Raw genomic sequence first — 72089 nt, 5'->3', positions numbered from 1 at the left:
GTTTTAGTAGTAATTTAGAAGTTTTAGGTAATGACAGAAGCTCGAGTAAAAGGAGTCAGAGAGTTCACTGCAGATTGCTTTTCATTTAAAAATTTTATTTATTGATTTTAGTGAAAGAATAAGGGAGAAAGAAAAAGAGAGAGAGAGAGAGAGAGAGAGAGAGAGAGAGAGAAAGAGAGGAACATTAATATTTTCCTGTATGTGCCCTGACCTGGGATCAAACTGGCAACCTCTACACTTCGGAACGATGCTCTAAGTAATGCAGCTAACCAACCAGGGCTGAGTGCTTTTTAATTTAAAAAATTCATTGAAGTATAATTCATATACAATTAATGCATGCATTTTAAGCATACAATCTGGCGAGTTTTGGCAGATGTTTATACACTGCTGATACAGAATATTTTGATCACCTCCCAAAGTTTTTTTGTGCCATTTTGTGGTGCATACTTTCCTTCACCTCATTCCCAGGCAATTGTTGGCATTCTTTTGGTCACAATGTCTCAGTATGAATTTTCTAGTATATTAGAAAAACATAACCATACAATATATACTCTTTTATGTATGGCTTTATTTACTCTCCAACTTGATTTTAAAATTCAAGTTGTTTTGGATAGTGGTAGTTTATGACTTCTCATCGCTGAGAAATATAATGTTGTATCACTAAAACATTCTTGTTTATGCATTCACCTACTGATGGGCATTTTAGATGGTTCTAGATTTTTGAGGGTTTTTTTTTTCCTTCTTGCTATTTTAAATGAAACTACCATGGAACACTTATGTAAAACTCTTTGTGAGGCCATACATGTTCATTTCTATTGGGTAAATGCCTTTGAGTGGAATTGTTATATTGCAAGATAGAATTGTGTATAATTTTTAAAGAAACGGATAGCTTTTCGGTGGTTGCCGCATTTTATAATTTTACCAGCAATGTATGACAGTTGCAACTGCTGTTCAATTAGTATTTTAATTTTTTTTTTTTTAGGCATTTTAACAACTGTGTTGTGATAGCTTAATGTGGTTTTTATGTGCATTTCTCTAATGACTGATGATTTTGGTCATTTTTCATCTTCTTATTAACCATTTATAACAATTTATTTCTAAAGTATCTGTACAAGTAGCATGAGCTGAATTTTTGCACCACCCCAAAAATTCATCTGTTAAAATCCTAACTTCTAGGGCCTCAGAATGTAACTGTATTTGTAAAGAAGATCTTTAAAATGGTAATTAAGTTAAAAATAAGTTCTTTAGGGTGGTCCATATCCAATGGGTCATGTCCTTATAAGAAGAGGAACTTGGGGCACACTTTGAGACATTAGACACATGCACAGGGAGGTGACCATATGAAGACACAGCAAGAAGGTTGCCATCTGCAAGCCAGGAAGACAGACCTCAAAAGAAAGCTAACCTGCCCACATTTTTATTTCTTTTTCTAATTGTGTGTTCCTAGTAAATAAAAATATCATTTTTGTTATTAATCTTATTGATCTAGTTAAATTTACTTTCTAATTCTAATTTCTTACTAATATTATTTCTTTTAAAGCTGGTTTGTAATTGGTTTTCTTTCTTTAGTAAAATAATTTATTACAGCTGGCTTGTCACCCAAGCTAGAATCTAATCACCCTTAATTCCTTTCTTTTTCATACCTCAGCTATCAATTTGATTTTTTAAATAAATATTTCTTCAATTTATCCTCTTCCTTCTAATCCTATTATTACCATTCTATTTGAGGCCTTTGTTATCTTTGCCTGAGCTATTATTTTAGCTGTCTCTTAATTGGTCTTTCTGTTTCTGGTCTTATCTTGCTCAAATTCACACTTCTCCTTTCCAAATTTGACCATGTTATTCCTTCTTAAAATGTTCCACCTGTCCCCCATCACTACAAAATACTGTGGCATCACCTTCATAAGCAAATTGTCTACCTCTTTTTCCTTCACTTCTCAACACTGCTGCTTTGGCATTAGGTCCCAGCAATATCAATCTGCAGTATTTTCTCCCACGCATCAGGTTATTTTTTGCCTTCATTCTTGAACTTATTATTTTCTCCTCCTTGTTTCTCTACCCTGACTCAGGTCTATAAACCCTCATGCTGAATTAAATGATTTTCCTTTGTGATCCCATAGTTTGCGAACATCTCCAGCCCTTCAATTACCACATCATGTTATAAATACCTACCTATATGTCTTTCCACCCACTCTAATTCCCAGATTCTTGAGACAAAAGTTGTCTTGCAAAGTCAGTAACATTGCAAATGTTCATTAACTTTTTAAAATAAATAAGTGCTTATACATGTGAGCTAACATCCATATATGATATGTTTTAATACAAATATAATACACTTTCAAAAGTTTGATTTCAATATACAGAAGTCTATTGCCTTCCTATATGCCAACAATGAAACATCAGAAAATGAACTCAAAAAATAATCTTTTTTACAGTTGCAACAACAACAACAAAAAAATATCTAGGAATAAACATAACAAAGAATGTAAAGGACCTATATAATGAAAACTACAAAGAATTGTTAAGGGAAATAAAAAAAGATACAATAAAATGGAAAAATATTCCTTGTTCTTAATAGATAGGAAGAATTAGTCAAAATGACCATATTACCCAAGGCAATATACAAATTTAATGCAATTCCCATCAAAATTCCAATGTCATTTTTTAAAAGAAATGGAACAAAAAATCATCATGTTTACATGGAACTGTAAAAAAACTCAAATAGCCAAAGTAATCCTAAGGAAAAAGAACAAAGCTGAGGGCATTACAATACCTGACTTTAAATTATATTAGAGCCACAATAATCAAAACAGTATGGTATTGGCAGAAATACAGACACTCAGATCAATGGAACAGAATAGAGAGCCCAGAAATAAAACCACATACATGGTCAAATCATCTTTGATAAACGAGTCAAGAACACAGAATGGAGAAAAGAAAGCCTCTTCAATAAATGGTGCTGGGGAAAATGGAGAGCCATGTGCAAAAGAATGAAACTCGACTACAGTTTGTCCCCTTGTACTAAAATTAATTCAAAGTGGATCAAAGACCTAAATATAAGACCTGAAACAATAAATTACATAGAAGAAAACATAGGTACTATACTCATGGACCTTGGCCATAAAGAACATTTTATGAATTTGACTTCAAAGGCAAGGGAAGTGAAGGCAAAGGTAAATGAATGAGACTATATCAGACTAAGGAGCTTTTTCACAGCAAAAGAAACTGACAACAAAACAAACAGACAGCCAACTAAATGGGAGATGATATTTTCACACAACAGCACAGATAAGGGGCTAATATCCAAAATATACAAAAAACTCACAAAACTCAACAACAAATAAGCAAATAATCCAATAAAAAAATGGGAAGAGGACATGAACAGACACTTCTCCCAGGAAGAAATACAAATGGCCAAAAGATACATGAATAAATGCTCATCTTTACTAGCCATTAGAGAAATGCAAATCAAAACTACAATGAGATACTACCTTATACCTGTTAGATTAGTTATTATCAACAAGACAGGTAACAACAAGTGTTGGAGAGGCTGTGGAGAAAAAGGAACCCTCATTCACTGTTGGTAGGAATGTAAAGTAGCACAACCATTATGGAAGAAAGTATGGTGGTTCCTCAAAAAATTAAAAATAGAACTACCGTATGACTCAGCAGTCCCTCTGGGTATATACCCCCGAAACTCAGAAACATTGATACGTAAAGACACATGCAGCCCCATGTTCATCACAGCATTGTTCATGGTGGCCAAGACATGGAAATAACCAAAAAACCCTTCAATAGAAGATAGGATAAAGAAAATGTTGTACAAATATATATACTATGGAATACTACTCAGCCATAAGAAATGATGACATAGGATCATTTACGACAACATGGATGGACCTTGATAACATTATACTGAGTGAAATAAGCAAATCAGAAAAACTAAGAACTATATGATTCCATACATAGGTGGGACATGAAATTGAGACTCAGGGACATGGACAAGAGTGCAGTGCTTACCAGAGGGAGGCAAAGGGAGGAGAAGAAGGGGGTAGGAGGGGGGGGGCTAAAGAAAACCAAATTAAAGGTGATGGATAACAATTTGACTTTCGGTGATGGGTATACAACATAATCAAATGTCAAAATACTCTGGAAATGTTTTCTCTGAATCTATGTACTCTAATTAATCAATGTCACCCCATTACAATTAACTGTTTAAATAAAAAATAAAAATAAAATAAAAGAGAGACAGGGAAAATAAAAATACATGTTAGCTATATTTTAAAATAAATAAAAAATATTATGTACTATTAATGTTTAAAAAAAAAGTTTGATTTGTGCAATGTCAGTCCTGTTGATATACATGACTGATATCCAAAAGACTTTCTTTGTGTATTACAAATTTCTTTTGGGTAGATGTTCATTATCCAAAGCAAAATTAGCCATGTTAATTTATAGTCACATAAATGGTTGTATTAGAAATACAAATTAGCACGACCAGGCAGTAGTGCAGTAAATAGAACATCAGACTGGGACGCAGAGGACCCAGGTTCAAAACCCTGAGGTTACGGGCTCACCAGCTTGAGTGCGGGATCACTGGCTTGAGCAAGGGGTTGCTTGCTCTGCTATAGTCCCCTGGTCAAGGCATTTATGAGAAAGCAATCAATGAACAACTAAGGTGCCACAAAGAAGAATTGGTGCTTCTCATATCTTTCCCTTCCTGTCTCTCTGTACCCCTCTCTGTCTCTATCTCTGTCTCTATCACAAAGTATAAATTAAAAAGTAAATTGTTATTATTATTTTATGAAACTATTATAATAGCATTTCTTGAAAGTACATATAACAAAGATGCAAATAGGAATTCTTAAGTTTTATTACCTCCTCCATCCCCATGTAGCCAATGCAAAAATTACTATGAATGTTTTTGATCAAATAGCAATTTTTCAACAATAGGTAGGCTTCACTCATATGAACAGAAAAAGATTTAAAAATTTTTTTTGAAACTCATGGCATCAAGCCAAATGCTAGCGGGCCAAATCTTATAAATGCATTCAAAATCTAATATATTCTAAGTAGGAAGTGCATATCATTGAGCCATCATGCTCCCCATTACCGATGCACAATAATGTAAGAAAAACAATATTATTTAAAATTTTGATGGTAAGCTTATTTTATTCTAAAATGTATATTAATGTACCCACAAAAATAATTTTTTTCTTTTTAAATACTAATTAATTATTTTTGCTTATTAAGCATATATTAAAAAATCAAAAATAGTTTAAAGTATATTAATAAATTATTTTCCATATCTTTTATTCCTCACTAATAAAAAAGTATGCAGAATATAAGGTATTGAGGCCCTGGCTGGCTGGCTCATTTGTACAGCTTCGGCCTGATGTGTGGAAGTCCCAGGTTTGATTCCTAGCCCGGGCACACGGAAGAAGCGCTTGTCTGCTTCTCCACCCTTCCCTGTCTCTTTTCTCTCTATCGCTCTCTTCCCCTCCTGCAGCCAAGGCTCTATTGAAGCAAAGTTGGCCCGGACACTGAGGATGGCTCCATGTCCTCTGCCTCAGGTGCTAGAATGGGTCCAGTTGCAACGGAGCAACACCCCAGATGGGCAGAACATCGCCCCCTGGTGAGCATGCTGGGTAGATCCCAGTCAGGGGCATGTGGGAGTCTGTCTCTGCTTCCCTGCTTCTCACTTCAGAAAAATAAAATGCATATAGGTATTGCTACTATCATATAATAAGAATGATAGACCAAATTTAATACTCAGTTTATATATTTTGCTGAGCTGGTTCATAACTTTAGAGATTTTATCAAAGTAAAAACATGTACTGATATCAGTTAACCACTAGAGGGATCATTTTTCTGAAAGGACTATTTCATGTAAGAGGTTCTCCAAACAGCAAGCAAGCACTTATTGAATGCCTACTATGTTAATAGCCTGATGCAAGATGAAGAAAATATGTTTACTTTTATGTGTTGACAGTCTAGTGATGGAACAGTTTCATACAAAATTTTATAATAAAGTGTAGATGTTTGTAAGAGAAGTAATTGCAGGAATACAGACAAAGGTCCTTATATCTCATCAAATAAACACAGGTCAAACTCTAGAATTGTAGAAAAATTGTTAGAAAACGACATTGATTCTGTTTCGGAAGACAAGAACCACTCTTGATTTTGGTTTCAACAATCAAATAGCAATATTGTGATATATGAGATCTGGTCTCTGTCCAGTTTCTAGCTCAGAGCTACCAAAAACCCTTGGAATTTCCTAAATATTGAGAGAAATAACATTCTTTTTGTTATGTTAATGTAATGACTTTTGGGAAGTACCTAAAAATGGGAAATAGTTTCCAGGACACCCAACTAATAATTAGGAGTTTGAACAGTCCTATCCCTTGACCTTCTAGGAAGGGAGGGGGGCTGGAGGTTGAATAAAAGACCAATGGCCAATGATTTTATCAGTCATACCTGTGTAATAAAGACTCACTAAAACCCAAAAGGACAGCATTTGAAGAACTTCTTAGTTGGTGAACACCTGGAGATGCAGGGAGAATGGCACTCTTGGATTTGGCATGGAAGCAATGCACATATACTTTGCCTTAAGCATCTCTTTCATTTGGCTGTTCCTGAGTTATAGCTGTTGGTCAAATAAGTTTGTAAATATGATATATATGTTTGCTCACTTATAGTTTTCATTGGGTGTGGGGGACAGGCTGTAAGCAGGCAGGGTTCTTATAGCCTAAGGCTTAGTTTTAAGACTAGGCTTTTCCCCACACCCTTGACTGTTACATGATAGGGGGTGGTGCACTCTTATGAGAAATCCCATTTATGCTTCAGGTAAGTGACTTTGTATCAGAGACTTCCTTGTTTGTATATTGGATTAAAGGTTTTGATTTCTATGTTATAAAATGGGGCAGACCAGGAGCTTGCTCTCTCTCAGTTTCTGAGATTAGATTAGAGGGAAGAGCAGAGAAAGGCTACGTGAAGGAGAGGAGAAGCAGCCAAGATGGTGGAATGCCATTTTGTGCAGAGTTTGTGCAGAGAGAAGGAGATGGGGAACAGAGGTGAATAAGGCTGGTGAGGTAAAAACCTTTGATTCTAGGAAACTCAGATAAGTCAGTGGCTTTGGGAGCCCTGAATGGAAAGGGAATTGTTTTCCCACTGTGTGTATTTCTTCCCCGCTGGGTGCAAGCCAGGATTAAAGCTAATGGCCCACCAGTTCTTGGCTCCATTGTTTCATTACCGACTGTCCAAATCAAATGCGAACCTGCATGGGCCAGTGTAAAGCCAGTAGCCAAGGCCACTATCACAGCAGCCTGGACCATGAAGGTTTGCATTGGATTCGGACAGTCGGTAAAGAAACAACGGAGCCAAAAACTGATGGGCCAACATCTTTAATCCTAGCTTGCACCCGGCGGGCAAGTAAAAACACACACTGGGCTCCAAAACCCACTCACATTCAGTGCTCACAAAGCTACTGACTTAATCCGAGTTCTCCTAGAATCAAAGGTTTCTAGCTCACCAGACTTATTCACCTCTGTTTCCCATCTCGTTTTTTGTCCCTGCACAAACTCTGCACTAACTGGCTTCTCACTCAACACTCCGCCATCTTGGCTGCTTCTCCTGGCCTCCTCCACGTGGCCTTTCTCTGCTCTGCTCTCTAACGCTAATCCCAGGAACCAAGAGAGCAAGCTCCTGTTCTGCCCCCATTTTATAGTGTAGAAATCCAAACCTTTAATCCAATATACAAAATAGGGAAGTCTCTAATACAGTCACTTCTCTGAGGCATGATGGGATTGTACCACCTCACATCAAAAAGGGTGGGAAAGGCTTAGTCTTAAAACCAAGTCCCAGGCTACAATAATCCTGCCTGCCCACAGCCCACAGAGACACACATTAATATCACCTGGGCAACTGCCTCCACGTGGGCAGCGCCATCTTTAACAAAGTGAGCATAATACATTTTATCTGCCTAACAGCCAGGTAGCTGGGTTGGTGGCTGTGGCTACTGGCTTTACAATACCCTTTTGCAACAAATCAATATTCTAGTAAATAACATGTTTCTCTGAGTTTTGTGAGCCACTCTAGCAAATTACTTGAAACCATGGAAAGAGTCAGGAGAACCTTTAATTTATAGCCACTCTGTGAGAACCTAGACTGTCAACTGAAGTCTGAGGAAGTCCAAGGACAGAGTCCTTAGAACCTCCAATCTGTATCTGGTTAGTCAGAAACACAGTTAATAGCCTGGAATTCCAAGTGGCATCTGAAGAATGTGGGGGAAAGGAAAAAGTGGGATGCAGTCTTGAAGGATTTAGCCTGTGGAATATAATTCTGTCTCCAGGTAAAGAGTGTCACAGTTGAGTTGAATTCTCTGACACCCAGTTTGAGTCTGAGAATTACTTGTTGAAACTTGGGTCCAGAAATCCACTTTACAAAGGTTGTGATTTTTAGCAAACTTAATATTCAATCATTCACTAACAATATTCTGAGTATCTAGCAAGTATCATGCATGTGCTAAGTACTAGGGGAGCTTAGAATGAGTCACTCCAAGATATGCCTCTGTGGTATGCAGATTGTTTTGAGCTAAAAGCAACTTTAGCCACAGGCTCAAGATAAACTTCTGCCCCTACCTTATCTACCTGTAAAAACTTGAATTAATGGCCTTGCCCTCAATAAACTATTATCAGAGATAACTTCTTTTGACCTACACATAGGACAGTACAAACCTATTTACCAAGTATTTGCTGTTCTTATCATCCTGTAAGGAACCTTTGAAGCCCTAAGGTACTTTACCTCATCTTTAGCTCAGAATATCTTAAATACCCATGGCCCCTTTTTATCTCTGAACCTCTCCTGAATGTGAGGTCTCTGTTGTTCTTATATGCAGAGTTCCCATACATACATATGTATTATATTTCATTATTTTCTGTTCTAATCTGTCTCATGTCTATTCAATTATTAGTCCAGACAGAAGAACCTTGTGGGTAGAAAAGAGTTTGTTCTTCCCCCTCAGTGCTCAGGATTAACCAGTGACATAAAGTTATCAGTTCTTACAGACCCTGAGGGCAGGAGGAAGACTTGGACATGCGCCCTAGCCAACTGATCACAATGTACCAAATGCTATTAGAGAAAAGGGGTGGTATCCATAGAACATAGAAAGTAAACTTAACCTAGATTGGGGGGCAGAAATGGCTTTCCCAGACAAAGGTACTTCTAAGCAGAGATATCAAGAATTTATAGGAGATGAATAAGTAAATATGAAGTGATAAAAAATTTTAATAAGAAAAAAAATTATGTGTTAGGATCTGGAGGCTAGAGAGAGTATAGTTTATTGAGGTATTGAGACAAAGATATGCAGCATTATTGGTTCCTGAGGAAGGGGTGAGGTCAACACTGAAGATGAAAGGTATGCAGGGTTTTCATGCCTCATCTAGCACTTGGACTTGAAGGGGAAACTCAAGAGTTTAAATTTTAGCTTAAGTAATGGTGGCTTTGGTTATGGTCAGTGGGCATAATGGTCAATGCAAGTACAAGCTTTGTTCTAGGAACTGGGATGCATGAACAGCCCTATGTGACTATCTGTGAGTGATCCACCTTTGTCAGGCCTACAGGACTAAATGAGATCTGGGAATGATCTACCATTGTTCCCTGTAAAGCCAGGAGGCAGGGCCATTCACATGCAGGTTCGCATTGGATTCGGACAGTCGGTAAAGAAACAGCGGAGCCAAAAACTGGTGGGCCATAACCTTTAATCCTACCTTGCACCCAGCGGGCAAGTAAAAACATACACTGGGCTCCAAAACCCAGTCACACTCAGTGCTCACAAAGCCACTGACTTATCCGAGTTTCCTAGAATCAAAGGTTTCTAGCTCACCAACCTTATTCTCCTCAGTTCCCCATCTCCTTCCTTATCCCAGATACAAACTCTACACAGGCTGGCATCTCACTCAGTACTCCGCCATCTTGGCTGCTTCTCCTGGCCTACTCCACGTGGCCTCCTTCCGCTGCTGGCTCTACTTTCTCTGCTCTCTCATGCTAACCTCAGGAACCAAGCCGCAAGTTCCCGTTCTACCCCTATTTTATAGTGTAGCTTCACAACCTTTAATCCAATATACAAAATAGGGTAGTCTCTAATACAAAGTCACTTCTCTGAGGCATGATTGGATTGTACCGCCCTACAGCAAAAAGGGTGGGAAAGGCTTAATCCCAAAACCAAGCCCCAGGTTACAACGATCTCCAACACACATTAATATCACCTGGGCGATGGCCTCTTTAACAAAGTGAGCATAATACATTTTATCTGCCCAACATTCCCCAAGGGACTGTGTATGGCCAGTAGCCATGGCCACCATTACAGTCGCCTGGCCAACGCAGGTTCGCATTTGATTCGGACAGACAGTAATAAAACAACGGAGCCAAGAACTGGTGGGCCATTAGCTTTAATCCTAGCTTGCACCCAGCAGGCAAGAAATATACACAGTGAGAAAATACTTCCCTTTCCATTCAGGGCTTCCAAAGCCACTGACTTATCTGAGTTTTCTAGAATCAAAGTTTTTACCTCACCAGCCTTATTCACCTCTGTTCCCCATCTCCTTCTCTCTGCACAAACTGGCTTCTCCTTCAGTATTCCACCATCTTGGCTGCTTCTCCTCTCCTCCACGTGGCCTTTCTATGCTCTCCTCCAGCATGGACTCCTCTGCCCCATTTTATAGTGTAGACATCAAAACCTTTAATCCAATATACAAACAAGGAAGTCTCTGATACAAAGCCACTTATCTGAGGCATAGATGGGATTTCTCATAAGAGTGCAACACCCCACATCATGCAACAACAGTCAAGGGTGTGGGGAAAAGCTTAGGCTTAAAATACTAAGCCTTAGGCTATAAGGACCTTGCCTGCTTATAGCTTGTCCCCCACATCCAATGCAAACTATAAGCGAGCAAACATATATATCATATTTGCAAACTTATTTGACCCACAGACTGCAAGCAAAGCCTTTGTACTCCAAGGATGGAGCTCTGAGTGACTATGATCCAGTGAACTTTGACTACAATATCATTATTTCTCCCTTGAAATCCCAAAACCCTTGCCTACCCCTTTCTTCCTCTTATAAAAGGGTTAGTTGTAGTTCCAGTTTTATGCTAAATAAGTGTGTATGTCTTACTCCACCTTCAGTTTATTTTTTAAAATATCCTTTTTATGATATTAATTTTTTTCTTCCCAACTCCTTATTTGTGTCCCAGATGGGAAGTAGAGAGCGGCAGGTCACTGGTGAAGGATGTGGTTATGGAGAAAAAAAACAAACAAACCCTCTAGCCATGAGTCAACACACAGGGTGAGCTAATGTTCTCAAGTAACTAATGTTCATAACGTATTACACATTCTATTTCAAAAGACAAAGACAAAAAGAGGGAAATGTTGCATGTCTCGCTAGGCCACGAAAGAATTTCTTTAACAATTTAAAACTGTGAGTTCTGTGTTAACTGAAGGATATAAAATTCAAATCATGGACTAGGCCGTGTTATTACCAGATCTATTCAACCTGTCAAGAATGACCAGGAATGAGTTGCTTATGTTTGGACAATTGTTTGTGACAACTGAAATAGGTTCATGAAATGAGCTGCACTTGGTAGGGATGAAGAAATAAACTTTTCTTCTCCCCCCTCAGCTCTAGAGACCTGCTTTTTGGACTTTTCTGTGGATGAAAAAGGAGCCACATGTTGAACTTGGCAAGCTCAAGGAAGGGCCTGCATGGTGGCCTTACGAACTCAGAGATCTAAAGTACCCACATCGGATGGTCTGAAATTAAAACTTTCTAACTAAAATCAGTTCATGGCAGGTAGTCATGACCTAGGTAGGTATTTTTCTCTAACAGAGGTCAGTGCTTATCTAAATTGAGCCTGTCTGTTGTCTTTGGCATCTACAATAACATACCTGATAACATGCCTTTGAAATGTAGGAGTCATCTTCTTTTTCTGCCTCTCAGACTGCAGCCACCTCCCAGAGCAGGAGCTACAAACCCCCTAATTGTTATTAGTATCATGTTAATTAACTGTGAACTATCTTATATATCCACCTATGCAAAAGAAGTTTCCTTATATACATTTTATTTTTTATCTAATCCCAGAGATTTCCCTGCTTTGCTTTCTCCCGTCTCTCTAATGGATCACCAATCTAGTCAATTTCATGTTGTATAAAATAAGTGGTGAAACCACCATTTTCTGGAGCACTCTATCAATCCATTGAGACTTTGTTTCCCAGCGATTGTCGAAAGTTTGGCTCAAATAAACTAAAAGGTTTGGAAATTAATTACGTTGACACCTCTCTACTGCTTCTTCACAATATATTGGGCAGAGGCCCCAGCCTTCCAGGATCTTTTAGATGTTAGAACAATCTCATTTTTACTTACCATAATGTTGCTCCAATTTAATGTCATAAAGTCAATCTCTCAAAGCATCTTCCCGCACCAGTTTAGACCCAGCCCATGAACTCTGCAATTTAGCATGAGGATGAGTGGGTTACCCCACTCTCCAGTTTGTCTCCCGTTACTGCTTCTCCTCGCAACAAATAGCTGATGGCTCCCTACGATGAGAAAAGGGGGGAGGATCAGAGGGAAAGGCAGTGTTCTTAAGGGACTGGTGCTCTTGCAATAGGAATATGGGCTTTCTGTCATGGCAAATGCCCAAATAATGTTTCTCTCCTATTGGATTTAGGAACTCTCTTTTCCTCTCTCCACCTCCCTATTCTAACACTGTTCTGTTTCCTAACTCAAGCAGTGAGTTTTTTGGCTCACAGTTTTCTTACAATAGCCACTCAACTCTTGCCCCAACTGTATTCACAGAGGAGCAGTCACTGTTGTAACATTCTTTCCTGATGACTCATACCTGGCTACCTTCCAAATTATTGCCTCTGGCATTGGGAAATATTATACTTCTGCCCACCAAATTCTTTTAAGGACTGGCCACTCCCCTGGAAGCTACAATCTTTGCTCTAATTTTTTAAGTAACTCCAACCATGGACTTTGACTCTCCCAGGGAAGAATCAATCACCACTGTTGTAACCAAGCACTCACTCCCAAAGCCACAGGGATAACAAACTCCCAAGTACTTGCCACTATGTTTGGAGAAAGGGCTGGAGGTTCTGTAGCTTTGTGAGCACTCGGCTGGGTACAGAGATATAGTTCTATGTTTCTGGCAAGCTAACAAGCTCTCCATTCCCTACAAGTGACTATCTTGAGTCTCCCACATCAACAGATCTTATGCTTTGCCCTTAGCTTTGGGGCTGAAGCCAAAATTCCCAAACAATAGGAAAACTTCATCTAACATCTGGCTACAAAGAAAAAGACTTATAGTAATATTAAAAGAGCATATTTGGGATGGCGCTAGTGTTTCAGGAGCTCCAATCCACATACACATCCAGAATTGAATTGAACTATGAAATTAGTAACTCCTGGTCGAAATTCCCCAGAGGCATCTAGTCCAATTGTATAGCCAATAATTTAATCAACAGTAAAAGAATCCTTATGAGATTTTGTCCAAAATCTGCTTGAATACCCCTGGAGACAAAGAAATCCCTATATCTCAAAGCTGACAAAGCGATTTCTGTAGTTCTAATTGTTGGCTAGTTTGAATTTACAATGAGTCCAAACTGACCTCTGTGTAATTTTCACCCTTTTTTTTTAGATTTATCTGCTGAAACCTCACAAAACCTGATCAGCCACTATTCCACAGTAGCCCTATAGGGTTTTTGAGAGCAATGATCATTTTTGCTTTTAAATTACTCTTCTTCAACCTAAATTTCCCCCAATTTTTCAAGTGATCATTGTATGGCAGGTTTTGCTGTTTCTCTTCTATTGTTATTTCCAGTTTTTCTAATGCCAACTAAGAGTGTGGTAGCTAGAACTTATAGTAATATCAGGAAGCATGAAAAGAGGCATTTATTTCTTTAAAAGTTAATTTTCAAATAAGAGTAAAATCATGACTCTTATAGAGATATAAAAATAGATCTATGTTAAAGATTTCCTACACCTATAATCAGCGAGGAAACCAGGCAGATGTCATACCTTGGTTTAAAAGAAAATCCAAAGAATGGACACATTTATTACAAATGATTGTGCAAATGGTAGCAAACTTGTTTTTTCCATGATGATGGAGGACTGTCAACTGAACTTCTATTGGGCAGGGCAGGATTTGCATATATAAAGACAAAAATTGTTTGGCATTGTTATCAGTCATCTACAGCTTACAGAGTTGTAAAATAACTGTAGAGTTTTGACAGAATCAGAATCATATGATCCAGAGGCTATCCTCTGGTCTCTACAATGCAGACTTTTCTAAGGAAGCATGGATTTTTCCCAACACATTGCTCTAGCTCTTATTTTTTCTTTGAATTCAGCAAAATAATGATAAATACAAAACTGAACCCCAGTACAGTCATAAAACTGCCATAACTTTATTTTTTAGTTTCTTCATATTTACAAGTATTATAGGATGTCTCAATAAACACTGAAGTGACCTTAACTTACTTAAGAAAAAAAAAGGTAAGCATCAAAGGTATGTTTGACCTTCTGTGGGTGTGTCTTAAATGGGATTGACGTCACTGGTCTGCTAATCTTGCCACCTCCCTCACCCCCACCTCCAGGAACTTTTCAATCTTACGTAGTCTTTTAATTATCAGTTCCACATCACTTAGCAAATTCAAGTTAATTCAACAAATGCCAGCCTAATTCAAAAGCTTGCTAAATGCATGAAAAACAAAGTAAAAGTATAAAATTATTTGAAGAGAAATTATAGTCTAGTTCAACAGAGCAAGAGGGACAACACATGGTTAGGTATATTATAAGGCAAAACATAACTCATTTAAAGGTAAACTATTGGATTTTTAAATAAAATCCAATTGTTTACATTGGAAGAATTAGATATAAATTAATGATGATGTTACATTTCCACAAAGTGTAGTAGAGTATAGAATACTCATGAAAAAAGAAAGAAAAAGTAAATCTTAGGTTAGAATAGTTAGATATATTGCTGGGTCAATTCAAGAATCTTAAATGTCAAGCTGACACATCTTTTTTTTGTGATAGCAGAGAGAGAAACAGAGAGAGGGACATCTAGGGACAGACAGGGAGAGAGAGAGAGAGATGAGAAGCATTAATCCTTCATTGTGGCATCTTAGTTGTTCACTGATTGCTTTCTCAATCAACAAACTGGGGACTACAGCAAAGTAAGTGACCCTTGCTCAAGCCACTGACTTTGGTCTTCAAGCCAGCAACCTTTGGGCTCATGCCAGCGACATGGGGTCATGTCTATGATCCCACTTTCAAGCCACGGACCCCAAACTCAAACTGGTGAGCCCATGCTCAAGCCAGATGAGCCCGTGCTCATCAAGCCAGCAACCTCAGGGTCTTGAACCTGGGTCCTCTGTGTCCCAGTCTGACACTCTATCCACTGCACTGCTGCCTGGTCAGGCAAGCTGATACATTTTTATTTAACTTGTAAACAAAGGAGAATCATGAGAAGTCTTGAAATTTTTACTTACATGATAAGAGCAATGTCATGATTTAATCTAACAGAGCTACAAAGAATGTTGTAAAAGGCAGAGACCGAGAAAAGGATACCACTAAGAAGTAAAATCTACACTACTTGGCAGGAACCTTTTGCCATGGAAGAGAGAGGAAATGGAAATGGACAAGGGAGAAACAGAAAGATGATCTCAAGTTTTCTAGTTTACATCAAAATCTGTATTAGTTTTCTAGGGCTTTCCTAACCAATTACTACCAAGTTGCTGGGCTAGAACAACAGCAATTTATTCTTTGTTTTTCCCAAAGATCAAAAGTCCCAAATCACGGTTTCAGCAGGTCCATGCTCCCTCAGAAAGCTCTAAGGAAATATATTTACTAGCTTCTTCCCAGATTCAGAAGGTTCTTGGCAATCCTTGGTGTCCATGGCTTATAGAGGTACAACTTTAATGTCTGCCTCTGTCTTCACATCACCATCTTTGTTTTCCCTTTGTGTCTCTATGTCATCTTCTCTTCTTATAATGAGAAAAGTCATTGGATATTGGGACCATCTTAGTCCAGTTTGATCTCCTCTGTTAACTATCTGCAAAAAAATGACTTCTAAATAAAATGACATTCTGAGGTTCCAGGTGGATAAAGTATATAGGTACTTCGGAGAAATGTGGCATCATTCATACAAATAAATGGTCTATCCTGTCATCTGGGAAAAACAGTTATCTGGAAAGGTAGATTGAAATTTGAGTTCTGAGAACCAGATTTGTGAATGATAGAGGCAGAAGTAGACTGACTCTTGGCTACAAAGTGTAGGGCTAAAGATGATGATAAAATAATAATAAAAAATAATAGATGGAATCAGCAGTGGAATTAAAATTATGAAATAAAAGAAAACATTCTAAGCACAGATTCAGTATAAATTAGTAAGGCAAAGAGAAAGAAGCCAGATAAGGAATAGATATTTTCCTGGCGCCCCAAATATTACCAACATGATCTCTTGGTAAGGCAGGCCTGTGCTAATTGCTTTCTGTATAAGGAAGAGCCCCACCTCCACAGAGCTTTGGGAGTGTCTAGAAACAGGAGAAGGTAACACCAGAGTTTATTGACAATGGGAAGTTTTGTTTAAGGTGCATCTTTCAATTCAGACTCTTGATTAGGATTGGGTAAGAATCACATACAACAGTCTAGGACTTCTAGAAGTAGCGAAGTAAAGATTTTGAGGAGAGGGGTTTAAAGAATCTTAAGGTTTCAAACTATGGATGCTTTCCACTGCAAAGTTGATGAGTCTTTCAGAAAGTTCTTGTAAATGAAACAGCATATCATGTGCTTAGGTAAGAGTCTCCAGGAAAAGCAAAGTAAAGCTAATAAAGACGGTAAGCTAGCAAGTTGTTATTAATATAGAGTGTGGTTTCTATTTTCAGTGTCCTTCCTGAATATGAGAGTAATTGCTTTTGTTACCCATAACCACCAGAGATACCAAATCGTAGCCAGGAGAACTAAGGGGTCAGAAGGAATCTAGATGAATTCTATGAGACAGGGACCACAGAAGCTAAGGTAACTTTCTGTTGCTGTTTTATTATTTAAAATGCTGCAATCTTGGCCAAGGGTTAAAAAGGAGTTCTGAGTGTATCCAAAGTTTGAAACAGAAATAATGCACCAAAAATGACAATGAAATTAGTACTAACCATAAGGCATTAGGAAAATATTGTTATATTTTAAAATGACCTGGTTTGTCTCAGTGAAATGGTCTGGTAAACATTACCAAAGCTCCTGAATTTGTGGAACACTATATTTACCAAATCTCCTGCAGAGAGGCAAAGCCATGTAGTAATTAGTTATGACCAATGAACTCTGAGCAGAAATCACTTCCATGTGTCACTTCTGGGCGGAAGCAATGAAAATCTGTTGCATGGTCCTCCACTCACTCCTTTCTAGCCACTGTGGGGTGGTAGCGGCTGTATTTGGAGTTTCTAAATGGAACTAGTCTTGGTCCCCAACTCACTGGAAGACAGGCTGGAGAGCCACTAGGTGTACAGCACACTTGGGCAGCCAACAAACACACTGTATGTGTGTTTAACAATGTGTGTGTGTGTGTGTGTGTGTGAGAGAGAGAGAGAGAGAGAGAGAAAGAGAGAGAGAGAATCCATTATAGTTTAGGAATTTCTTCATTCTTCTAGCAAAGCTTATTCGCATCTAGCTAATACTTGCAGTGATACTATACAACAAATTGTAGGAGAGATAAAAATTAACAACATGGTTGGAAACAAAGATGGCGACGGAGCAGGCGGGTGTTTCTACTGCCACCTCACAGGACCAAAGTGGATTACAATTTAATTTAAGAACAATCATCTTGAAAAACCAACTTTGGAGTAAACTAAGAGGAGCTTTCAACCAAGGATCACAGAAGAAGCCACACAGAGACTGGTAGGATGGGAGCAAACACAAAAAGAGCTGCCCGGCTCCCAGGAGCGAGCAGCAGCCCGGAGGGACTCTCACAGTTGGGTGGGTTGCCTGAGAGGTGTGGGTCCTCAGCCCCAGGCCTGGAGCCCCAGCCTAGAGCCCCAGAACCTAGAAGAGGCGCCCACACAGCATTTAGCTGTGAAAAGAGCCGAGTTTCCATCCAGAAGAGACACAGCTCTCAGTTGCAGACTCTGTTTTAAAGGACCCGTGCAGAAAACCTCGTTCACAGTTACTTACCCAGGGCTCTGGCCAGGGAGAGCTGAGAGGACTGGAGTTGCAGGAGGAGAGTGTAAAGTTGGGAGGCCCAGGAAGAGACACTGTGGGGGATGGTCACCAGAACCCCTGTGCTGAATTATTCTCCAGTACTGCAGTCGCCATCTTTCTTGGGTGGAGCAATCCCCTCTGAGTGGCATCAGCCTGAGGAAAAGCAGCTTCTCCACCCTCAAGAGTCTCTCCTACCCCAGGGATGCCAATGGGTCATTCTGAGATGCCGGGAAGCAGGAGTCTCACCAGTGACTCAGTTTTCTGGTGTTAAGAACAGAACTCCCTCCCCACACTCTCCCGAGTCTATAACGGTGCTTCCACCTTACGGAAGACAGAGTTGAAACTTCCCAGAGTGGGCAGGCCACACCCCTGGGTCTGAGAGGCCATACTCACCAGACTCAGGGGACCTTACCCTACTGAGGTCTGTGAAAAAAGTCTGGACAGACTGACACCTGGGGCCAAGGGGCGGAGCCTTGCCCACCACTCTTCCTAATCACTGAATTGCTGCAGGCTCTAGACTCTAGCAGAGGTTTTTTCAGCAGCTGAGCTCAACAAGCAGCCAGTAGTCAGGCTGCAAGAGCTGGAACTCAGGGAAACTTGGCTGTTTGAGCGGACTTTCCACCAGGACCAGAGTGGGTAAAAGCCAGCCTAGGTATGCAGCTTGGTATTTCCATGTACACCTGGGCCCAGCAGAGGCAGCCACAACTATAAATTGTTTGTAGCTCCAAGAATGTTGCTGAGGGCCAGACATGGGCTGTGTCTCTCACTGGTCTGTGCTGGGTTCCTGCTAGGGAGATGCAGGGATGGCACATCCAGGGGACAGCTGCTGTAGAAAGCATTGGTTCAGGATCTAATAACCCTTACTAGAGTGGTCTCTTAAGGAAAAGCTTCTCACACCAGGCCCAGCTGAGGAGAATTCTACTCTCTGTGATCAGCACCAGCACAGCAGCTCATGTGCAATGGATAGGGGGGAACTTTACAGTCAGCTGGCCTGGGCACTGAGTATTCTGTCCTGTTTGGCTAGATTCCACAGGGAGAAGGGAGAGAGGCTTAGAGCACAGACATATAATGTGTGGGTCTCTGTGAGTCTACTGTTGGATCTTGTCAAGGGGCTTAGCTACCTTCAGGAGGGACACAGTCAGCCCCAGGAGAGAACTTCCTCAGTCTTCCTCCCTGAGACCAGAGTCGCAACAGCTGAAAGAACTTTTGCAAAGGACACTGTTGGTCATACTCAGTCTGAACCAACTGTTCACCTTGTTGGGGAGAAATAAAATTTGACTGTCCAGCAGTGGCTGAGGGATCAAACTGTTGAGTAAGGGCCTCATTCCCTGTACTGAGCTCCTGACCAAGAGGCCCTTGAAATAAGGGGTCCCACAAACATTGTATTCACAACCTCAGCAGCCCTAACCCACAAAGCATGCAACCTGTAGAGCGGTTGGTTGGGTGAGGCCAATCAGAGCCCACACTACAGTCTTACTACAGAAGACTCTGTGGGAAGACTAGGCAGCTGCAAGAGAAAGAAAAGCAGCTGAAAAGTGGAGAGAAATCTTACAGAGCTTGGGGCTTTTAGGAGCTGCTGTCATCTATAAACAGGAGGAAGCTGATTCTTATACAAAGGTTGGCCCCTCCCACAGTACCAGACACAGAAAACACAAATACAAACAGCAAAAAGTTCAGTAAATTGAAGACTGGTAGCCCACAGTGAGTTACAAACAACAACTGACACCAACCCAAGAAGAACTAGAGCCAACACTACTGGTAGTTGGTGGCAGACAGCACCAATCCTAGACTCAACTAACTACACAAGCAATACACCCAAAGGTGAAGTCTAGCAGGCACCAGACACTGTGGAGAATAAATAAGCCCAACAGGACAGACATTGCACAGTGTGTGATACACATGATCAAGGTTGACCCTTAGAACCAGACAACCTGAAAAGATAACTGTACCCATGAAAAGACCAATTGCATCTAATACTCACATAAAACAAGAGGGAAAACAGTACCCTCAAAAAGCATCCCTAGAACAAAAAAAATAGGTGGCCTGGAGGACAGTACCACCAAGCCCATCTTTTTCATAAAGACCACACAAAAATTTCAAAGTCAGACAGTGCTACCTAATACACAGACAAAATGGACAGAAAGAGAAATGCAAACCAAAATAATCAACAAGAGAAATCCCCAGAAAAATAACTGAATGAAATGAGAGTAACCAAACTACCACATACAGAGTTTAAAAAAATAATTTTAGGATATTCAAGGATCTTAGAGCAACAGTGGATGGATAAAATGAGCACCTAAATAAAGAGATAGTAAGCACCAAAAAGGACATTGAAATCATAGAAGAGAACCAGTCAGAAATGACAAACACAATATCAGCAATGAAGACTGGACTAGAAGGAATTAACAGCAGGCTGGATGAAGCAGAGAATCAAATCAGCAATTTAAAGGAGAAAATAAATGAAAGCACGGAAGCAGAGCAGCAAAAAGAAAAGAGGCTGTAAAAGTCTGAGGAAACTCTGAGAGCTCTGTGACAACATGAAGAGAAACAAACAACATCTGCATCATAGGGGTTACTAAAGGAGAAGAGATTGAACAAGGGATAGAGAACCTGTTTGGAGAAGTCATAGCTGAAAACTTCCCTAAATTGATAAAGAAAAAAGTCACACAAGTTTAAGAAGCACAGAGAGTCCCATTAAAAAGGAACTCAAGGAGCCTGACCAGGCAGTGGCGCAGTGGATAGAGCATCGGACTGGGATGCAGAGGACCCAGGTTCGAGACCCTGAGGTTGCCAGCTTGAGTGTGGGCTCATCAGGTTCAAGCAAAGCTCACCAGCTTGGACCCAAGGTTACTGGCTTGAGCAAAGGGTTATTCAGTCTGCTGTAACCCCACAGTCAAGGCACATATGAGAAAGCAATCAATGAACAACTAAGGTGTCGCAACAAAAAACTAACGATTGATGCTTCTGGGCTTTCTCCATTCCTGTCTGTCTGTCCCTATCTATCCCTCTCTGACTCTCTCTGTCTCTGTAAAAAAAAAAAAAAAAAAAAAAAAAAAAAAAAAAAAAAAAAAAAAAAAAAAAAAAGGAACTTAAGGAGGCCTACACCAAGAAACATTATAATTAAAATGTCACAGTTAAGAAACAAAGGAAGAATACTAAAAGCTGTAAGGGAAGAGCAGTTAATTTCCTTCAGATAAACCCTTATAAAGATGACATTGGACTTCTCAACAGAAACACTTGAGGTCAGAAGGGATTGTCAAGAAATATTTAAAGTATTACAAAGCAAGAACCTAAAAACAAGACTTCTTTACTCAGCAATGCTATCATTTCAAATTAAAGAAAAAATAAAAGCTTCCCAGAAAAAAATAAAACAAAAATCAAGGAATTCATTACAACCAAACCACTACAGCAAGAAATGTTAAGGGGCCTGTTGCAAAAAAAGCAAAGGAAAAAATATCAAGAAAAAGACGATTGTAGATTTAAAGAATAAAATGGCAATAAACAGCTATATTTCAATAATAAACTTCAATGTAAATGGATTAAATGCTCCAATAAAAGACATAGGATAGCTGCATGGATAAGAAAACAGGACCCGTACATATGCTGTCTACAAGAGACCCACCTCAGAACAAAAGATACACATAGACTGAAAGTGAAAGGATTGAAGTATTTCACACAAATGGAAATGAAAATAAAACACTATGATTGCAATACTTATATATCTGACAAAATAGACTTTAAAACAAAGAATATAGTAAGAGATAAAGAAAGTCACTACATAATGATAAAGGGAGCAATCCAAAAAGAGGATATAACCATTGTATATATCTTTGTGCCTAATATAGGAGCACATAAATATATAAAGCAGATTTTGATGGACATAAATGGCAAGATCAACAGCAATACTATAATAATAGGAAATTTTAATACCCCACTAACATCAATGGATAGATCCTCCAGACAGAAAATTAACAAACAAACAGCAGCCTTAAATGACACACTAGATCCTTCCTCGGCAAACTGCAGCTTTCAACCACAGGTGGCTCTTTGGCCCCTTGAATGTGGCTCTTCTACAAAATGCCACATATGGGCGCTACCTCGATAAGGAATGTACCTACTTATATAGTTTAAGTTTAAAAAATTTGGCTCTCAAAAGAAATTTCAATCATTGTACTGTTGCTATTTGGCTCTGTTGACTAATGAGTTTGCCAACCACTGCACTAGATCAACTGGATTTAATAGATATCTTCAGAACCTTTTCACCCCAAAGCAGCAGAATATTCATTCTTTTCAAGTGCTCATGGTACATTCTCTAGGATAAACCAACATTCTCTAGAATAGACCACATGTTAGGGCACAAAAGTGGTCCTAACAAATTTAAGAAGATTGAAATCATATAAGGCATTTTCTCTGCTCACAATGGCATAAAACTAAAAATCAACCACAACAGAAAAACTGAAAAATACTCAAACACTTGGAAACTAAATAGCATGCTATTAAATAACAAAAGGATTAAAAATGAGATCAAAGAAGAAATCAAAAAATCCTAGAAATGAATGATAATGAGCATAAAACAACTCAAAATTTATGGAACACAGCAAAAGTAGTCCTGAGAGGGAAGTTCATAGCACTACAGTCATACCTTAAGAAGCAAAAAGAAGTTCATATAAACAACGTAACCCTACATCTAAAAGAACTACAAAAAGAACAACAAATAAAGCCCAGAGGAAGTAGAAGGAAGAAAATAATAAAGATCAAAGTAGAAATAAATGACATAGAGGCTAAAAAAACAATAAAGAAGATCAATGAAACCAAGAGCTGATTCTTTGAAAAGGTAAACAAGACTGATAAACCTTTAACCAGACTCATCAAGAAAAACACAGAGAGGACTCAAATAAATAAAATTAGAAATAAAAGTAGAGAGGTAATAACTGACACTACAGAAATACAAAGGATTGTAAGAAAATACTATGAAGATCTGTATGCCAAAAAAATTGGACAACTTAGGCAAAATGGATAAATTCCTAGAAACAAATAATCTTCCAAAACTCAGTCTGGAAGAATCAGAAAACCTAAACAGACTGATAACAATAAATGATATTAAAACAGTTATCAAAAAACTCCCAGCAAATAAAAGTCCTAGACCAGATGGCTTCACAAGAAAATTTTACCAAATATTCAAAGAAGAATTAACACCTATCCTTCTCAAGCTATTTCAAAAAATTCAAGAGGAGGTAAAACCTCCTAGCTCCTTTTATGAAGCAAGCATAATCCTCATTCCAAAACCAGGTAAAGACACTACAAAGAAAGAAAACTATAGGCCAATATTCCTGATGAACTTAGATGCTAAAATTCTCAACAAAATATTAGCAAACCGGATCCAGCAATACATAAAAATATCATACATCATGTTCAAGTGGGATTTATTATGGAGAGGCAAAGCTACTACAATATTTGCAAATCAATCAATGTGATTCATCACATAAAAAAAGGAAAAATAAAAAATCACATGATAATATCAATAGATGCAGAAAAAGCATTTGATAAAATCCAGCACCCATTTATGATCAAAACTCTCAGCAGAGTGAGAATACAGGGAACATACCTCAACATGATAAAGGCCATCTATGGCAAACCCACAGCCAACATCATATTCAGTGGGAAGAAATTAAAAGCAATCTTCTTAAGATCAGGAACAAGGCAGGGATGCCCCATTTCACCACTCTTATTCAACATAGTTCTGGAAGTCCTAGCCACAGCAATCAGACAAGAAGAAGAAATAAAAGGCATCCAAATTGGAAAAGAAGAACTAAAACTACCATTATTTGCTGATGACATGATACTGTACATAGAAAACCCTAAAGTATCAGTAAAAAAAACTACTAGACCTGATAAACGAATTCAGCAAGGTGGCAGGATATAAAATTAATATTCAGAAATCAGTGGCATTTTTTTACACCAACAATAAACTGTCTGAAAGAGAAATTAAGGAAACAATCCCCTTCACTATAGCAACAAAAAAATAAAGTACCTAGGAGAAAATTTTACCAAAGTGGTAAAAGAATTGTACTCGGAAAATTATAAAACATTGATGAAAGAAATCAAGGAAGATACAAACAAGTGGAAGCATATACCGTGTTCATAGATAGGAAGAATAAACATCATTAAAATATCTATATTACCCAAAGCAATCTATAAATTTAATGCAATTCTTATTAAAATACCAATGATATACTTCAAAGATATGGAACAAATATTCCAAAAATTTATATGGAACCAAAAAAGAACACGAATAGCCTCAACAATCTTGAAAATGATGAATAAAGTAGGAGGTATTACACTTCCTGATACCAAGTTATACTATAAGTTATACTCAGAACAGCTTGGTACTGGCATAAGAACAAGCATGTAGATTAATGGAACAGAACAGAGAACGCAGAAATAAACCCACGCTTTTATGGTCAATTGATATTTGACAAAGGAGGTAAGAGTATACAATGGAGTAAAGACAGACTCTTTAATAAATTGTATTGGGGAAAATTGGACAGGTACAAGCAAAAAAATGAAACTAGAACACCAACTTACATCATTCACAAAAATAAACTCAAAATGGGTAAAGGACTTAAATGTAAGTGTGAAACCATAAACATCTTGGAAAAAACATAGGCAGTAAACTCTCCAATATCTCTCGTAGCAATATTTTTTGCTGATTTATCTCCATGGGCAAGTAAAATAAAGGACAAGATGAGCAAATGGGATTATATCAACTAAAAATCTTTTGCATAGCTAAAGACAATAAGAACAGAATAAAGAGACAAACTACACAATGGGAGAACATATTCAACAATATGTCTGATAAGGGGTTAATAACCAAAATTTATAAAAAAAACTTGTAAAACTCAACAGCAGGAAGACAAACAATCCAATCAAAAATGGGCAAAAGAAATGAATAGACACTTCTCCAAAGAGAACATACAAATGGCCAATAGGCATATGAAAAAATGTTCAGTCACTAATCATCAGAGAAATAAAAATTAAAACCACAATGAGATACCACCTCACACCTGTCAGAAGGGCGCTCATTAACAAAACAACACACAATAAGTGCTGGCGAGGATGTGGAGAAAAGGGAACCCTCCTGCACTGCTGGTGGGATGCAGACTTAGGCAGCCACTGTGGAGAACTCTATGGGGTTTCTTCAAAAAATTAAATATGGCACTGCCTTTTGACCCAGCTATCCCACTTTTAGGAATATATCCTATGAATATCAAATCACTGATTCAAAAGAAGATATGCACCCCCATGCTTATTGCAGCATTGTTTACAATAGCCAAGTTCTGGAAACAGCCCAAGTGTTCGTCAGTGGACGAGTGGATTAAAAAGCAGTGGTACATATACACCATGGAATACTACTACGTGGCCGTGAAAAAGAAGGAAATCTTACCTTCTGTGGCAGCATGGATGGACCCGGAGATTATTATGCTAAGTGAAATAAACCAGGCAGAGAAAGATAAATATCAAATGATCTCACTTATATGTGGAATCTAATGAACAAAGTGAACTGAGGAATGGAATAGAGGCAAAGGTGGTGTCACAGGGACCAGAGGGACAGCTGTCATAGGTAAGGGGGATCAGGGGATGGAATCAGAGAAGGTAAAGGGATTAGTGAAATTATATATACATAACACAGAGATACAGATAACAGGACAGCAAATCCTAGAGGGAAGGGGGGAGGAAGGCAGGGGGAGGGGGCAAAAGTGGTATAAAAAGGGACACAGGAGTTGGGGGGTGAGGGAATTATATTCAGTGGGACACTTGAATCCATGTAAACACAATAAATTAAAATTAATTAAAAATTAACATCATAATAAAATAGGTGAAAAAAGTATAGATGATTGTTTGAGAAACTTTGATGATGAAGAAAGTGAGACAAAGAGGGGAGCTTTCGAGGTCCTAAAAGAAAAAGCACATTTCTTGGTGTTTTATTTTATTTTCTAACATTTGAGTAATAGAGCAGGTTTAAGAAATTCCTGATTAACACGTTAGATTTTTAGATGATAAAATTTACTCCTTTATAGCAGATAATGTCATTCTTTACCTTCTGATTTTATTGGAAATGCCTATCAGAATTCACACATTGGGTGATTTGCCAATAATTTAACCTCATTGAGACAAAGGTCTCCATTAAGTCACTTCATTCTTTCCAAAAATATTCTCTGCCACTGTAGCCTCTAGATTATTTAAAATATTTAGATAGCATTTGATATTTTAAAACACACTTTGAAATGTTTTAAATTTATCGTACACTGTTTTCTTGGGAGATTGTTTTTATACTTCTTCAACCAATTGCGCAGTTAAGTACAATGTGTTCTCATAATTCCAGGAAGTAGTGTTATGGCTGTCAAAAATGATGTGTTGTGTAATCAGTAACAGTAAATAGGCGAATTCTTTGAAGCTATTCCTGCTGGAAGGTGTATAAGACTATCCATTGGAAAGTGCCAAAGTATACCTGCCAACAACTGAAACCTGGGAGTTGAAAGAGTTAGAGAGATAAATAAGGAAATGTGCTATAACTGTCTTGAAATATTGAAATATTAGACTGGGAAGTATTGTGAAGGTACACAGTGATCCCTTGTTTTATGTGGCAAAGTTTTCTAGTGAGTAAAAATTACCTAGTATTAACCCATTTTTGCTGCTGCATGCTGAGAGTGTGCTTTGTAAATTTAAGGTATAGGGAGGAAAAAGAATACTCTGTTATGCAATGCCTGGCACATGGTTGGTACTCAATACATTTTTGGTAATGAAGTGCTAAAAGAAAAAAATGAATGTAGTCACTGAGCCACTGTTCTGAAAAAAAGATAAAATGAAGCCAATTTTGCATAAAAATTTTAAAAGGCTTGAACAATTAGGGTTTCAGTTTACATTGTAAAAGCTTAACCTATTGATCAGCTTTTACAATAGCAAAAAGAAGAGAGCGAAAGTGTTATATTCAGGCTTGAGTAGTAACTCACTGAGCTAAGTTTGGAAATGGAGGATAGGATCACCTGACTGTAGGCTTCAGTGGCTGAGCCAAGGTGAAGCTATGATTTGAGAGGCAGTCTCATGAAGAAGCCAGTTCAGAAGTAAGGGAGATGTCCAAAAGAGTCACCAGAAGTGCTTTTTTGAAACAGACAAGTAAACAAAGATCAGGTTAAGGCAGTGTCAGGAAGACACTGCAGGACCGGGACCTAAACAAGTCCTTGGAAATAAAGAGTATTTAGCAATAACTTCTTAGAAGATTAAGTGAACATGTTGCTGCAAAGATTGCTAGCAGTATATGACCATTTAGTCTTCCTTCCTTTCTGCGTAATGACAACCTTGATGTTTAATGACAAATTGCAGTCCAGGAAAAAAAATCTAGACATTCTCCATTCTTTCTTGCAACTAGTTATGGCTCAAAGGTTTCATTTTGACCACGGAGCTATAGTGAAAGAGTTGGGCATTATATATATATGAAATCCACTTTAAAGGATCTTGGTATACCCTTCCTGGACTTTCCTCCCTCCTGCTGTGCAATATGAAGATATGATGGCTAGGGCTCTAGTGGCCATTTTGGGCCTTCTGGGCATGATTTTAGTTTTGCAGTTACATCTGCTATAAAGAGAATAGAAAAATAGTGAATTTCTTTTTATATCATGGTGGGTCAAAATTTATTTCTTCTTATTAATGTTTTAGAAATGACTGCTTCAGGTTTTCAACTTATTTTGGGAATATGCTGCAAATTTTTACGATTGTAATCCAATTAAGAAAATCGCCATTCAGTTAAGTTCGAATGTTAGCCATATGATTTTTATTTAGGACATTTCAAGTTTTCTTGTACCATGACTAATCTTATCCAGAATGTCAATGTCATTTATGGTAGTGTCAATGTCCTCATTGTAGTGGCATGATATAAATAATATATATCTATTTCACTGGTGTTAGTGTTTTATGTTAAATCAGCAAGAGATGAGTAAAATCCTGAATAAACATGACATGACCAAGCCCATTTCAGGCCAAGGGAAGCATGTAAACAAGGGCATGGCCTGGCAATAGTAAGGCACCCAGTTCGAATAGCTGGTAGTATAGGTTAGAGCATTATTAAGTAATTTAATGAGAAAAGTGTGTTGGAGCCAAGCAGGAAGGTGAAACATAGTATCAACTGCTGGTAACTCATTTGTGAATAGACTCTATTGCCTGTAAGTGAAGTCATTAAAGGCCTGTTAATAGATCACAAAGACAACATAAGATAATATAATGCACTGTTAAGATTATGAGAAAGTAAAGAATGGCTGTGCTGGCAGGCAGTGCTTCATGTTCCAGACTCAAAACAATGCTCAGACAGGAAAAGTCGACTCAGCAACCATCAAAGGGACTGAATGTCCCACTCTTTTTGCTAACATGGGAGATGGTAGTTTCTTTACAAAAACTATTCTAGCCCCGCTTTCATCCCTTTCCCTCCTAGATAGAAAGATCTAAGATGCCTGTGGCATTAATGATGGTACACCACTCAGACCACCCCGCGGAAAAGACAACAGGTCACCAATGGTCTCCAGCTGCCCCATCTTTGGGATACATTTGTGTGCGATGTGGAATGTAGCTCCATAATAGAAGCCATTTCCTTGCTGCTATGATAACTAGCAAAGAAAGCCACATAGATGTTAGAGTGTAAATATAGTTGGAGCAGTATAGACTTAATATTCCAGTATCTTGCAGAGCTAAAGGTAGTCAGAGTAATTTCAGGAACCAGATTGGCATACCTGGGTCTAGTTATTAGGATCAAGTGTATCTCTGAACTCAACAGTCCTGTAGCCAACCCATGTCTCCTCCTCTTCCAGCCCTTCCATCATTTTGTAAGCTCTTAATTTCCTGTGTTAAACCCCTTTCTGCTTAAAATGTCTATGACACTAAACTGGCTGATACATGTTCACAGGCAAAGAGATAAGAGAAAATAACCTCATGGTCAGGGAATGACTAACTGCTAGCTAGGGTGGAGTCAAAGATGGATAGTGGTAGAAAATATAGATGTATGAGTAAGCTTTGCAAAGTTCGTGAGGAGTTTTAAAGCTTTGTTTCTCCCAAATACTTGTCATCTAGTAAATCTTTCTTAAATGTTAGTTGTATGAATTGTATTTAAAATCTTCAGAATTTGCCTAACCAGGTGGTGGTGTACTGAACAGAGTGTCAACCTGGAACACTGAGGACCCAGGTTTGAAAGCTCAGAGGCCACCGACTTGAGCGTAGGGCCACCAGTTTGAGTGTGGGATAATAGACATGACCCCATAGTCACTGGCTTGAGCCCAAAGATTGTTGACTTTATACTCAAGATTACTGATGCTCAAGGTCACTGGCTTGAGCCCAAGGTCACTGGCTTGAACAAGGTGTCACTGGCTCAACTGGAGCCCCCCCCATCAAAGCACTTATGAGAAGCAATCAATGAACAATTAAGGTGCCACATCTATGAGTGGATCTAAGAGTTGATGCTTCTCATCTCTCTTCCTTCTTGTCTGTCTGTCCCTGTCTGTTTCCCTCTCTCTCTATCTCACTAAATAAATAAATAAATAAATAAATAAATAAATAAAATTCTTAGAGTTTAGATTTTGTCTTATAGGTAGTAAAGCTGATGGTAGTAAAGACTTTTACTTAAAGGAGAAACATGGCAAGATGTGTGCTTCTCATTTATAATTCATTGTAGATAATATGGAAGCAGCTGTGCATAGAAAAGTTGTCACAGATTGGTTTGTAGCTTATGAGGCTATTGAATACTAGTTCATAAAATTGGTCACATTTTATGTAAAGTTTACTGTGTGATTTTAAATAGTTAACACATTATTAATGTCACACTTTGAGATATGTAGTATCTGAAAAAATTAAAAACATTTATCAAGATTACATACTATTAAAGCTACCAGGCAAAGGAAGTAGTAAACTGTGTTAAAACCATTGCAACATGGTAGCACTAGTTTAGTTGGTAAATAGACTTGCCTTCCATCCATATTTAGTTGGGATCCTGTGCATTTTTATGGCCTATGGGTGATTTGGGGATATAAGGCTATATTTTACTGCATAATATTATTATGTAGGATATTTTTATATCTGTTATTAGTGATGTCTAGAGGTCATTTGTGGTGATGGCATTTTTGCCTTTGCTGAATAACAACATCCTCAAGCATTGGAATTAATAGTTAAATGTGAGATAATGTCAAGAAGGTTAAATTCAATATGATATATCTGGCTAATTCATTTAAAAGGGGAACTTTAAAATATTGGACCTAGGTTGAGAAAATGGAAGGGAACTTTCAAGCAAAATAGTGCTATAATATTTGGGAGAGTTACAATATCCAAGAACGTACGTCCTCTAACTTACATTTATTTTTTATGGAAAAATTAGTAGACTGGTGTGAATTTTAATTTAAAGTCTCTGGAAACTCCCCTATTGTATAAAATATGACTGCTCACACATATCTGCCATATCAGTTATATTGTATTATAAATATTTTTTCTAGGTATATGTGAGAGAAAAAACACTGTGTTCTTTATCAACATATTTCATTTCTTTCCTGTCCAAATAGAAAGATTTTATTTATAGTTTAGCTGGGACCATGCATAACTAGTAAGGTTGATTATAAAACCCCTTAAACAAACTTCCATATTCTATCTTTTGTTCTCATTTATGACTATTTTAAAAAAGATTTTATTTATTGATTTTAGACAGAGAAAGGGAGAAAGAATGAGAAATATCAACTTATAGTTGCTTCATTTTGTTGTTCATTTGATTATTTGTTATATGTGCTTTGACCAGGGAAGGTCAGGGTTTCGAACCTGAAACCTCAGCGTTCTAGGTTGACATTCTATCCACTGCACTACCATGGACCAGTCTATATATGGCAATTTTTAAGGCCACATGTTGAAGTTGAAGTTGATGGAGCCACAAGATAGAGCCTGAATTTCTGAGTCACTGCATGGAGCACCATTACCCTTAAGAACTTCTATCTCTTACCACATATACTTCAATTCACTTTAGCAGTGACAATAATGGGCATTTAGCCTTTGTTGTGTTTTGCTACAATGTTGACATTGTTTATTGTAGAATTAAACCTACTTTGGCTCATTAGACAGTGCATACTCCTGAGCTCAGAGGCCTTGCTTCACGGATCTCCATTATTCTACTAAATCCTGGACAATGCCTGACATAGAGTAAGTACTCAGTATATGTTGAACAAATGAGTGAATGTGTCATCTAAGTAAAAGATAAAAAGTGGCTTTCATGAATGCAATGGCAGAATACAGTATGAGTAACTATTTAAAGATATCTTAAATTTAAATTATTTTTAAAAAGCATATTTACTTTTTTAAATGTATGGTTCTTTTTTTTTTTTAATTTTTTTTTCTTTTTGTATTTTTCCGAAGCTGGAAACGGGGAGAGACAGTCAGACAGACTCCCTCATGCGCCCGACGGGGATCCACCGCACGCCCACCAGGGGCGACGCTCTGTCCACCAGGGGGCGATGCTCTGCCCCTCCGGGGCGTCGCTCTGCCGCGACCAGAGCCATTCTAGCGCCTAGGGCAGAGGCCAAGGAGCCATCCCCAGCGCCCGGGCCATCTTTGCTCCAATGGAGCCTTGGCTGCGGAAGGGGAAGAGAGAGACAGAGAGGAAGGAGGGGGACGGGGTGGAGAAGCAAATGGGCGCTTCTCCTATGTGCCCTGGCCGGGAATCGAACCCTGGTCCCCCGCACGCCAGGCCGACGCTCTACCGCTGAGCCAACCGGCCAGGGCTAAAATGTATGGTTCTTTAGAGAACAAACTATTTTAAAAATATACAGCTTTTAAACACATAGCAAATATTGTCCTAGTATTCACACTTTTAAACTTTTCTTTAAATATCTGGATTGATATGAAATAAAAATTAATGTCTAATAAAATTTATTATTATATATAATGTGGAACCAGTTTAATCAATTTAAACTCATGCCATATGCTGTAACCTAATTATTTTTCTGCACAGCTCTTTTTAAATTATTTTTCTTAAATTAAGAGATAATACTATTTTGAGAAAAATTTACAGAAAAATTGAGCATAACGTACAATTTAAAAAAAATTTATTTATTTATTCATTTTTAGAGAGGAGAGAGAGGGGGAGAGGAGAGAGAGACAGAGAGAGAGGAGAGAGAGACAGAGAGAGAGAAGGGGGAGGAGCTGGAAGCATCAACTCCCATATGTGCCTTGACCAGGCAAGCCCAGGGTTTCCAAACAGCGACCTCAGCGTTTCCAGGTCGATGCTTTATCCACTGCGCCACCACAGGTCAGGCTAAAGTACAATTTTTATATACTTATAAACATCTTAATATTAGTGCGCCAGAAGTGTATACTTACTTGTTATAATTCATGAACTAATATTAATATATTATTACTAACTAAACTTCCCAGATTTCATTAGGGTTTACTATTTGTGTTATACTTCAGGGTTCACTCCTTTTGTTGTGTTGTAATATATCCACCATGCGTTGTATAGAATTATACAGAATAATTTCAGTGACCTAAAAATTCCACCTGCTTTGCCCATTTATCTCTCCCTCCTTTCTTCCTTCTGAAACCCTGACAAACACAGAGTTTTTTACTGTATCCATAGTTTTGCTTTTTTCAATTTGTCGTATAGTTGTAATCATACAGTATGTAGTTTTTTTCAGATTGACTTCTCTCATTTAACATTGTGCATTTAAGATTCCTCCATGTCTTTTCATGGCTTAATTACTAAATTCTTTTTTATTGTTGAATAATATTTTATCGTATAGATGTACCAGTTTATCCATTCACTTATTAAAAAGATATCGTGGTTTCTCCCTCATTTTGGCAATTATAAATAAAGCTGCTTTGCTTTAAATATTCTTGTGCAGATTTTAGTGTGGACATGTTATCAACTCATTTAGGTTAATATCAAGGCACAAGATTGCTGGATCATATGGTATGAGTTTAGTTTTGTAAGAAACTGCCAAACTGTCTTCCAAAGTGGCTGTATCACTTTGCATTCCCAGCAGAATGATTGAGAGTACTTGTTGTTCTACATCTTCGTCAATATTTGGTCCTGTCAGTCCTTTAGATTTCAGCCATTCTAATAGGCATGCCATTGTTCTTACGTCTTTTATTTCATGGTACTTAATTAATTATCTGTTTTTATACAAAAGTCAGTTTTCAGACAAAGGCTCACCTTCTTTCATATAAAAAGTGGAGGAAAATAGAGAATTGGTCTTTACTTCTGACAATCCACGCTTAATTTCTTTCAGTCTTAGATCACTTTTGGGTCTGAGACTCAACTTTGATTTATGAATAAGAGGATTCTTCAGGTGAAGGGCATGCCTCTAAGAATTAAAATTTTGTGCAATTTACTTTATTCTTCACACCAGTCTTTCCTGGCTCATTTCCAAATGGGGGTCAAACCACTATAATGAGTGAACGAATTGGCACTGCCCCTGAAGAACTGAGGAGACAGTCCTAACCTTGGAAATAATAGCCCCACTCTTTGCCTTGAAAGTAGTTACACATACCTCTCCTTATGAATTTAAGCTTGTTATAACATGAACAGGTGGAAAACTGACATCAGCAGCTGGTTTAAAATTTCTTTAGAAGCACTGAATCGTTTACTCTTTTCCCTGCAGTGATGAGATCTGACAGATGGATAACATAATGGTCATAGAATGGCTGGATATTAGGACTCATGTACAAGGCTAATGGCACAGATATAGTTGCTTATTGCAGAGCGCCAGAGATCTGTTAACATTCTGCAATGACTATCAGGTGCTGAGTGAGATTTTTAAAGGTGCTGAGAATGGATAAGCTAAATTCCTCTCATCGGAGAAGCACTTTCGGCCGTGAACCACACTTCCGTTTTGGCAGTAAGCTTCGGGATGACTGTTCTAAATTAGACCCTGTATGCAAATATTATTTGAAGGATAGAGACTAAAAAATCTATATAATTCAAAAAAGAATTCCAAACTCTCCACTACTGATGCTGGGAGAAGAGGAGAGAGAGAATGGGTGGTAGTCATGTTACAGAAAAACTTGTTTTCCTTAGTTTTCAAGTGCAAAGCCAGAGTAAACCTGGTTGATAGGCAGCCTGATGATATGATGGTGGGTAAAAGTCAACTTATTTGAGCTAAGTATATTTCAGGGCAGCCCTCTGGTGATTTAATGACATTGAAATCGTCCAAAGGGGTGATAAATTTATTTTCTATGTTTTGACATTATACATCAAGAAAGTGCTGTTTCTTCTCAATGATATCTTAATCACGAGTAACACATAACCTTGTGCCTTACCAGGTATGTGTCATTATTGCATGCTCATTTACTTCAGAATATGTGCAGTAGGGAAGGTCGGTCACTGTTTAATAAAGCCATTTACAGATCATGCAAGGGTGTGTGTGTTTCACCTTGGTTTCAAAATAATAATTACTATAATTAAACTATTCTGTGACAAGTAGTTAATTATTAGTTAAATAATATGGATATTTATACCTCATCCTTTTCTTATCATTGATTCACATCTTAGTAAGGACAATACAGTTTCGTAACTGTGATAAATTGTATTATTTTTTGACAAATATTCAATCTTCTCTCTTGCCCCTGGGAGAAGTGCACTTTTCTGTGTTCCATCAGTGTTGGGCCTGGGCATGTAACTTCCTTTAGCTGATGGGATGTGACAGAGCGGCATTTTGACAACTCTGAACTTGAAAAGACATTACAATTCTCTGCCAACTTATGGAGGACACATATCTAATTCACAGCCTGAAGCACAGCTGCAGCATACAATCTACAGCCAGCAACAAGCAAAGGAAATAGGATGTAAGTCTTTTTAATGTATGTCATTAAGATTTTCAAGTTCTTTTTTTTCCCCATGGAGCATAATATACTTAAAGTGAAGTGTGTGTATATATATATGTGTGTGTGTGTGTGTGTGTGTGTGTGTGTGTGTGTGTGTGGCTGAGCATGTACTCAACATATTTGGTGCTTGAGGTTGGTTGTCATTTGTTAATTTTCTAAAGCTAAATACAAGAAGGAAAAAAAATCAGAAAAGATCTGTACTGTTTTCCAGGAGACACAGAGAGTCTACAGATACCTGGAAGATTAGAAAATAAAATTATTTCTCATTTCTAGTTAATTAAAGAGAAAATTGAGAAATCCATTGAGTCACCTATGCTGATGAATGCTCATGATATAGGCTCAGAGCAAAAACAAATCAACATGTAACAATCACAGATTTTTTTTTTAAGATTTCTGATTAGAGTCTTTTTGCCTCCAATTTTTTCAGTTGGATAAAATGGCCAGGGAACAGCAGTGACAAAGGTCTTCGTCCTGGGAAGACCTGATAAGCACTTGCTACTAAGTCTAGGGAGAGAGACATGGCTCAAAAGCAAATTTGACATAGCTGCAGCCCTAAAATAAAAATATGAATCAACAATCTTTCTGAAAGAGTTGTGTTACTAATGATACAAGTGTAAAGGGATAGTGTAGTCAGTGGTAGAGGCTACTTTTCAAATGAAAGAGTGAAAATGTTTTGCATTTGCAGCCATCTTTAATCCATCATATCCCCTTTATAACACACACTTTCACTCACCCACAGCAATTAACACCCACATTAAAATTTACTTACACATTAAAATTCTTGCAAGCAGTTGCTCTGCCTTATCATAATTGGTTATCTGTACTAGTCCTTCTTTCTGAGATTTGGCCCATTGCGTACTCTTAGTAACTGATGACTAAGTTCATAAATGATGTGTATACATCTTTGAATTTCTCCCAAGGTCCTCTTCAGTGCCTAGATTTTAGATGCTCAATACATTTATTTTAAATAAATAAATGCGGTATATATATGCTGTATAAAAAGTTATACTACTTAAAAGTTTACCAAATTAACTTAAAATGTAAATGCATAAGTAATTTTTTTCATGTAGGTTAAAGACTTTAAATTATGATGCAGTGAAGAAAATAATGGGAAACTCCAGTTTTAGCTTGCCTTGCAGTTTCCATATCAACATAAAGAGTAATAAACACACCCTTAGCCAAAATAGATATTGACTTGAGTTAATAGTGTTTCTGACAAAGGGTAGACAGTACCAAACATTTCAACATTTCGGAAAACTACCTTAAAGTAAGGACAGTCTACTAAAAAGAAATATTTTAAGCTCAGCCAGAAGTGCAGAAGAAAAGGAGATCTCTTAAGAATTCTGGAGAAAATTTTCATATTACGATTATAGTTATTGAGAGTTTAGGAAATTTTTCTCCCAAGTTTACTTGGTTTGTGAATATATTGGCCTATTCTGAGTATGCATCAGTTGAAAACTCAGGGGACGGGAAATGGAATTGCCAATATTATGTCTACATTCTCATGCAAACCAAATGAAACTTGAATCTTGTCATTTGTAACAGGACTAAGGAAAACTGAACTTGCTTCTGCCCTTACAGCCCTTGTCATCATGACGGAAGCAGCTACAGAATGAGCAGAAAGAATTTAAGCTTTCTAAACTAAAGTTGAGACATTTTAGAAATACCTTTCCTTTGTATTCATTATATATTTTACTTTGATGCTACTCTCTAAATATTGTATTAAGTACAAGTCTGAAGATGTTAAAATACAAAGTAGTCTCTAAAATTCTATCCAGAAAAATCTGTTAGGAATAAGCATATGTAAACAAATATAGAGAACAAAAATTGTTTTAAATTTAAAATGATGGAAAAGTTTTAAAAACCGTTTAGAAGACTAGACATGTGTCTTTTCAACACGCAGTTCAACATCCCTTTCATTGTAATTCATGAATTTTATTATAAAATTCCTTGGCTTTGCATGCACTAGTTTTGCCAGTGTTTTTCCCTGGACCTGTGTAAAAAATTAAGTATTACACTATTATTTTACTGATTATAAATTATTATTAGAGTTTTGTCCCCATCTTGTGTATTTACTTGATTAATTTCATTTATATTTAAATTATATAGATCAACATCTTCCCAATTAACAAGGAATTTAACTGTTGACTTATATAATATCTGAGATATTTAAATTTGTTAAAATTCAAGAGAGTTCAACATTCTTTTTGAATGACTTAGTAAAAACCAGTTTCAAAATTCAAATACCGTATTAATTAAAATTCCTATTTTAATAAAGAGACAGGAGAGAGAGAGAGAGAGAGAGAGAGAGAAAGGGGGACTGTCTACTAAGAATAAGTCTTTTTTGCCAGTAGTTTAAATAACGAATTAAAATATTTTCTTCTGGGAGCTATCAATTAGAAAATCACCTCTAGCATTACAAAATGCCAATCAATTTTTGATTTACTTATTTATTGATTTAATTTTTAAATTGACTTTATTGGGTGACAATGATTCTCAAAACCATACAGGTTTCAAGTGCCCAACTCAACAAAACATGATCTACACACTGCATCGTGCACTTACCACTCCGAGCAATGTCTCTTTTTGTCCTTATTTTCTCCCCCTTTCCTCAGCTGCAACCACCCCCAACCCCCTTTCACCACACTGTTGTCTGTGTCTATGTGTTATGTATGTTTTTGTATTTAATCTCTTCACCTTCTTTCATCTTAAAACTGTAAATATGTCCTATTTAAATGTCTTAAAAGATCTGATTATAAAGTTGATAATTGTCTTGAAGTGTTTTTAATTTTAAAAAAGGTAAATCACACCTGACCAGGCAGTGGCGCAGTGGATACAGTGTCAGACTTGGATGTGGGAGACCCAGGTTTGAGACCCCGAGGTCGCCAGCTTGAGCGCAGGCTCATCGGGTTTGAGCAAGGCTCACCAGCTTGAGCCAAAGGGGTCACTTGGCCTGCTGTACCCCCCCCCCCCATCAAGGCACATATGAGAAATCAATCAATGAACAACTAAGGAGCTGCAATGAAGAATTGATGCTTCTCATCTCTCTCCCTTCCTGTCTCTCTGTCCTTGTCTGTCCCTCTCTCTGACTCTCTCTGTCTCTGCTACAAAAAAATAAAAATAAAAGTAACTAAAAATAAAAAAGGTAGATCACATTTATCAATTAATAAATAGATAATGAAAATAATAAGACTAATTTGTTTTATCATACCAAGAAAGAACAATGGAAAGGAGTCACAAGGAAGGGAAATTATGTAAGATTACAGCAGGCATTTCTGTGCCCTGTGGGGTAGGGACATCTGTAAGTGGAAGAATAAAGGTGGTGGGAGAGGGGTAGATAGGAATACTTTCCTGGTATTTTTCCAAAAGCCTGTAGGGAGAGTCTTTTGGTGTCTAACACAATTGTATTTTTTAAAGTGTCTATTGCAGATGACATTCTTGTATACATCTGATGTGAAGTTTGAAATGATAGGAAAAAATAACATAATGACCCTCAGTTTCTAAAATTCTAAAAAGAAAGCAGCATAAACTTAAACCAGCAAATGCAAACAATTACATAATAGCCATAGTATTAAATAGAGAAAGTGTTGTACTTCTTTAAGTATAGCTTCTTAGCAGTTTCATAAAATTCATATTGCAAAATTAGCTTTTAAAAGCAAGGTTAATTATTGGCCACTGATGAAGATATTGTCTATCAGTTTCTATCTTTTTAATTGCAGGGGAAAAAATTTAGAATCTCGATACAGTTAGCTGAAGTTGAATAATAAATAGAATGGAACGATTCCACCTAACCAAAAGGTGAACTACATACAAAGGCTAGAGATTTTTATTTTAATGTTTATTTTATTGATTTCAGAGAGAAGAAGGGAGAGAGCAGAAGAGAGACAGGAACATCAATCTGTTCCTGTATGTGCCCTGACCAGGGATTGAACCAGCAACCTTTGTGTATTGGGATAATTCTCTAATCAACCAAGCTATCTGGTCAAGATAGAGAGATTTTTAATAAATACAGTATAAGATTCTACTTTCTCTATGTTATCTTGTTAACATCTTCTCTTCTTTATCCATGGCACCATCTTTAGAAACGAAATCTTATTTTAATTGTCTTTTTTTGCATTAAGAATTTTTTTAATTTTTTATTAATTTTAATGGGGTGACATTGATCAATCAGGGTACATAGGTTCAGAGAAAACACCTCCAGGTTATTTTGACATTTGATTATGTTGCATACCCATCACCCAAAGTCAAATTGTCTTCCATCATCTTCTATCTGGTTTTCTTTGTGTCCCTCCCTTCCCCCTACTCCCTCACTTTCTCCCCCCCCCCAGTCTCATTTTTATGTCCCACCTATGTAAGGAATCATAGAGTTCTTAGTTTTTTCTGATTTACTTATTTCACTCAGTATAATGTTATCAAGGTCCATTCATGTTGTTGTAAATCAGTGTTTTTCAACCAGTGTGCCACGGCACACTAGTGTGCTGTGAGACATGGTCAGGTGTGCCATGGGAAAATTAAACATGGGTCCCCAAACTACGGCCTGCGTGCCGGATATGGCCCACAGAGGCTATTTATCTGGCCTGCCGCCTCCATCTGAACATAAACATTCCCCTCACAATCCCTCCAGCTATCAGCAACAGGAAGAGTGGAGGCACAGGGAATGCTCACTGACCAATCACCTTCTAGGATTCATCCCATCCACTAGCGATGAACCAATAGTAGGCTGCCTCTCACCCACACCCAGGAAGGTCCCCGCTCGGGCTGCCGCGCACTTGTCATTGTGTGGCCGCAGCGAGTAGTTGAAGCTGCTACTCCTCCCCATGGTCCCGATTTCTAATCCTGGTCAGGACTGGAGGTAAATGTTGCCACCACTAGATGAAGCCTCAGCCTCAACTGGTTATGTCTATCCTGATGGTGTATATAGATATTTGACCATTTTCTTTTTAAAAGAGGCCCCGCAGAGGGTGATATACAATGCATTACAATGTTATCTATATTGTATATGGCCTCCTGAAGGGTCATCTTTTTAAAGAGCTAAAATCTCTATATACACCATCAAAACAGACAGAACCAAGGCCCCTGCACCCAGCTGACCATGGGATTTGAACTCACAACCTCAGGGAGAACTCTAGTATTTATCAGAATCCTTACCTAGAAAGCAAACTTCTCAATCTGACAGTAGAGATGCTCTGAGGACTTATGATGTTATACAAGTACCCAACATTTTCTAAAATTGATTTTGTCCAGTCTCTATATAGAGAGAGTATTTGCCAAATTGATTTGAACCCACAACCTTGATGAAAGCTCCAGTATCTATTAGTGGGACTGTATATATGAGGGGATACATGGGACTTGTATATATGAGGGGTTACATGGGACTGTATATATGAGGTTACATGGAGCTGTATACATGAGATTACATGGGACTGTATATGAGGGGATGTTACGTGGGACTGTATATGAGGAGATATTATGTGGGACTGAATTTATAAGGGGATGTAACGTGGGTCTGTATATATGAAGGATGTTACATGGGACTGTATATATGAGGGATGTTACATGGGACTGTATATATGAGAGGGTTATCCTTTTTTATTTAACTTTTTTTTAATAAATGTAATTTATTTAAAGGACCTCTGCCAGGCATATTTCACTCTTGTAACAGTTTGGGATCTCAGCAAGATGAGCAAGTGACAGTGATGGAGAAGTTTTTGAGAAGGGAACATGCAAATGCCAAACAGGGCCCTGGACAAATTCTGACCCAGATGAAGGCCCTAGTATGAGTGGTCAACAAAAGAAAAAAGATAAGATGGTGAGCTCGAGGCAATACAGTGAAAGCTATCTTTCATTTGGATTTACTCTGCTGTGCTTGGTGTGTGGTGAGAAGCTATCCAATAGCACCATGGTGCCAAGCAAGCTTAAACGCCATCTCCAAAAAAACACCCTTCCGTTCAAAACAAGCCGATGGACTATTTTGTATGCTTACGTACAAACAATGAGAAATGGGCAACTTTTTTGAGAAAAACCACCAAGGTAAATGAGAGAGGCCTCAAAGCTAGCTACCTTGTTGCTGAACTCGTAGCTAAATCACAAAAGTCCCACACTGTGGCAGAAACATTAATACTGCCAGCTTGTAAAGCCATTGTAAATGAGATGCTTGGCCCTACCATGGCCAAAGAGATAGCTAAAGTGCCTCTCTCAGATAACACAATTGCCAGACGTATTGATGACATGTCTGCGGACATTGAAACTGTTGTTTTGGAAAAGGTGCGCATCAGTAAGAAATTTGCCTTGCAACTTGATGAGTCGATGGATATTATTGGACATTGTCAGCTCTTGGCCAACGTGCGTTTTGTGGATGGAGAAGCCATTAGAGAAAACTTCCTATTTTGCAAGGCATTGCCAGAAAAATCAACAGGAGAGGAAATATTTCGGGTCACGTCAAAATATCTTGATAAAAGTGGGCTTACATGGGAAAACTGCACAGGTGTCTGCACTGATGGAGCCGCAGCCATGGTCGAGCGCAACAAAGGCTTTGTAAGTAGGGTCAAAGAAAGAAACCCAGATGTTATTGTTACGCACTGTTTTTTGCACTGTGAGGCCCTTGTTGCGAAGACCTTACCAGCAGATCTAGCTCCTGTGTTGGATGATGTTGTGAGCATAGTGAACTTTGTGAAGACACGACCTTTGAGATGTCGCTTATTTGTGTCTTTGTGTAAAGAAATGAGAGCGGAACGTAAAATCTTATTGCTCCACACGGAGGTCCGGTGGCTGTCGCGTGGCAAAGTGCTGGCTCGTGTGTATGAGTTGCAAGAGGAACTTAAAGTATTTATGACAAACGAGAGGTCTGATTATTCAAAGCTGCTTGCAAGTGATGAGTAGTGTGCGAAGCTGGCATACCTGGCTGATATATTTCATTATCTGAATGAACTGAACACATGGATAAAAGGCCGAAATGAAAACCTGCTTACAAACACTGATAAAATGAACAGATTCCGTTTAAAGGTGCATCTCTGGCAACAACATGTGCAGCGTGGCAACCTTGAGATGTTCCTGCTCACCGAGAAATAGCACTGCTGCAATGTGCAAGGTGATTGGCAGACATTTGAAAACTCTTGAGAAGATGTTGTCTTCAGCCTTCACAGAATGCCTTGACTGGGTTAGGGATACAGCTCAGTATCCATTGCTGGAAAAGACATGACTTTAAGGAGCAAGAGGAACTCATTGAACTGAAACAAGATCGTGGTTTACAGCTAAAGTTTGCTGATCTTCCTTTTGGACAGTTTTTGGTTATCTGTTGCCAAGGAGTTCCCCATTCTGGCCAACAAAGCTATTTTGACATTGCTCCCATTTTCAACCACATATCTATGTGAGCTGAGCTTCTCAAGCTTGACTGCGATAAAAACTAAAAACAGAGAGAGACTGAGAACTGTTGAGGAAGAGCTTCGTGTGTGTCTTTCTACCATTCCTGCCAGGATATCCCTTTTGTGTTCATCAAAACAGGCCCAGGTTTCATACTAAGTGAGTATAAATACATTTAGAAACTATATAATTAACTATATGTATAATATGTACTGTGTTAGAGTGTCATTTTGTGTCATTTTGGTAGGTGGTGTGCCCCAGGATTTTGTAAATGTAAAAAACGTGCCACGGCTCAAAAAAGGTTGAAAATCACTGTTGTAAATGACCTGATGTCATCATTTCTTATGGCTGAGTAGTATTCTATAGTATATATGTCCCACATCTTCTTTATCCAATCATCTATTGAAGGTGTTTTTTGGTTGTTTCCATGTCTTGGCTACTGTGAACAATGCTGCAATGAACATGGGGCTGCATGTGTCTTTATGTCTCAGTGTTTTTGAGTTTTTGAGGTATATACTCACTAGAGGAATTGCTGGGTCTTATGGTAGTTCTATTTTTAATTTTTTGAAGAACCGCCATACTTTATTCCATAATGATTGTACTACTTTAAATTCCACCATCAGTGGATGAGGGTTCCTTTTTCTCCACAGTCTCTCCAACACCTGTTATTACTTGTCTTGTTGATAATAGCTAATCTAACAGGTGTGAGGTGGTATCTCATTGTAGTTTTGATTTGCAATTTTTTAATACCTAGTGAAGATAAGCATCTTTTCATATATCTGTTGGCCATTTGTATTTCTTCCTGGGAGAAGTGTCAGTTCATGTCCTCTTCCCATTTTTATATTGGATTATTTGCTTGTTTGTTGTTGAGTTTTATGAGTTCTTTGTATTATATATTTTGGATATTAGGCCCTTATCTGAGCTGTTGTTTGAAAATATCATCTCCCATTTAATTGGCTGTCTGTTTGTTTTGTTGTCAGTTTATCTTGCTGTGCAAAAGCTTCTTAGTCTGATGTGGTCCCACTCATTTACCTTTGCCTTCACATCCCTTGCCTTTGGAGTCAAATTCATAAAGTGCTCTTTATAACCAAGGTCCATGAGTTTAGTACCTATGTTTTCTTCTATGTACTTTATTGTTTTAGGTCTTATATTTAGGTCTTTGATCCATTTTGAATTAATTTTAGTGCAAGGGGACAAACTGTAGTCGAGTTTTATTCTTTTGCATGTGGCTTTCCAGTTTTCCCAGCACCATTTATTGAAGAGGCTTTCTTTTCTCCACTGTGTGTTGTTGGCCCCTTTATCAAAAATTATTTGACCATATACATGTGGTTTTATTTCTGGGCTTTCTATTCTGTTTCATTGGCCTGAGTGTCTATATTTCTGCCAATACCATGCTGTTTTGATTATCGTGGCTTTATAATATAATTTGAAGTCAGATATTATAATGCCCCCAGCTTTGTTCTTTTTCCTTAGGATTGCTTTGGCTATTCAGGGTTTTTTATAGTTCCATAAAAACCTGATGATTTTTTGTTCCATTTCTTTAAAAAATGACATTGGAATTTTGATGGGAATTGCATTAAATTTGTATATCACTTTGGGTAATATAGTCATTTTGACTATATTTATTCTTTCTATCCAAGAACAAGAAATATTTTTCCATTTCATTGTATCTTTTTTTATTTCCTTTAACAATGCTTTGTAGTTTTCATTATATCAGCGGTTCTCAACCTGTGGGTCACGACCCCGGCGGGAGTCCAATGACCAAAACACAGGGGTCGCCTAAAGCCATCGGAATAAATATGTATTTTTCGATGGCTTTAGGCAACCCCTGTGTTTTGGTCGTTCGACCCCCGCCGGGGTCACGACCCACAGGTTGAGAACCGCTGCATTATATAATGAAACTGAATCTTGTCATACTTTATGTATTGGAATATCAGTGCCCTTCTGACAACACTTACTCATGTGAGGACTTGAAGATGTGAGCTAACTATTATTACTGATTTGTAGAGATTTATGTAGTAAATATTTGCCACACTTTATGGAACCCATCATTTGCTGATGGTCTTTCTAAATTTTGGGATGTGGTCCCATGTTAGAATGTGATGACTGTTCCTAGTTACATTGCCTTCAAGCATCATTCTTTGTGTATTCAGTTGTTGCAACCATGAATACATTTATCTCTCTAACACACACACACACAAACTCATACATCTGATAGTAAGGGGAACATATGAGCAGATGTTAATTTATTTACATACATAATCTTTATATATTTTTCTAGCATTTTCAAAAAGACATAATAAAAATATCTCAAGTAGAAAAATATTATAAGTGATAAAAATATCACCATTCACCAAACTTAAGTCATTTTTTTCTTTAAATGCTATTCAGTGGAACTTGATACTGGGGATAAGAGGAATCATTTCAATGGTGAGGCCAACATGCAAATTATTTTTTCTCATAATGCTTCATCTACTTATCAAATATTAAACCAGATTAATTAAATCTCAGTGTGATGCCTTTAACACAGATGCTCATTACAGAGTAATTTCTGACATTATGGAGGGCAACAGCTGCATTGAAAATGAGTTATATGCATTCTGCAACAGGGCCAGTCAATGTGCAGTGTGTGCAGAGTGGTCTGTTCAATGCTTACAACTAAAACTCTCGGGATGCCTATCTCTGACCTACTAAGTCAAAATCGTTCAGTCACAGAGCTCAGAGATTTCCATTTTTAATATTCCCTCTCTGGATGATGCTAGCATACACTAGTGAAAATTTGAGAGTAAAGTGTATATTTCTTCTCACAGAAAACTTAACTATTAAAATGAAAATAGAGGAATTAATAATACCCTCAAATGTTTTGCATCATATTTAGCACATTGAATTTTTAGGTTGCAATTTTTATATTTTCATTGCATCATCTCACATACTAAATTTAGGATGACAACATTGTCCTCCACCAACAGAGGAGAAAACCATGGTAAATAAAAAGTGTTTCAAATAGGAGGAGCCCTAAGATTAGGATTAGAATACAATGCTTCTAAAATTCTAGTTGTGTGCATCGCTTAATTCCTATTTAAATGATTTAAACTTTTTTTTTAACAACACCATTATGTCAATCTTCCACAGTAAGGCACAGAATTGGGCGTGTATTTATGAGATCAAGGCACTCCATAACCCCAAAGTGTCCCAATGCTCTATTTAATTTGACTACAACAACTAATTCAGCTATAAAATTTCAACAAAATGTGAATGGTCACCCACAACCACATTTTGGAGTATCTCAACTCAATTTGTAGCATGAAACTAAATATGCAAAAGTGCACTCTATTATACTTGCTTTTGGTAAGTGATAAATATACATAAGTCAGTCAGAACTTTCTCAGAGGTCTGACTTTTGCTATAGTATTTGTCCTGGTTGGGGATCCCTGTTTCCCAGTGTTCAGTTCTACTTTATGGTATTGAGAAATACTTATGGGTTCCACTCCTTAACTCACTATAATCAGTATTAATCAGTATTAGAGTTACAGTCTAGTCAAGTAGACCAATGTACATGTATACATTTTCAACATTTTCCTTTTGGCTAATGTTACTTAGAACTATTGTGTACTCTGCATGCAGAATCGAACTAGTAGAAATGAATTAAATAGGTATTAGAAGGCTCTGAAGATTCAATGAACTGGTTTTAGGTTTAAAGTGTTAGAGATTAAGGGAAATCCTGCATTCTGGCTTGGTAATACATTCACTGGGATCATTTTCAAATCTGTCCTCGGAAGAAGTAATTGTAGTGCCAACTCTTAACCTATGTCTTGTTTATTCAAAAGGTTGATAGGTGACATCCTTTAGAATAGTCATGTAATGCACTTACAGTATTGAACACATTCATTCTTTTGTGTATTTTTTCCCCAACTACATCTTGTCTTTGAAGTTGATCATTTTTGTTGGCTCATTAATTCAATTTCCCTTTGTTCAATAACATCCCCACATTCTGATGTTGAATTGCCAGGAATAAGAATACTGATGATAGAAATGGCACCAGAGAAATCATTGCTATTCTTGGCCTCAGACGTTTCCAGTCTGAACAATAGCTGTTTTCTTCATAGCTTTCACCAGTGTCATATTTTAAACAGGGATGTTGTGAGCTCACACATGGATGGAAAAGGCTGCAAAATATATTGCAGAAATATTTCGCAGGTAGGCAGGAAGTTTGGAATGGATTATCAGAACAGGAAGGTTATTAAGAGACGTCTAGGTCAAAAGACAAAGTAGAACTGCTGAGGTGTGCTTTATGGTGCAGTGTGATTCAGTCAGCAGCTTAGCTACTATTTTCCCAGCTGATATTGAACCCTTTGCTATCTGGAAAATAAAGAGGGAGGTCAGAACATTGGGTTATTTAAAGATTTAAAAAAATATTAAGAATGCAAGATTCATAAGAATAGAATTATCCTAAGGTATTTAATTTTGTAACTCAGTGTAATAAAGTTCTTATCCTTTATAATGATAATTACTTTAATTAAATTTTTCACAGATTGCAAATATTCAACTGAAGAGTCAATTCTGGATTTGATGAATACGAATGATAAAGAATTAGAGAGGATAGAGGTAACATGGTCACACTGCAGCTCTTCTCTTTTCCAGGCTTTTCCATCAAAGCATAAATGGGAGGTGACACATGCAAAGGAAACTATATCTAACTGTAAAAATAAAACTGCAGAGTAATAAGTTTTATTAAAAAATACCTAGGCTCTAGGGAAATTTCCTAAGTATATTTAAATCTTTATCCTTTTATTTTTCTCTCCAGAGACCCTCAGCATTCCCTTCCAATCTTCTAAACCTGTTTTGTTATACTCTTTTTTCCCCTTTACTCTTTAGTAATTTCTTTATTATGTGAATCAAGATCATCTTTCTTAGATTTTTTTTTCTTTTGAATCACCACCATTACTCCTAGCAACAGGAGGTACAAGTAAAAATCATTATGGAATGATAATAGTAGTGGTGGTTGATGGGAGGCAAGAAAAACAGATTATACTTTCCTTTTTTTTTACCTCAGTATATAAGTAAAAACTTCCTGGCCTAAGATTTCTAGCTCTCAGAACTCTTAAACATAGACAAAATTTAAATATATTCTTTGCTTTCCTACTTGTGTGAAATTACAAAATAGTGGTCCTCCTTTTTCTTTTCCTTTTTTCTTTATTTTCTTTTTTTGCTTTTAGAGACCAAGAGACAGGAATATGGATCTGTTCCTGTATGTCCCCTGACCTGGGATCAAACCCACAACTTTTGCATATCAGGAAAATGTTCAAATTAACCAAGCTCTCTGGCCAGGGCGTAGTGTTCCTCCTTTCAAATTTAATATGACACATGTGCTTACACGTAATAGATGTTAAATAAATATACCCTGGAATGAATTATACAAAATGAGACAAAAATACTAAGACTGGATATAAGATTTTTATTTAAATTAAAATTTATCTGAATAAAATAGCTACAATATATCAGTGAGTTATATACACTGTGTGAATTATAAAATGTGTTATAAAGCTTATCTATTATTTTTATTTTTCCTTCTTTTCTGTGTTATGCAAACAAAATCTTCTACTTTGGATATAACTATTTCTAATAATAGATTTGATGATTCAGAGTACAATAGGAGCCATTTTCCATAAAAAAGTTTTTGAGAACTAAAGAAATGTAGAATGTAAATAAACTAAGGTAAGTGTTAAACAAATAAAATATAACAGCACATTTTTCTTCTGCTGGAATAAATAATATATTAAGGAAACTGGGGCATGTTTATAAAGCCAACCTAATAAATGTATTGGTTGGTAAAGCCACTAATCTGTAAATCTCATATGTGGTCTTTTCCAAAGTCTTAGAGATGCATCAATCACTACAGCTATCTCAGTGTAAACCTGTCCTCAACTCACTACCTCTCAATATTATCACAGCAGGGGTGTCCTGAAGTCCATACTCAGGAGAGCCAAGTATTAAATATTGTTAGATACTTTGTAGCCAGTTATTAAACAGAGTCATTAGTAAAAACTAATTTATATAAACTTATAATTATATAAATTATATTAAAATAAAATGCAATAAATATTATAACTCATCACTTTTTTCTTTTACTGCATGGCATAATTATTTAGCCTTTTCAGGTGATTTATGTCTATTGTATTTGTAGGGTGGAAATATAATAGAGTTTGGTGACAGCACACATCTCTTCCCAATTCCATAATCAAGGTGCAATGTCAGACATATAGTGGGACTATTTTATGTAAACTGTCAAATGCTATAAATCATGAATGTTTCCCTCTTCAAGAGACAGTTGTTAAACATTTACTAGCACACTACTAAATGTAGGTCACCCTTTCTATCATATTTCCATAAGAACATGATGACAATGATCTGCATAAAATAAGTCACGTCCTCACCTATTCCTTCCAGAAATTATTTTTCCTTAGGGCCATAGTTAGAAAAATATCATTCAACAAGCTATCCAATTACACTGAGGGAGTGGAGAGTTCCATAATCATTTTCATGATGCAGGAGAGGTTTTGCTCCTTGCCACAGCACCACACTGACTTCAAATACTAGTTCATTGATATCTCAAGTTCAGGTTTTTTCCTCATGAGAACCTTGCTAAGTGCATTAGCTTGCACAGGTAGAGTGTGTAGGTCTCCTAACAATTACACAAATTCCAAGTTTCAGGCAAGAAGGTGAGCATCTTAGTACTAATCCTGTTGCTTCTCAAGTATATTTAAGAGTCAAAAATTACAACTGACTTTTTATTTTATTGTTAATTTATCCTGTGATGTTTTTCATAAGTCTATACTAATTGATTGTTCTTCCTGTTCCCCTCATCTTTCTTTCTTCAAAGAGAAAGTGAGAAACTCCCTGAAAGTTTTATTAGAGAAATCAAGTCCCATTTAGAGTCAGCAGTGTCCTAAAAGTGATTTGGAGACTTGTGGAATAAATGAGTTGACTAAAATTCAGGTACAGTTTTACCATGATTCTTTTGTGTCTGTGTATGTGTTCCCTGACTGGGGATTGTACCCTAAACCTTGGTGTATTGAGCTGTTGCTCTAACCAATTGAGCTATCAGACCAGGGCACCATGATTCTTACTAGACTTGTTTCTCAGTCTGTTTTACATACTGCATCTAAGGAGAAAAATCAAATTCATGTAAACCCTTCCTAAAGAGAGAAACTAAAAAATAAGAAATAGGACTTTGTTAGGTAAGGTTGAACTTTAGGGACCATAAACCATTGTCACATCAAACTGGTATCTTTGCCTTAGCTCACAAACCAATTTTCATACTATTAGGGCAGTATCATCCTTCTTGAGAATACATGTATATACATTTCATCTTGAGAGATTACCTCTAAACATCAATTTGTTTCCTTAGTTTAGAAGACATGCAGTGTTCAATAAGATAGTCATTAGACATATGTGGTGATTTATATTATATTTAAATTAACTAAAATGAAAAATTCAGTCTCACTTGCCACATTTCAAGTGCTTACTTGCCAAGCACAGATAGAAAACATTTTTGTCATTGCTGAATGTTCTGTTGATAACACTGACCTGAAGCCTCCTAATCCAATTGTGTTCCATAGACCAGAAATGCCAGATGCACAGAGGAGTTCATTAGGAAAGCAGATTCCTGGGGTCAACCCCAGATCTACTGATACATAATTTGCTGTTTTCATGAGATCTTAAGCTTCCATAGGAGAACACATTATGAGCACAAATTAGTCATTGTTGAATCTGCTTTTCAATATTAACTTCTTTGCAAATACATCAAATTAAAATGTCTCTAACATTAATAAAAATGTTTTAAATGTATTCGGGTGACATTGGTTACAATGTGCTTAACTTTTGAGAAGTAGAAGTCAGAATCTTGAGTTTTCACTTGTTATTCAAAGCTGGGACAACAATTAAGACATTATAAGTTTATTGTAAGGAAAGCATAATTTTGATACATTTATAATTTTTGAAGTTGTCTTATTGACAAACAAGTTAATCATTTGCTATAAATGCTTGAACACATGCATCTTTTTTTTTTTTTTTTTTTTTTTTTTTTTTAAGTCAGAGGAGGGGAGATAGAGAGACAGACTCCCACATGCACCTTGACTGGGATCCACTTAGCAACCCTTGTCTGGGGCTGCAAATGCTCAAATCAACTGAGCTATCCTCAGTGCCTGGGGCAGATGCTCAAACCAATTGAGCTACTGGCTATGGGAAGAAAAGAGAGCAAAGTGGGAGAGGGTGAGGAAGAGAAGCAGATGGTGGTTTCTCATGTATTCCCTGACAGGAATCAAACCTAGGATGTCCGCATGCCGAGCAGATGCTCTATTCATTGAACCAACTAGCCAGAGACACGTATCTTTTAAACATAGAAACCAAGCTTATTTTATTGGGACCCCCATAAACAAAAAGAATGCAGCAAAAGAAAATTACAAAGTGCTCCTCATTATGGGCCACTTTTTAATTTTTTTAATTTTTTTTTATTAATTTTAATGGGGTGACATTAATAAATCAGGGTACATATGTTCAAAGAAAACATCTCCAGGTTATCTTGTCATTCAATTATGTTGCATACCCATCACCCAAAGTCAAATTGTCCTCTGTCACCTTCTATCTGGTTTTCTTTGTGCCCCTCTCCTCCCCCCTCTCCCTCCCTCTCCTCCCTCCCCCCCATAACCACCACACTCTTGTCCATGTCTCTTAGTCTCACTTTTATGTCCCACCTAAGTATGGAATCATGCAGTTCTTAGTTTTTTCTGATTTACTTATTTCACTCAGTATAATGTTATCAAGATCCATCCATTTTGTTGTAAATGTTCCGAAGTCATCATTTCTTATGGCTCAGTAGTATTCCATAGTATATATATACCACATCTTCTTTATCCAGTCATCTATTAAAGGGCTTTTTGGTTGTTTCCATGTCTTGGCCACTGTGAACAATGCTGCAATGAACATGGGGCTGCATGTGTCTTTACGTACCAGTGTTTTTGATATTGTGGGTATATTCCCAGTAGAGGGATTGCTGGGTCATATGGTAGTTCTATTTTTAATTTTTTGAGGAACCACCATACTTTCTTCCATAGAGCCATTTTTTAAAATCATAAAAATACTTTGGTCAACACCTAACAAAGGCAGCTCCCTGGGAGTGTAACCAGTTATTCAGACTTGTAATGGTAAATGTAATGAGGTTAATCTAATTTTAAAAACAAAGATAATCATTAATCTGTATTGACCATTACATATACAAACCCAAAGATACTTAATATTTGTATGAAATCCCAAAATAAATAGTTTAGTACTCAAAGTTGCAGAATGACTCACTGTGGCCTCCTTTAAAATGAGAAAATCTTGTTTCATATATATTATATGATAGCTCATCACTTTTACATTAATAGTAATATTTTTGTGACCATAAAAATTCTTAACATGTCAAATATCAGAATTGTTACTATGAGTCTTCTTAGGTAGATTATTGAATATAATTGTGTTCTACATATTTATTTTTGAAGATGAAAATCCATTTCTTTATAAAAAGCCAAGATTCTAAGATAAACAGTTCTCGTAAAGATATACAGGGCTTAGTTCAGACTCTGAAGATAATTAGAAAGTTTCACAAATGGGCTGGCCTTAAATTCCAACTCTTGAGATAACCAGAGATCCAAATAAAATAAGCTAATCTGGCTCAAGTTTTATACAATCATGCCAAAATTCCATCTTTAACTGGTTAAAAATACAATATAGTTTGTGGTGGCCAAACAAAAAATAATCACATTATTTTATGGTAAAGACTATCGTCCATGTCTTTCTTTGAAGTGAAGTTAAATTTACTTTTTTTTTCTGGCTCAGCTTCCTCAGTTAAAAGATGACACTTTGTATACCTCATTTATTGAAGCAATTGTTCAAAGCAAAATAAAAAATTTCAAACTCTAAGCTCATAGACCCGCATGAAGATCTTTCCTCTCACTCAGTCTCACAAGGGTCTTTCCCCTCTTGCTATATCTGATACTACTTTTTAAAGCTGGAAGGCAGGATATTAAAAAGCATATGTATATATGATAAAAACTCAACGTTCCCTTTCTCCTTGCCAACTGATTCCCAACTGGCATGCTTCACTAACTAAAATTACACCATTAGGAATTTATTACTTGATCCCAAATCATATCATCTCTAAACATCAGTTTTTATGTTGCAAAGTCCTGAGGTAGTTTTCATTTACATTCTACTGTATGAATTCTTTTATCAGATTACTGACCTCCAGCTGTGACAGGCTGCGTGCATTTTAAAGAATGTAAGTGGGAATACGAGGGACAGAACAATAATGCTAGAGCCTAGAGAGCTAGTGTCTGTGGAGGACAGGCATGGCTAGGTACTAAAAGGATCCTCTGAGCTGCCTGGTGTTCTGAGGATGCCCTGATGGAGAGCAAAGTAATATAGAGAGAAGGTGGGGGAACTGGTTCAAATTATATCTCTGTCTCATTTTGCCCAGGACTATAATATTCACAGACTATTAGCTGCACTAGAAGTTCTTAATTCAATCAAGGACCCTATATTTAAAGTTTGAAGCTTAGTGAATTTTAGGGACTAAGCTTGTTAATTAAGCACATGACATTTTAATATTAATACAAAGGATGTGCCAAGCAAAGTATGCAAAGACCAAACAGCATGAGTATGAGCAGGAAGAAGCCACTGCCCTGGGGCTGAGGAGTGAAGGGAAGAGAGTAGATAACCAGGACCTGACACAGACCTCTGCGGACAGGGCACTGCCTGGTGCTGCTGATATCTCAGCAGGAACAGAGAAGGGGGAAACGTGGAACGCTGAAACTGCTGGGGTGATGGTGACAGGCACAACCAGCAAGCAGTAATAAAGAATCCCTTCACCGCACCTCCCATCTCCTAACATTCACCCAGAAACTAATGGGAAGTTGTTGGTAAAAAAGCCTGTGAGGTATAATCTTCAGAGTTCCAGAGTTCCAGCTACGGCTTGACAGCATTCACTACAGAAGGAGAGATTTGGAACTGAGATAAAAAACCAGCCTAACAATTAAACAATGATTGACCGTGTTTAGTTATTACATTCTTTGAATATGCCTATCAAAGTTCATTTAGCTCTAATTACAAATAATATTTACAGGAAACTAACCTTTATGTCTTTTTTTTTGGGGGGGGGGCTGGAAAGCTACAATGCTGGCACTTAAATTAGTCAATGTCATAGACTGAAAACTTGTATATATTATATTATTTAACTCTGTATTTCATTAAAAATTATTGAAGTAACAAATTCAGAAGATGTTACACAGAAGAAAGTACCTTAGATTTTTTGCATCAGAAAATCTCATTTTTAATCGAGTTTCAATCACTAATTGATTTTGGACAAATTTCTTAAATTGCTTAAACCTCATATTTCTCATTGTGGTGCATTATTTGATGATTTTCAATGTTAATTTAAGACTCATGGATTGAAAGATTATTTAATTCAATAAGTTATAGAAGAAAAATACAATAAATTTTGTTGATTTCTTACAGTGGGATGATATGCTCTAGAATTCACACACATGTCCTCACATAAAATGGTAGTGCTATGAAGATTTTGAAGAAATTGTTTGGCATATATATTTGGTACCAATATATTAGCTGACTTAGCATACAAACTAAAAAAAAAATTCTTTTTAGAAATAGCACCTTCTTTAAAGAAGCATAATAGATATGGATTGTTGTTTTGTACAAAATTGTTGCATCATTGTTAAAGCTGAAAAAGAATGCATTCAAGTTTACCCAGAATCAGAAAGCTATTGTTAGTTATTGTCTAAAATGCATTTTTCTGAGAGATTTAAGATGGTAGGAGGTGCACTCACTTCCTCCCAGGACCAAACTGGGACTACAACTAAATATTAGAACAATTATTCTGAATAACCAACTAAAGAATAGCTGAAGAGAAGTCTTATGACCAAGGATTTACAGAAGAAGCCACATCAAGACTGGTAGGATAGGCACAGCACTCTTGAGAAAGAAGAACAAAGTTAGAGAAATCATATGATCTGATATCAAACTATACTACAAGCCCATAGTAATCAAAACAGCAAAGTACTAGCATAAAAACAAAAATATAGATTAATGGAACAGACTAGAGAGCCCAAAAATAAACTCACAACTTATGATCAATTAATATTTGACAAAGGAGGGAAAAACATACAATGGGGTAAAGACAGTCTATTGAATAAATGGTGTTGGGATAATTGGACAGATATAAGCAAAAAAATAAAACCAGACCAACTTATTATATTACATATAAGAACAAACTCAAGTTGAATTAAAGACTTAAGTGTTGGACTTGAAACCATAAAGTTCCTAGAAGAAAACAAGCAGTAAAATTTTGGACATTTCTCATAGCAATTATTTTCTGATATAAGGCCTCAGGCAAGGGAAACAAAAGGGGTTATAGCAAACTAAAAAGTTTGTGCACAGCAAAGGAAACCATCAACAAAATGAAGACAACCCACTGAAAGGGAGGATATACTCATTAGTGATACGTCTGATAAAAGGTTAATATCCAAAATTTATGAAGAACTTGAAAATTCAACACCAAAAATACAAACAATCCATTTAAAACATAGGAAAAGGACCTGAATAGACATTTCTTCAAAAAGGACATAGTGATGGCCAAAGACATATGAAAAGATGCTCAATGTCACTAATCATTAGAGAAATGCAAATTAAAACTGCAATGAGATATCAACTCACACCTGCCAGAATGGCTTTCATCAATGAATCAACAAAACACAAATGTTGGTGAGGATGTGGAAAAAAGGGAACCCTTGTGCTTTGTTGGTGGGAATGCAGATTGGCACAACCATTGTGGAAAATAGTATGAAGTTACCTCAAATAATTAAAAAATAGAACTGCCTTATGACCCAGCAGTTCAGCTTCTAGAAACATATTAAAAGAAACCCAAACTACTAATTGGAAAGAATATTGCACACCTTTTGCAGCATTATTTACAATATTCAAGATTTGGAAGCCTATCAGTAGATGAGTAGATCAAAAAAGCTATGGTACATTTGACAATGAAATGCTACTTAGCTGTGAAAAAGAAAATCTTATTTTTGCCACAGCATAGATAAATCTGGAGATCATCATGCTAAGTGAAATAAGCCAATTAGAGAATAAAGGTACCATAAGATATCACTCGTATATGGAACCTAATGAACAAAATACCGTAAAAAACAAAATAAAATAGACTCAGAGAACAGACTGACAGCTATCGGAGGGGAGGGCTGTTGTGGAGCTGGTTGAAAAAGATGAAGGGATTAAGAAAAAAATACCCTCCCACATATAGACTTGACTTGGGGTAGTGAACACACAGTACAACATACAGGGGATGTATTATAGATTTGTACATCTGACACTTACATAATTTTTTTTAATCATTGTCGTCCCAATAAATTCAATAAAAAATAAAGAGAAATAAAATAAAGAAAAATAAAATTTTAAAAAACTTAATTGTGCATTTCTTCGTAAGTATTATGATATTGGGAGGAATACCAATTAGTTATTTTAAACGCCAATAAACAGAAACTACTGAATAACAATCTATTGTCTGTAAAGGGATTGAGATGTGGAAAAACAGCATTTGGAAATCTTGCCATTTTTTAAAAATATTAAAATAAGAGTCAAAGTGACATTAACATGAATACTGGTTTCTAAAGCAGGATAAAACTCACTAAGAATAAACAAAACAACTAGAAAAAAATATTTAAAAAAAGAGTCTCGATGCTGAATTCAAGCCATTATAATTCTGGAATTTATTAAAAGGAATAATTCATGGAACATTTGGAAGTAATCTTTCTACTATATTATGCATTCATAAGCTCCTTATTAGGATATTGTGGCTACTTTTGGTCACTACACTTTTTAAAAGATGTGGACAAACTGGAAAGAATCAGGGAAGAATGAGGAAAGCGAATAAAGGGATAGAAAACAGTAACCTGAAGAAATGTTTGAAGAATTGTGTTCCTCATAGTAGAAAAGAAAAGCCCACAGGGCAGTCTGATCGTTGTAATTAGATATGTGAGGTATTTCCATAGATTATTCCTGATTATTGTTTTTTCTCCGCACAAATGTTAGCGAGAACAAAAGAAAGGTATGTAATGAAAGAGCATTTTATTATAAATGTAATCCCCCCAATTAAATGTGTGTTGATTTTTCAGTTTCTTTGATCTAGTGAGAGGAGTGCTGGAAAGCTACCTTGTAATCTCTAGCAAGATGAATTTCCTTTGAGACCTGATAATAGATCCCTCCCTATTTTTGAGAAATCAGAGTAGCTCTTTGGGTCTAGGAAAGGGGCAATACAGGCATTTTATGGTTTGGATGCTTTTGGCCCAGGACTTTTAGTCTGACAATGCTTACAAGGGTAGTAAGCAGGTGAACTGGAAAGAAAGGGGCCCTTTGAGTTGTGAAAGATATAAAGGGACAGCTCTGGGCATGTTCAGAATGGCAAAGTTACTGAAAAAAAAAAAAAAAAATTGAAACAATACTCCCAGAGTTGGGTAATGGTTGAATATGGTTGAGAGAGATGAACAGAGAGGCTGGGTTATGTCAATCAAAGCAGGGAAGTTCCTTGTTCCATACAAATCTCAGAGAGTAGAATCCTTCTTTGGAAATTTTTGGACTCCACCAGTTATCAACAGAGACACCATGTGGCAGGGAGAAGCAATGACAGTAAGAGAAGAATGTAAAGCCTGGCTTTCGCATTTAAGTTTGAAGAGGTGGGACCCCACTAAGAAGAATTGAGCTTTCCTTCTAATATGGATATTTCAGATGGTCATAGACATGACTGCATTTCCAGCCTACCTTGGAGAAATAGTTATGTAGAAGAGCTGCTATATTAACAGAATATTTTTAAGATGAAAGGAATAATTAAAAGATACAAAGATAATTGAAAATATTGAATTAGTTACTAATATTATTTCCTCATGAAATTTGCCCCTAATATGCTTAGATGAGATCAAATCTTCCCATGACCAACTCTCATGGCACTATCAATCACTACTTAGAAATCATCAAATTGAAATTTTCTATTTATTGCTCTATTATTGACAGAAGTTTGTCTCTCCTTCTAGAATGTACGTTCCAGAAGAGTAAGTCAATGCATCTTACCTTTAGGCTAACAGGATCATCACCGTATCATCAATCTTCATCAAAATGACACAAAGCATCCACTCAATATATAAGTTGGTAGATAACATATACTCCATAAATAACAATTGAGTGCCATTCTTTAATAGTCTAAATGTTAAAACTAAATACATTGTTACAAAAACCCTTCTCACAATAAAAATTCCAGGCCCAGAAAATGTGTCTTACTGGTGGATCTTTCCAAACATTTAAAGAAGAATGTAAATAAGAAATAACATAAGTTAAATATAAAGTCTTTCAAGAAATAGAAAAACAAATTGTCCCTATGTCTTTTTGTAAGAATAAAATCTAACCTTTTATTCAAAACTCTGGCAAGGATATCACAAGAAGAAATGTTACAGACCAATCATGCACATTGGTGCAAAAATTCTTAATAAAATAATCAGCAATTAAAACTCAGTATATAAGATATATTTATATATAGATATAGACACTGGCACCAATATGAGGTGGAGTTTTTCCATATGTAATGTTAGTTTACCATTTAAAAAAATCAACCAGTATACATTATCACACTAAACAAAATAAATTAGGGTAGGAAAGAAAAAACACACAATTACTTTTATAGACAGAAAAAGCATTTGACAAAATTCAACACTAATTCATGATGAAAACTCAGAGAACACTAGAAATAGAAGGGAAATACCTTAATTTATAAGTAATCTATAAGAATATTTCAAAACCTCACACCAACATCTTACACAATGGTGAAATATTAAAAATATATTTTTTAAGTTTTTTCTTGAAATTAGGAATGAAACAGGGATTTCACTGTCAACATTTTATTCAGCATTGTGCTGAAAATTTAACTAGAAAACAGGGCAAGTTAAAAAAAAGACATACAAATTTGAAAAGAAGAAATAAAATAATCATTATTCATAGACATATGATAATTATGTGCCTAGAAATTATAAAAAGCTTACAACCAATTAGAATTAATAAGTGAGTTTAGCAAGATTATTGGATATGTGTCCGACTTAGATAACTTGCATTCCAGCAATAAAACAAAAAATGAAACAGAAGTACTAATATTATTATAATAACTTCAACTAATATTAAATGTTCATAAATGAATTTATCTAAAGATGTTCAAAGCCCTTACTCCAGAAACTAAAATTTTTAAGATTAAAGAAGACTAAATAAATCAAAGAATAATTTATGTTCATTGGAAAGTACAGTGTTGGAAAGGACGATATTATAAAGATATTCATTTTCTCCAAGGTGTGTATAGATTAGTGCAATCATAACCCAAATCTCAACAGTTTTTTTTTAAAGTAAAAAATGGTAGGCTTATTCTAAAATGTATACGGAAAAGACCAACAATACCAATATTAAAAACAAAAACGATGCTAGGCACTACCAAATATCAAGACCTATTATAAAGCTATAGTAATTAAAACAATGTGATATTTGTGCAAGGACAGAGAGGCTGAATAACAGAACAGACTAAAAAGCCCAGAAATGGTCCCCATATACCATTGTCATCTGATTGTGGTGGATGCTCTCTGATTGTGGTGGATGCTCTGATGTGCAGCTCATACTAACCTTAATAAATGAAAGTAATTCTTTCAGCTGCTGGGAATGATTGGTTCTTAACTCTCAGCCTTTTATGGGAATTGGCCTTGACTGAAGAAAACTGGCTCACTTAAGGTCACACCTAGTTGGAGGGGTTAGTCTGTATCAAGTTATTGATCAGCACGGGAGCAATAAGACTCAGCTCCCTCTCCCTAACTCAGGATAATCTAAAAGGCCATCCCAGCTACAGACCTCTCTGTGGAACCCACAGAAGCTTTTGTTGGGACAGCATTACAGTTCACCTCCTCTCTCGGTCCAATCCTGTTCCCTTTAACTCTCTTTTCAAGTCGTGGGTTTACAAGAGCACTCCTTCACAAATGCCTGGCAAATTAATCTTTAACTTCGAGTTGGCTTCACAGGGAAGCCAAATGCAGCAGTTCATTCCAGGAATGTTCAGAAAAGCAGATGCTATTATGCAACTTCAGAGCTGGATCGTCTGCCTGACTAGGAGATGACAGCGGATGACAGCAAAGTTAACCAAGTAGTCATCCAAGTTGCAGCTGCTGGGCCAGATGTGATTATCTTTGCTAGAATAGAATAACAGGTGCATGATGTATGGACATTGATCTGACAAATGTGTTCTTTTCCATTTTTATTAGAAATGAGGATCAGAAGCAGTTCAAATTTCTTGGAATTGATAAAATGTTGATAGATATTTAGAGTTTTGTCCAAGGTCTACATTAACTCTCCCAGGATATGCCATAATATAGACCAAAGTGATCCCTACCCTCTGGATATTCCACAGAACATCATGTTGGTCCACTAGATTAATGCCATTATGCTGATTGGACTGGATGAGCCAGAATGGCTAGTAGATTGGAGATCTTGATAAGACCTATATGTTCCAAAGAGTGGAAACTAAAACCTGCAAAGATATAGGGGCCCATCACATCAATAAAATTTTAGGGGCCCAGTAGTCCTTTACTCTTTAAACAAAAGGGTGGATTATTACATTTGTACCACTAAGAAGGAACAACAATGTTAGGTAGACTCATGTATGTTATGGCACATTTGTACCAGGTGGCACATTTGGGAATACTGCTGGGACTTCTGTAATTAGTAAGGTAGGAATCAGCCACCTTTCAAAAGGCCACTGGTTGATATCTTGTTCTTCCTCTGAAATGTGACCATTCTACTTTCCCTAAGTTTTACACAAAGAAAGAAAGAAAATGAACGAATTATAAATTAGACGTCAAAATGAAAATGTCTAAGTTTGAGGCTGTAACTTGAAGGAACTAAATGGGTTTACTACCTAAATCCCAGAATTTGGTCCACAGCCCACTCGATCACAGGTACTGATAGACTATCTGCAATTTACAGCCATTTGCTCTGAACAATGATGGCTTTCTCCTATGCTCCCACTGTTCAGATCTCATTGAGTTTCTCCCTTTGGTAGACTCTAACCCAGAACCATACTGGTAAATGGATTCCGGAACACGATTCCAGGCTTATCATCTGAAACAGAGGAGACCTTAGGAAACAGTGACAATGATCTCAGTTGATATTGGACAGGGGCTCTATGGCCAATACCATACTGTCACCTATTTTTTTTTCTTTTTTTTCTTCTTTTCTAAGTAAGCAGAGGGGAGATAAAGAGATAGACCCCCACATGCACCCTGACTGGGATTTATCTGGCAACCCCGTCTGGGTCCAATGCTCTGCCCATCTGGGTCCATGCTGGCAATTGAGCTATTTTTAGTGTCTGAGGTAGACGCTCCATGAGCCAGTCTCAGCTCCCAAGTTGATGTGCTGGAACTGAGGAGCCACTGAGCAACCTCACCTGCAGGTGTTGTAAAGTACCAAAAGCCACAGAATTAATATTAATATTTTAGGAGGCTTGAAGAACATTTTATTAATTTGGGTTACGGTGTGCAGAGAAATTGTGAGAAATAGTCTCTGTACTGTGTGATTGGCATGACCAGGATGGCCCTTGGCATTGTATTGTAAATGCAAAGGGGAGGAAAACATGGATTCCCAGACATTCCACCAGGCCTGTGGGGAAAGGGGTGAATGGCTAGCCAGGTGCAGGAAGAGAAAAGCCAAAATAAACCTTTTCTTATAGTAATGAGCCATTTGTGGGCATTTGTCCCCACAGAAACTACCTCTCCCATGTGAATGCATATAGTTAATGTGTGTGACACTGGACAAAGAGATGGTGGATAAACATTAGAAAATATAGGAATGTCTTTTAATATGTAAAGAGACATCTTTCTATCATTGTGTTGACTTGTAAATTTTGTTTTCTCCAAAATAATGTATGGCTTGCAAATTGAACATGGTCCTATCATGTTAAAGGACATATGACTATAACCAATAGTGGTAAAGGGCACATAATTGCAATTTTTGCTTCTATACTTCCCGCTTGCAAAACTATAAAAACTAAGTGTAATAAAGGGCCAGCGCGCTCTCCCTCAGACTTCTGTTGGAGTTGCCGCCGCTTGGCCAAGCTAGAAAATAAAGCTTTGATGTGTAATCAATGGACTTTGTTCCTGTCTTCAATGTTTTGGGTCCCTCTGGATTAGACTTAACAGAACCAATTGAGCCATGGCTGTGAAAGGTGAAGAGAGAGAGAGAAGGGAGAGGAGGAGGAAGAGGAGGGATGAAGAAGCTAATGGTAGTTTATGCTGTGTGCCCTGACAAGTAATTGAATCTGGGACATCTATACACAGAGCCAATGCTCCATCCAGTGAGCCAACAGGCCAGGACCTCATATATATTATTAATGAAAGAAAAATAAGGAAAAAATAAACAAGCAAAAAAATTCTGTATCTTTCACTTTTTCCCCCACTTGACCTGAGAATTTTTGAAAGAGACATGTTAACCTCCCACCATGGTTACAGAGCTGTGCACTTCTCTTTTCTCTAATAGAAATTTTGCTAAACATGTTTTAGCTCAAGCATGTGATGCAAGAAAGTTAGTAAGGATTCTTCTAACTTTTGATTTTCCTAGTTGATAATTTGTTTTCAGCAATCTATTTTTAAATCTATTTATATATAAAAATTACCATATGTTGTTTAAAATTTTTTTTAACTTTTTTTGTTCTCTGACAATTTCTTTGAAATGTCTTCTTGTATCATCTTAATAATTCATTTTTATTTCCTTATTTATAACTGGGGAATGTCTTATCCAGGTAGTGAGAGGTTAATTAAAAATGAATTTTGTGCCTGTCCTGTGGTGGCGCAGTGGATAAAGCATCAACCTGGAATGCTGAAGTCACCAGTTTGAAACCCTGGGTTTGCCTGGTCAAGGCACATATAGGAGTTGATGCTTCCTGCTCCTCCTCCCCCCTTCTCTCTCTCTCTCTCTCTCTCTCTCTCTTTCTCTCTCTCTCTCTTTCTCTCTCTGTTTCTCTGTAAAATGAATAAATAAAATCTTAAAAAAGAAATGAATTCTGTCACCTGTTGGCCAGAATTTATAAAGAACTTGTAAAACTCAACACCAGGAAAATAAACAATCCAATCAAGAAACGGGCAAAAGAAATGAATATGCCCTGGCCGGTTGGCTCAGCGGTAGAGCGTCGGCCTGGTGTGCGGGGGACCCGGGTTCGATTCCCGGCCAGGGCACATAGGAGAAGCGCCCATCTGCTTCTCCACCCCCTACCCCTCCTTCCTCTCTGTCTCTCTCTTCCCCTCCCGCAGCCAAGGCTCCATTGGAGCAAAGATGGCCCGGGCGCTGGGGATGGCTCCTTGGCCTCTGCCCCAGGCGCTAGAGTGGCTCTGGTCGAGGCAAAGCGACACCCGGAGGGGCAGAGCATCGCCCCCTGGTGGGCAGAGCATCACCCCTGGTGGGCGTGCCGGGTGGATCCTGGTCGGGCGCATGCGGGAGTCTGTCTGACTGTCTTTCCCCGTTTCCAGCTTCAGAAAAATACAAAAAAAAAAAAAAAAAAAAAAAGAAAGAAATGAATAGACACTTCTCCAAAGAGGATATACAGATGGACAATAGGAAGGTGCAGTCACCTGGTGCCAATGGACTAGCAGGCTGTGACCCACAGATTTTGTGGCTCTGTTTGGAAGCTTCCAGGTTGGGAAGCTTTTATGCAATGAGTGTAAGATGCATTCTTCTTCTGGCTTCTCCTGCCCCTGGCATAGTCCTTTCCTTAAAGGGACACAAGAGATAAGTGTGTTATGTTTTTTCCCATGTTATGATCCCAAAGCCTATAAGGACAGATCCTCCATAATAGTCATGGCTTGGGATATCACACTCAATTACCTCATGCGGGTTCTCCTTTCACATGCATTGTCTTGCATGATAAAACTACTCCCTGCAGAGCCTCCTTCTAAAAGAGACCTTTTTACAAGTGTTCAGTTTCCTACTTCTTCCTAAATTGTATTCTTTGGCCCCAACCCCTCAGCTGAAGTTCTCAAAGCACATAAATACACACACACCACCAAATAGGTACAGTAATTTTTTTTAAATTTTCATTGGTTTGAGAGAGAGAGAGAGAAATGGAAAAAGAGAAGGTAAGTGAGAGAGAAAACAAGCATTAACTTGTTGCTGCATTCAGTTGTTTCATTTAGTTGTGCACTCATTAAATGCTTCTCATACTGCCCTGAACAGGGACGGCTGGAATCCGTGACCTAGGTGTGCAAGGAGACATTTTATTTACTGAGCCACCTGGCCAAGGTAATTTTTTTAAAAAGGGGACTCATTAGTAACATAGGAAGCCATCTTTATAGAATCTCCTGTTAGTTACTAACATTTTCTATTTTAATGCTTAATAAAAAAAATTAGACAAAGTAACCTTTATATTGAAGTTTGCTTATATGACTAAAGAAGATTAAAGAATTTTTATAATTTTGTCCTTCGTAAGTAAAAGGGATCCTAACATTTGAATTAGCTAAAGTAAAGGAATATATCTATATCTGTGTATTAGAAAAGTCTTCAATTATTATTTTGTGTATGGCCAAGCTAAAACTCTCAAATCAATAATGCCCTCTTTTTTCACAAAATAATGCTATCCTGATAAAATGTGAAAATGAAGAGGCCTATTTCTTGAAATGTATTTTTTTTACTTGTCAATGTGGAGATAATCAAGTACATTGCTTCAAAAACAATGAAATAATATTAAATTTACTGAGCTTTATTCACATGTTAACATTCCAGTCTCTTTTGACCTTCTTAAATTTTGGCCTCCTATGTCTTGGCTTTTTTCATCTTCTTCCAGATCAATTCCCATTTGGATCTATGAATTTGTTTAAAGCAGCCTTTAAGTGTTCATAATGAAATCAGTGAAACTATACTAAGTGCCATATACTGTAAATTTTAAAATATATTCTTTCACTAGCCTAATAAAACCACTATTGCTTTTAGCTATTTCATCAATAACACTGTACCCGATTTGGCATCTGACTGAGACATCTTCTGTCTTGGTTTTCAAATGAAAACAATTGCACACAGTTTCCCTTGGAATTATACTAACCAAAATGGGGTGGGCGATAAAGGATTATTTCTGGAAATTTCTCTTTCTATATATATTTTTTATCAACACACTGAAACCCAAAAATGCATTATTTTCTAAAAGGTGTGGATGAAAAAGGGGCCACATCCTAAACCTGATAAGCTCAAGGGGAGACCTGTATGGTGAACTTACAAACTCAGAGACCTAAAGTAAGCACTCAGGATGGTCTGTTATTAAAACTTTCTAACTAAAAGCAGTTCATTTCAGGTAGTTATGTCCAGTGCTGGTATCTTCCCTGACAAAAGTGAATCTTCACCTGAACTGAGCCTGCTTATGGTCTTTTTGTATCTCGGATAATATACCGTTGGAATGTCAGAATAATTTTTTTCTTTTTTACCCTTCAAAGCACAACCACCACCCCAGAGCAGACTGCTATTATTATCATGTTGATTGTTAACTGTTAAACTATTGTTTACCTGCCTATATAGAATAAGTATGTGTTTATTTGTTTTACTTTCGATCCAATCTCAGAGATTTCCCCACTTTGCTTTCTCCTGCCTCCCTAAACGATCACCAGTGGATTTCCTGTGATCCCTGTAATCCCCTTTGATTCTGATGTGTAAAATAAGTGCTGAAACTGCTATTCTCTGCACTGTTTTTTCTCAATCTGTTGAGATTTTGCTTCCTGCCACTGTTGTCAACTTGGATCAAAAAACGTCTTACAGGTTTGGACATTTCTTACATTGATAGAGGCATAGACTCAAATATTATACGTACCTCTGTTTATATGTTTGCTTCCTAAATATATATCATTATATTCTATATCAGGAAAAAAGTAATTTTTTAATCTTTATGAAATTTAAATATGTGATTCATTTGGAAATTTTCTAGAATCCATGGACAGACATATTAAATAGCTAGGAATTCTGACCTTACTTTGTTGCAGATTTCTTTAAAAATTTGTAGATAAAATTTTGAATATATATATTAAATGGAAAAGATTTTTTAGGGATGCTTCAAATCTCTAGCCTGAAATATAAAGGACTCTCTTCCTCCTTTTCAAATATTCCCAATACAGGCCTGTCTACTACACACAAATACATAAATTTCCTCCTTTTGTAAACTTGACTCCTATTCCCATATCATACTTCTAGTGGTTTATCAATCCAAACTTACTCTCACAGCAATAAAGTTGGAAGTTCTTTGAATAACATTAATGTGTGTTAGAGCAGCCATTCTTGCCAGTCCCATTTTTATTTTTATCTTTTTAGGTACAAAATTATTTAACAGATATACTTGGATAGAGCCAGTTATCAATCAAAGATATAGGTTGATTGACATTCAAGTTTCGTAAAGAATTCATTAATGGAACAATGTAAATTTCTTTAAAATTTCACGATTAACCATTTAAATCAGTTTTATAGCTATTTAATAAAAGTACCAAAAAGGAATTAATATAACACAAAATTGAAATAATAATGGCATGTTATTTGGGAATCACAATAAGTTACTTTGAAAGAGATTTACTCTCAAGGCAAATTCATTGCATTGTTTGCCTAATCCATTTTAATGAAATTCTTTAGTATGTGGAAACAATTAAAAATCAACATGTTCTTTTGCTAATCACACTTCTTAAATGTAAATCTGGTCATGTTTTATCTTCTACTTAAAATTCTTCAGTGGCTCTCATAGTCTTCAGAATTATGTAATAATAAACTCCTTTATTTATTTATTTATGTTTTGTTCAAACCCTCTACCATAAAAAAATAAAATAAAATAAAGCAAAGATTTATAGACACAGACAACAGTGTGGTTATTGCCAGAGTGATGGAGGGGGGGAAAGGGAAATAGATATGGGAGGGGTGGTGATTGACTCTTAGCATGGTATTTAATGTTCTTTTTTTTTGTTGTTGTTTTTTGTTTTTTCTGAAGCTGGAAACGGGGAGAGACAGTCAGACAGACTGCCGCATGTGCCCGACCGAGATCCACCTGGCATGCCCACCAGGGGCAAAGCTCTGCCCACCAGGGGGCGATGCTCTGTCCCTCCAGGGCGTCGCTCTGTTATGACCAGAGCCATTCTAACGCCTGGGGCAGAGGCCAAGGAGCCATCCCCAGCGCCCGGGCCATCCTTGCTGCAATGGAGCCTCAGCTGCAGGAGGGGAAGAGAGAGACAGAGAGAAAGGAGAGGGGAGGAGTGGAGAAGCAGATGGGCGCTTCTTCTGTGTGCCCTGGCCAGGAATTGAACCCGGGACCCCTGCACACCAGGCCGACACTCTACCACTGAGCCAACCGGCCAGGGCCTTAATGTTCTTTATTACCTGATCTTATTCACCTTGCTGCTGTTATCTTCTGCCATCTTCCTACGGTGTTCCAGCCATACTGTAGTTTTGAATATCTACTTGGCTCACACTCAGTTCAAGTGCCCATATACATCCCGGTCTGTCTGTTTAGAAAAAAATCATTGCACCGGAAAAACTGTTGTTCAGCTAATTCCTAATCATTTTACAAGATTCATCCCATTTATCTCTTTTGGGAAAACTTCATTATTACTCCAGAGTGCTATGGTCTTTCAGATTACTCTGTATTTGCCTACATGGTAACTCTTAACAACACTATTTTTTAAACATCTGTTTTCTCTACTTTGTATGACTTTAGTTGGCCCATAGATATCCAAAACATGTTTCTATTTAAAGGAAAAGAAAGTAATAATGAGCTATATTGTATTCTTTCAGTCTTGATGAATAGTTTTCTTATTTAAGAAATACTGTCTAATGTTATTGTTCTAACCCTCCATCATTTCCACTTTTATAAACATTCAATGACAAGATCCTAAGTTTCATTAATTTACAAAGAAACTATAGGAAATTGAGTTGAATTAATTGGAATTCATAAAATTATTTATTTTTTATTGATTTAAATTTATTGTGTTTACATAGATTCCAGTATCCCCCCTCAACATCCCCCTTGCCCCCTCCTTGCAATGCCCTCCCCCCCTTCCCTCCAGGATTTGCTTTTCTGCTCTCTATAACACTGTGTTATATGTATATGATTTTACCAATCTCTTTTCCTTCCCTGATCCCATCCTATCATCCCCTTTCCCTCTGGTCCCTTTAAAATGGAACTCAAGAACAAGAGATAAATATATATCGAAAGTTCAAACAACTATTTTTGTCATGGAATAAAAAATTTTTACTGGGGGCTATCAATTTGCTTAATGAACTCCATACATACTGCGGAAGTCTCCTACAGCACTTGATGATCTACATATGATGTTAAAAAGTCAAACTTTGCTTTCTATTACTGTTTTTATAAGAGTATCTATTTATTTTTATCATTCTATTTTCCCTTCAGTACTGTGTTTTGACTTTCCATATATTTCCCTTATAGTACAATATAGATAATTTAAATCATTTACCAAAAACAGGGTATGTGAATGAAAAAGTCAAAGTGTTAATCCTGATTCTAATACATAGAATGAGATATGACCCTTATCTCCAGTGTTGAGACACTGTACATAAAGCTTTTGATATAAGGTAACTGGTAATTGTTTTAGTCCTTTATCTCATCCACATTCCATTTTCCAATGAATCCCATTTCACTCATTGAACATAGCAGATTGTAGCTTTTGACTTTGTCAATTATTTTTTGGTTTTCAAACTCTTTTCTTCACTTCCATAAATTTTATTTTCTTACCTATTTTAACAATTCTTCTATCTTTCTTCCTCTAACTGTAAGCATCTCCAAAGACATAGCTGAACTTTGTTTTCTGAATTTTCTTTTTGTATCAGCTGGTATTGTACCTTATATTACATCTCCACCCTCGACTTTCTCCCAAGTATAGTTTTCCATTTCTTACAGCCTGATAGCACTATCTGATGCTTTAGTCTCAATGCAGCTAAAATAGAATACTTCATCTTTCTTCCCATGATTGCGCTTCTTCTGAACCATATTTCTATAAATATCCCATTAGCCATCAACTTATCGAGTTCAAAAATTATAACTTATCATTGAGTATTTTCTCACAGTTCTGGAGGCTAGAAGTCCATGAACAAGGTGCCAGTAGGGCTGGTTTCCTCTGAGACCTCTCTCCTTGGCTTGTAGATGGCTGCCCATGGCTTCCACTTTATACACTCAGTTCTGTATGTGCCTGCACATCCCTGGTATCCCTTTTTCTTCTTATGATATACCTGTCTTATTGGATTAGAACTGCTTCCTACCAACTTCATTTTAACTTAAACATCTCCTTGAAGGTATTATTTCCAAATATGCTTACATTCTGAACTATGAGAAAATAGAAATATATTTCTGTTGTTTAAGTCCCCAGTTTGTGAAATTTTGTTACGGCAACCTGAACAAACCGATACAGTATTGAACTTGGATCAAGTACTTCCCAATCCATAGGTAATCTAATGTTGTTCTTCCTATCTGTAATAAAGTTGATTATACAAGGAGAGGGGAAAAAAATACTAGCAAAAGAAACAAGTATAGATGTAGATGTAGTGGTCCAGAGTCAGAATGCTTTTTACTTATTACTTTATTTACCTTTAATATTAAAAAAAAATATTGTAACGGGGTGCAGGGGGAGGGAAGGAGGGAGAGGGGGAGGGGCACAAAGAAAACTAGATAGAAGGTGACAGAGGACAATCTGACTTTGGGTGATGGGTATGCAACATAATTGAATGACAAGATAATCTGGACATGTTTTCTTTGAATATATGTACCCTGATTTATTGATGTCACCCCATTAAAATTAATAAAAATTTATTTATAAAAAATATTATAGACTGCTTAGCCTCTCAGAAGATTTATTTTTAAATATTTAATTTATTGATTTTACTGAGGGGGTTAATGAGAAGCATCAGCTCATAGTTGCTTTATTCTAGTTGTTCATTGCTTGTTTATATGTGTGCCTAAACCAGGCAAGCCCAGGGTTTCAAACTGGCGATATCAGCATTCCAGGTTGCTTCTCTATCCACCCTTCCACTACAGGCCAAGTAAAGTTTTTATTTTTATATGTTAGGAAGCCCCCATGTGTTTAATGATAGAATCAGTAGAAAGGCTCAAGAGGAAGGTAAAGGAAAGGGAGAGGAGAATTGATGTGGTTTAGTTCTTAGATACCTGACAAATGATAAGATTTAAAGCACAGATGAAGGAATCCATCTTGGACAGAAGAAAAAACATAGAAGAAATGTATTACCTTAACTAAAAGGAAGGAAATAAGTCCTATCTTAAGTAAGTTTGTCAAGTGAACCTCATTCTTATGGCTTCCATTTTCTCTTCTGTTGAAGTGGCAGTTTAGAGGCTGGAGGAGAGTAAAGAATGTATAAAATTAACAAGAAAGCTAAGTGGTGATGGAAGGAGACTTGATTTACAGTGGCATACACACAAGGCAATATAAAGATGATGTGTTGTAGAATTGTACACCTGAAACCTATATAATTTTATTAATCCACATCACCCCCAATAAATGTAATAAAAAAGTTCTTTTTTGCAACTGCCTAACCATTATTTATATCCCCCTTTCAGCAATTAAAATGAAATGAAACAAAATACACAAGCCAAAAATAGCCAACCTATTGTTTGATCATCGACATACTTGGTTCTGCTGTCCTCATTTATCTAGTCCTATTACGCATTTCTCAACATCTAGTCATCACCAATCCTGAGATTTTTGCTTTTGATATCTCTTGTATTCTCTGGACTTAACAACTTATTTTCCTAGGGTCTATTTTTGTTTAGTCCCACATTTTTTTTTTGGTGGAATTTTACAAATTCTTTGGTGCTCTTCTTATTCCTTGTTTTGCCTCTCCCATCATTATCCCAAATTGCTGTTCAAGTAATCATGCTACGAAACAAAGCTGATCATGTAGTTCTCTTTTGTTAAAACCCTTCACTGCTTCATTACAGTCTAAAGTGAATATCATTGTAAGCAAGACTCTTCATAATCTGGTCAATGCCGACTCTTCCAGCTTCATTTTCTGTCACTCTCTCTTTTCTTTAGACCACCATTTTTTTTTAAAGTTTTAGCAAAATAAAACTATACAGAATTTTGAACATACCAGGTATTCTATATCTGTGTTTTCACACATGTTTTTACACTTGTTAAAAATCCCCTTTTCTCTTTGTTCAATCTGCCATAGTGATTTTACAAAACCCAACTGAGACATCCTCTCAATGGGAAATGGCAATCCTTCCCCCATCCTGCTTCAAGTCAGTTAATAACTCACTCCTCAGGAAGCCAGGAGTACCTTGTACACAAGTCTCTCATTGTAGTAAAAAATACTCTAGTGTTACCCAACTAGGGAACGATGCACATAAGTGTGAGGATAGTATTATGTTCGACCCAATTTAGAGTCGATACAGGGTTCTGATATTCATTGGTGTGACTCCTAGGGACCAGCATACCTTCTTGCTCATTGTTAGTGAAAACACTTTCTTTTTTAAAGGTTTAGATATTGGAATCAATGTAGCATTTTTCTAACATTCTACCTCTCACCAAGTTCTCACTCTCCTCTATGCTAAAAACACTTCCTTCTTCTTTTGTCTTTGGGAAATTGTTTAAGACACAAAACATACCGTAACCCAACTGAAGATTTTCTTGCTAATTCTTGTTGATTTGCCATTCAGTTTACCATAAATAACTCTGAAGATTTAATAATAAATGTTGAACCCTCTCATATTGTTTGCAATTTTCCATATCTATTGTTTGCTGTCTATCAGAACATTCACCTCATTAAGTAGAGTTACCATGTTTTATACTTATTGTCTAGTGCTATCTGTAAAATCATTTCTGATTGAAGAGTTATTGATTATCTATCCAAAATGTCTCTAAGACTTGATCATTTCTATTTATTTCCATGGCCTTCACTTAATCTGGTTTTTCACCTTATGCCCTAATTACTCTAGGATGCCTTTAGCTAAGCTCTAGTTTCTTGCATTAGCTATTATTCTGTTCTTATATAAAACACATGAAGTATTGCTTTCATCATCCTTTTAACTTACCAGAGCAGCATTTTCTAAATTCATATATTAATTTGCACAGAGCAGCATTTTCTGAATTATATATTTTGAAAGCCTAGGTCTATGGACTATTTATAGATACAGCTTTGAAAAATTTCCTGGTCAAACATATTTTGGTCATTCTGGACTAAATCTTGAAATGTTTACTTAAGATAGAACAAATTATTTATTATACTAAAATATTTTACAGCTCTTAGAAAAAAAAAGGTAGGCAAAATTTCTCAAGTTTACTTCTTGACTAAAGTATACTGAAGACTAAGGTTGTATAGGACATGCTTTAAGAAAGGCTAACCCAGAGAATCTTACTCAAGCATTTTATTCTGCTCCCATTTTTTTTTTTCTAACTCAACCGAATGCTAAACTGATTTCCCTCTTGGC

The sequence above is a fragment of the Saccopteryx leptura genome, chromosome 1 (genome assembly GCF_036850995.1).
Source record: "Saccopteryx leptura isolate mSacLep1 chromosome 1, mSacLep1_pri_phased_curated, whole genome shotgun sequence".
Lineage (NCBI taxonomy): Eukaryota > Metazoa > Chordata > Mammalia > Chiroptera > Emballonuridae > Saccopteryx > Saccopteryx leptura.
This window is presented reverse-complemented; position numbering follows the sequence as displayed.